This window comes from Triticum dicoccoides, chromosome 2B, assembly GCF_002162155.2.
Source record: "Triticum dicoccoides isolate Atlit2015 ecotype Zavitan chromosome 2B, WEW_v2.0, whole genome shotgun sequence".
NCBI classification, from domain to species: domain Eukaryota; kingdom Viridiplantae; phylum Streptophyta; class Magnoliopsida; order Poales; family Poaceae; genus Triticum; species Triticum dicoccoides.
In genome coordinates, this window is record NC_041383.1 from 467,356,813 (window position 1) to 467,428,901 (window position 72,089).

The window sequence follows — 72,089 nt, forward strand, 5'->3', positions numbered from 1 at the left end:
GGGTTGTTGGGTTTGTCCCATAACTTGATTTTATACAGTACTTGCATTGAGTAGAGTAGAGGGAGTGCCTCGTCAACACGTGCATGATCGTTGTCTCACTTACTGGTGGGTCCTAGGTCTGTGATCTCAATCTCTATTCTCTCCATCGTCTAACCTTTGCACGGGCACACACAAAGAGCGGCGCTAGCTTGTCGTGGTGTTATTACAACTAAAAAAAGCTTGGAAAATAGAAGAATCGCCTAGAACAAGAGACGTTGTGGCTGGTCGAGACGGAGCTAACCACATCTATCCTCCGTGCCACGTTTGCATGATGAAGCTGTGTGGCTAGTGGGGTGTTTTCGATCGACTGGCTGAGTCCCGAGGTCGAACCATAGGTACTATGTCTGATACAGTATATTTTTACACGCACATTTTTCCTCCGTGCCGAGATGTGGCACACCCTACCGCGTCGTTTCGGGGTCCTTCCGGGTGGTGCACGCATATATTGTTCCTGACGTGGGACGCCCTACTGCGCGTTTTCTGGGTCCTCCTCGGTCGTAGCGTCGAAGCAAGTAAATGAGTCGTCAAATCACGAAAGACCACCTTTCCTGCCAAGTACATCAGTGAAGCACGGTGGCTAGCTAGTTGGGCTAGTTCGACCGATTAGCTAGGCCGCCGCCACATTTGTTTTTTCACCCCTTTTTTATCTACTTGCTGGCAGGTAAATTTAAATATCCACCGCGGCATTGCTCTGGAGTTTGGGTGCGGCAGGATTTTTAATTTTTTTGATTGACGGGAGCAGGCGCGCCAGGATTTTTAATTTTTTGATTGACGGGAGCAAGCGCGGCAGCAATTAGTCACGATAACTCCACCTATAAAACCCACTGCTCCCTGATGTGAGAAGTCGTCGACTGGTGTTTTACCGTGGTGAAAACCAAAAGATTCCCCGCTCCTCGGCTGGCTCCCTCCGCCTTCCCGTAGATTGCATTGCCTTTCAGCCGTTTCGCCCCCTTTGCTTCCTCTCCCCGTTGCTTCTACCTGGTGCCATGGCGGCGCAGCAGATCACGAAATCTGAGGTGAGGCGCTTGACACAGGAGCTCCATGCCAAGGATGTGGAGCTTAGGGCCAAGGACGTGGAGCTCCGTGAGCTCAAGGAGGAGAGGAGTTCCATGCTCCTCCTTTATGTGCGGGAGTTCACGGAGCTTCAAAAGCGGCAGGCGTCCACCACAAAGATGCTCGAGGCATCGGCGGCATTGCTGCAGAAACAGGGAGATACGATAGGCCATTAGGGGAGCCGGCTGGAGCGCGAGCGGGCCGATCGTGACGAGGTCCAGGATCACCTCAGCCACTTGGTGAACCAACTTGCCACACACGTGTTGCGGGCTGCACGATGCCTATCGTCGTGCCAGCGTGATGATGCCGGCCATCGGACTAAACCCGTTCGACCACCCGGTGACTTCAATGAGCTGCGGCTTCCTGACCTGGTCTCCTTCTTCACATATATTTCCTAGGAGATGAGCCATCTCCGCGCGATGGTGGGGGCTGAGCTGGACAAGGAGGGGTTGCAGGCTGTTGTCGCCATTGCCGGGTGAATCCTTTCAGGGCTCCGTCATCGGAATCCATTCGTGCCATTGGACACCGTCTTTGACGAGCTGGCTCCCGTCGAGCCGGAGCGGGCTCTGCGGACGGTTGCACCCTGCATCACCAACATCGTGTGCCTCGAGAAGCAGAGGGACTTCGATGGTGTTTAGGCGCCCTCTGCATGGGCATGTCCATGTCTCAGCACAACATGACCGTTGGATCAAACTCAGACGATGCAGACCAGTCACTGTAGCACAAAGCGTGTGGGTGTGTTTGGTTGCATTCTCATCTCAATATAGTTGTTTCCTCTTCGTGTATTTTTGTCAACCTACTAGTGTGGACTCATGCACCCTTCATGCACTCTGCCAAACACCCAAAAGTGGGTCAAGAAGGGAACTTTTGCTCCCATCCCGTGCACCCTTCATACACCCTGCCTAACACTATTCGTGCTTCATATGGTTCATGTTTCGTGTAGCACCGTACTCTCCGTGCGCTGTGGACCTAGTTCTGTTAACATTGATCTCACTGTTCATTCTCGACCGGACAGTCAAAAAAGCAGTACTATTGTACATATAGGAGTAGTTGACATGCGCACAACATCATTTGTTATCGTCATAGCATCCACAATGTGCTCTTTTCCCGCCTCCATGGCCGCCTCTAATGAGTTGGAGGAAGGCGCCATACACTGCAAAGGACTGCCTCCAAGCTAAAATGGTTAGCATCGACTCCAAGTTAAGAGGCGCCTCCAACTTTCCCTTAAGACTAAAATAATACCGAGTCCCTACTTGTCATGCTCACAGGTGCATGCTGTATGCTAAATTGGTTGATTGAAAAATCGATTTTTTAGGTGCATGGTGGCTGCTTTGGGGTCCACCTTGGAGGCCAAACTGAACTTTATACACTGCATGGTTTTGGGCAAAATTTAGAGACAGACATGTGGGTCCCAGCTTAGAGGCGATACAGCCTCTAAACGTTGTGGATGCCCTTACTACACTAGCAACAAGATTGTGTAGTACTGACGTATGAACCACTGCACATGCCTTGTACTAGGAGCACTGTGTATGTTCAAGTGGCTACCGTGTTTCGCACTCCTCCGTCGTAAGAGTGGAAACGCTTGCTGTAATCATTTTTTCTTCAGAAAAACAGTGGACACGCTCTACCGTGCGGATCCTCCTCCAGCCATGCACTAAATTACTCACTTTCGCCGACATGCGGGACAGCCAGCACCTGGGTCCACCAGCCATGCACTAAATTACTCCGTAGTAGAGTGAAGGTAGACTACCCCGATCGAACCGCCGCAGTAATGCCCAATGAGCCGTCAAATCACAAAACCTCCTCCTTTCCAGCAGTAAGTTGGACGGATGAAGCAACCATCACTTCACTCTTCTCTCTCAGCTTCCTCTCTTGAAGAAAGCCCCCACTCGCTTCACTTCTCCCTCATCTCGTTCCTCCTTTCACTCTTCTCTCTCAGCTTCCTCTCTTGGATGGACGCCGGAGCACCGGCTGACGTGATGTTTATGGCTCTGGCCAAAACCGTCGAGGCTCATGGTACGAAGAAGCGCAAGCACCCCGCCGAGACTACCGCGGACAAGCTCAAAGTCATCGCCCTGTCCAAGCCCCCCTCTCCGGGATCCCTCATTAAGAAAGTCCAGGTAATGTCTCTTGTTGATGATCTTTTTCTCGATCTTGATCGTGTTTTTTCATCTAACACGCAGTACTAGTACTGGTAGTACAACTTTCTGGGTGATCTTGCATGTGATTTTAGTGTGCCAAATGAAGGTTCTAAATTCCTCTTTTGACCAAAACATGCGAGAGGCTGACACTGATTTCTTATAGATTGCTTTCAACTACTCCCTCTGTCCCAAATTTCTTATCTTAGATTTGTCTAGATATGGATGTATCTAATACTAAAATGTGACTTGATACATCCGTATCTAGACAAATCTAAGACAAGAATTTTGTAACGGAGGGAGTACTTTATGAACATCAATGCTACCTTTGAAGAGGGTATATTTGCCTCAGTAACTTGTGTTATGGATATTGCAAGTAATCCCTCTACTCTCATGCCTTTGAAGACATGTTCTAGTGTCTTTGTTCACTCATTTCTGTGCGTATATGTAGTCATATATGGAGTATAATATCGAAAATCATCTTATATTTCTGAACGGAAGTAGTAATAAAATATGGTTTTTGTTTGAATTAGAACCAGGTCCGTGGTGGAGATGAAGTTCTCAAAGTCATGCCATGTGAACCGGAAGACCTGATGATGAGTTCTACTGCTGAACTATCCAGCTGCTGTGTCCTTGTCGCCACGTGTCCTAAACTAGTGTTTTCCTGTAGCTTTGTTGTCAGGCGTGTTCTCGAGGCTGTACTTGACCACAACAATTTCCTGGTTGTGCCTTCGATTACGAAGGGTGTGGTTCTTGTAAAGCTTCCCAACAAATCTGATGCGGCCTATCTTCATCATCATGTTTATAAGTGGAAAGACCACTCTGTTAGGTTCTCCAAGGTTGACAAGATGGTGATGGTGCATGTAGACATCTCATAGGAAGTCCATGGCCTAGTCAGTTATGCGGGGTTCATCCCGTAGGTTGGTGGCAAGAAATAGTCTGCAGAGTTTAGTTAGTGCAACTTTGCTTGTCTGTAGTAAGTACTATTGTTCAGTACTCGATTTGTGTTTGTGAACCCTGTATTGTTTATTAGTACTGCCGCTTTTGGTGTGTGGTCAGTCCAGAGAACGGTCTATGTTAATGTTTGTCCACTCAATTCAGTCTGTATATTTTGAAGTATCCAGATCATATTTTTTGTGAGGACGGTTTATCAATTATGGTTACACTCCAATATCTGTATGCATTGCAGGGTTTATCGCACCCACCAGCATTTCCAGTCCAATGGATGTTTGGTCCATACGATTTGTCACGACCTTTGGACTGTCCTGCTTGTGGGAGTAGGCGGGGCCCCTGCATGCCATGCGTAGTTGGACGATCAATCTTCTGTTTAGTACTTCAACATAGTGATTTCCTGGTAAGGATTCACTCGTGTCACATCAAGTAAATCTTATTGATTTACTGTCTAAATCTTATTGATTTAATGTCATGTTTTCTTTCTTTTCCTGCAATTTTACGATGCAGGTTTTCCCATGTGACATTCATCACAGAATAAACCGTTTGGTTTGCTCTACGTTGGCTATTTTTGCACGTTTCACTTGTTATGTCGTGTCAGTAATGAACGCACTGTCCATCACTTATATTACTGGAAAAATTGGATCAGTCTGTTGTCTGAGTACAAGTTGAATCCCTATGATGAACTAAAGTTTGATTTAACAAAAACGCCACAATTAGTCCTTCTCGCGTTTAAAAGAAATGAAGAAAAAACTGGATCACAGTCACGGATCCTAGTCAAGTTAGAAAGCTGATCATAGCAGACCAGACACGATCGCCACTGTCTCGCACATCGGTACCACCTTCATCAACGGATCGAGCATCGACAGTTGCTCTAGCACTGACAGCGGCAACAACTCAGTCTGATCCAGCTGAGGATTGGGCACCGACCGCGTCAGCGGATCAGTCCGATCTACCGGAGGATCGGGCATCTACACCGGCACCTGCTCCGACACCAGCACCAGCTCTACAAGGAGCACCATCTCCGGCGGCAGCAACGGCTTCAGCACCTACACCAACACTTGCACTTGCATCTGCTCCGGCCCGTGCAGTTGCACCGGGAATAGACTGGGCTGCAGTTCACACTTCATATACCAAAGTTCTTACAAAAACCGACATGTCAACCTTCTTGGTAAGCATTGGCTGCCCAATTGCTTCGTTCTTTTTTCATTCCGTGTTGTTTCACATGATTCACTGTGTTGATCTAACTGTTTGGTATGTCTTCTTGTTTGCAAACAGAGAATTCCTAGAGAAACGAGGGAGTCGTTCAACAATCCGGGCGACCGCGGCCAAGTTTCTCTTACCATGCGCAGACTTGGTGTGAATGAACCTGCTCAATATACCGTAAGTACAAAGGATGGTCGCATGATGATTGATGCTAAAGGATGGTCAAGGTTCAAATCTAAATCATATCTTGCGGTAGGGGATGATGTCAAAATCGAACTTTCTCGGCAAGGAGAGCTGGTCCAAATCAACTTTGAAATTCTTCAGTAGCTGCACGCAACTGCCGAACTGATCTATCCTCCGAGAGATTTTGATGTAATAATCTGGCATCATGAAACAAGTGTCCTGTGTGTATAAGTAGTACGACAGTATTATTTATCACATGGTATATCGTTGATAGAATTGCAACTCTAATTGCTGGTTAGGAACTGTCATTCAATTTCATTCCAACAGCTGCCATGCTTTATTCAATTTTGTGTATTCGCCTTGCAACAACATCTAAAACCAGCACCATACCGATTTCTTGCAATATGAAAAGCGCTGAGGTAGAACACATGGGCCCCTAAACATGCAGGGTCGGCCTGCGTCCCAAAGTCCAGAACCGTGAGCCTATCTGAGTATTATATTCTCAGCTGAACCCCCATAAAAAAAGCTGAACCCACATAATGCCCGTGTGTTGCAGAGGGAGTATATTTCTCGGCAAGGTGAGCCTGTCTGTGATATAAAAGATTTGTATATTTATTTACAGAGGGAGTATCTATCTATCAAAAATATATATTTATGTGTAACTAGTTACTCCTGTCTTTCTACTTCCTTTCGCTGATATGAGGGGCAACCGGCAATGGGGTCCACGTGCCATATGCACGAATTAGAGTGCACAACTTCACGGTAGACACACCCTGGTCGTAGCGCCGCAGTAATGCCCAATGAGCCATCAAATCACAACCCCCCCTTTCCAGCTTTAGCAGTAAGCTGGACGGACGAAGCGGTAATATTTCACTGGGCCTGAATCCCCTTCTCCCTCGTCTGCTTGTTCAGAGAAAACCCCCTCTCAGCGATTGCATAGGGTTTTCTCACGGAGAACCAGGTACTAATTCTTCATCCATCTCCGATAAATCCAAGTCCCTTGGTCGCAGGTACTCCTAGTATGGAAGCCGCCACCGTTGATGCATTTTTCTTCCTACTGAATCTAGTGTGTTTCATTTGCAGTGCCCAAAGTGCGAGGACCCTAATAGGTTTCTGCGCCCTCGGCGAGACGCCACACTTGTTCCTTCTCATCCTAACACAACATTTTGAAATGCGCACAGTATGTTCCTAGAATCCTCTTTTCTATCCGGGAGGGTGGTTTTTTTTAACATGTTGTGTTCTCATATTATTTTTCCTGTAGTGTATTATTTGCTCTGCCAGAACACATGTACATAAGATGCTCGGCCTTGCCATAACTGAATACACTAGTTTAATGGTCACAGTGAAGACAAGCCATGGATATAAGTTCCAAGTTGGGTTCATGAACCAAGAAGATCGCTGCTTTTTTATGGCCGAACTTGAATAAACTTTCTCAAGTGTTACGGACTAAAAGTTGGCGCACGAATGTTGATGGAACTAGCAGAACCTGGTCTCATCTTCACTGCGATCTTCCACCCCAACGTCGTTCCAATTGTTTATCCATGTTAGTTTTGTATCTAGTTCTTGCTTGTTGCCTCGATTACTTCTTAATCCACCTCTTCTGTCTAACTAATCACAATTTAACTTTAGAAGTAGCAACAAATCTCTCACGAAGATGCTACTTATAACTAATATTTTCTTATAATTCGTGGCACGTGTAGGTTTTTTCAGAGTTAAGCAGTCTGCTCGTTTGTCACTCTGTAATAACTCAGCTATTACTGATGGCACTGAAGTTGACTGGATCGACATCCACAAGTTCCTACACTTTATTGATCGTCTTGAGGTCCTTGTGGGGCATTTCAATGGTGGAAGGCCACGTGGGATATGTGTGCCACTGCTGCACTCGTTGAACAGGTCCAACTGCGTCGAGAAACTTATGGTACGAGTTGTTTTCTGTTATATATGTTGCTCATAAACTATTGCTTATACACAGTTTTACAGCTGTGATCTTCTTGAAACAGGTACTGGCCAGTTCTATTGTTCCTATACAGATGCCTGACCATGGTCGGGTCAGACTTGCGCTGGGTCACAACATGGTGTTTATGTCGACCTACTCAATTCCCCTTGGAGGTGAAAAGATACTTATTCATGGGTGGTCTCAAATAATGAAGGCACGTCCATCTTGGAGAATAGGACAGAAGATTATGTTCATGCTTTTCCATGGATCTAAAGCGAATATCCTGTTTATTGATCACGTTGAGAGATGAAGCCGCTTTCAGAAGGTTGTGGATGCGCGGGGTGGCGCCTGGGCCTTGTCCTAGGGCTTGGCGGCCTCACCCTTGGTTAACTGTAGGCAAAGTAGCACTGTTTGAGGCGTGCTTTGTACGGTTGAACCTGTATAAGTACTCATACTGCTTTCAGCTTCGGTTGTTAAGTGCCCCTGCTGGTTTCAGTTAAGGTTGTTAAGTACTCCTACTACTTTTACAGTCTGTCGTGTTTCTTCAGTCCTGTCTTCCTCCAGCCGCCAAAACCAAACCAGCCCCGGCGAGGCTGCCTGCTTCAGCCTCCCACGGTTGGCTGCGCCTCAGCGCACGCATCGCCGCCCCACCGTCTCCTAAATCGTTAACGCCGACGTCCTCCGCGCGCTTTGGTGCGCTTGCCGTGGTGCCGCCCTCTCGCATTGTCAACATGGTCAACAAACAACAGGAATCGGCAGAAGTACGTGGAGAGGATGATAGTAGGGGCCCACCATGTCAGCATGTGGAAAAATAAAATGCTTCCTCCTTGTGTTTTCCTGACATCTGCGACCCACGACATTGTGAGCCTATATAGTCAATAGACAAGAGAACATCGCAAGATCGGCTGACACCTGGGACTTAGCTACTCGAGCAGTATTTTCTTGTTATTGTTGAGATGAAGCAGGGTTTGAACTGGGCTGTGGCCCGTCTAGCCCAGGCTTATATTTTATGTTCACCATGTGACCGGCCCAGCTATCATCTCTTTGTGAAAATGAGCCTAGTTTATTTTTTCTGAAGAATACCCAATCCAGGCCTACTTATTTTTCTACGCCCTAACAGGCTGCAACTCTTTGAAGGCATCTGCAAATCTTGAAAGTAATATGAAATGGGTTGTAAATATAAAAACAGATGACAAATTGGCAATTACTTTATAATTTCTGAATTTTTTCACATTTTTAGATTCCTATTTCACTGGGCATTAACCTAATTTAAATTTATCTTCAAAGTACTTTAAATCTGGCTCAACATTTCGGTATTAAAAATAGTTTGGAACCCACAGAAATATGCGAAATTGGCCCTGTCCAACCAAAAAAAACGACTACAATAAATTGCATAAGAAGTTGCCATGAGCTATATATAAATTATTAAACAAAGAGGGAGTGGTCTGATTGTGGGCCTGTTTAGTTGACGCGTATGCAAGATTTTTTTAGTTATTATATACGTCAACAAATGATTCTAGCAGACGTAACCATTGGATGTCAATCCAACGGCCGTCGTGTTTCTTCAATCTCTGATCTTCTTGCTCCAGCCGCCAAAGCAGCGCCAGCGGGGCTGCCTGCTCCCACCTCCCGTGGCCGGCTGTGCTGCCGCGCAGGCCTCAACGCCCCCCTACTACTCCCACCGCTGGCCAGGGCATCCGTCTACTCACCCACACCCCCTATTATTCTGCGGCGACGGCAGCCTCACACCGCAGCCGAACCGGTGAACCCTCGTACTCCTCTCCGTGTGGGCTCCCACTGCCGCGTCTTCCCCGGCTCTGCGTCATCCCCTTCCTAGGCCTCGCCGTCATCCACCGCCGTGGTGCTCTCGGCGCGGCGTGGTCAATGTGGTCAACGACTGACTTCCAACGGAAGAGTACTGTACATGGAGAGGCTGACAGCTGGGTCCACGGCAGCCGCAAGGAAGTGCCTCCTTATTACGCGGAAAATAATTATTCCTCCACCTGACAGCAGGGACCCACCGGATGGGCCACCAGTATTTCGTGAAAAAACATTTCCCCCTGACTGCTCGGACCCACCGGACGGGCCACCGTATTTTTGCGAAAAAAACATTTCCCCCTGACTGCTGGGACCCACCGGACGGGCCACCGTATTTCACGAAAAAAACGTTCCCCCCGCTGTCAGCTCGGACCCACCGGAAGTGCCTCCTTATTATGCACAGAAAAATGAATACCCCCTGCTAGCTGGGACCCACCTTGGTGGGAGGCTGACTTGTGGGCCTACTAAGTTGACTGGGACGGAGGCCTTTGTCAACTTTAGTCAATATATGAACGACTCTAGCTCAAGTGACCGTACAATGTCCATCCAACGGCCATAGTGCTTCTTCAACCTCTGGTCTTCTTGCTCCAACCTCGTGCTGCCTGCACCTGCTGCCCGTGGCCGGCTGTGATGCCGTGGAGGCCTCACCGCCCCCTACTACTCCCACCGCTGGCCAGGCCATCCCTCTACGCACCCACACCCCTTGTTATTCTGAGGCGACGGCAGCCTCACACCGCAGCCGAACGAGTGAACCCTCATACTCCTCTACGCGTGGGCATCCACTGTCGCGTCTTCCCTGGCTCGGCGTCGTCCCCTTCCTAGGCCTCGCCGTCGTCCACCGCCCTGGTGCTCTCGGCGTGGCGTGGTCAACGTGGTCAAGGAACGGCTTCCATCGGACGTGGACTGTACGCGGAGAGGCTGACAGCTGGGTCCACAGCCATAGCAAGGAAGTGCCTCCTTATTACGCGCAAAATAATTATTCCTCCACCTAACAGCAGGGACCCGCCGGACGGGCCACCGTATTTGGCGAAAAAACATTTCCCCCTGACTGCTGGGACCCACCAGCTACATCTTCGCATGCAAGGAAGTGCGTCCGGGCAAAAAAAAATGATTCACCCCCTGACTGTTGGGACCCACCAGCTACATCTTCGCACGCAAGGAAGTGCATCCGAAAAAAAACGATTCGCCCCCCTGACTGCTGGGACCCACCAGTTGCATCTTCACACGCAAGGAAGTGCCTGACAGTCGGGACCCACCTAGTCAAAGCGTGCGTAGCGTTGTCATTCTGGTCGCGAACATGTACGTACATACTGGTGGATGTAGAGGTGCGCACATGTCGTAGTAGAGGCGCGCAAGTAGCATGTACACGTACGTACAGCGGCCATGGTGCAAGAAAGAAAATATGGCCACGTACGGACATACGGGCGGGGTCTCGAACGCCTACTCGCGCATACATACGGCCAGGGCTCGTGTACATGGCTGGGTCGGAACGGAGAAACATTGTCGTCGTCGTGTTCATGGGGAGCCAACCGGCTGGGTCGGAACGGAATGCGTCGTCGTGTTCATCGGGAGGGCTTGGACAGAACAGGCGATGGAAACGAGACCTGGCGTACCGCAGAATGGAGGAAACGGCCTTGTGTTCAACCGGCCATGCTCGAAACGGGATCTTGTTCATCGGGAGGGGTCTGGCGTGCTGCAAAACGGAGGAAACGGACCTCCTACGGTCGAAATGGTGGTCCTGTTGGTCGGGAGGGGTGTGGCGTACCGCAAAACGGACGAAACAGACTTGTGTTGGAGCTCTAGGTCGAAACGGGGGTCCTGTTCATCAGGAGGGGTGTGGCGTACCGCAAAACGGGACTCCATGGGACACTGCTCATCTCCACCGTCGACCTCCTCCAGCCTCCACGGGCTACAGTTCATCCACTGTCGACCTCCTCCAGCCTCCACCTGCGACTGTTCATCCAGCCTCCACCACGCGCTACTCCACCAACTACTATTCAACCACCCCTCTCCACGGGCTCCTGTTCAACCACCCCTCCACGGGCTGCTGTTCATCCACCCCTCCACTGTCTACTATTCATCTAGCCCTCCACGGGGTCGTCCTGTTCATCCATCCCTCCACGAGGTCCTGTTCATCCAGCCCCAACCGGCTCGATCAATCGGGGTCCTGTTCATCCAGAGGCAATGCCACGGGTCCTATTCATCCAGTCCCATCGCTCACTGTTCATCCAAACCCCCCGCAACACTCACTATTCATCCAGAGAGGCAGCATCGACCGGCTTCAGTTAGCAGCAGTAGCGAAGGAATCGCTCGATTGGGTTCAGTGAACAGCCATCGATCGATCGCTCGGCTTCAGTAACGCGTAGCCTGCAGTGCAATCGCTCGGGTTTAGTTAGAGCCCAACGCCTCACTCAGGTTTAGTTAGAGCCAATGCCTCGCACACACGCGCATACATGTACGAGAGAAACGCGCATCGCTCGGCCCCCGACCACCCACCATAACCGGGAACTCCCCGAAATTTTCCTCGCCCTCGCTTCTACCATGGTTTTTTCTGTCATGAACGGCCCAAAGAATGTCATGCAGCTGCGTCTCCAGCCCGCCTAGGACAAAAAGCCCATTTTTTGTCATGATTTTTTGTCATAGCAGTAGCTGCCCTTGTCACAATTATCATCATAAAAGTGTAATATGTATGATAGAAAAAAATTCGTGCGGCCCAAAATGTCACAGATGTGTCTTTTTTTGTAGTGGAACTTGCTGCAGCTGGGGTCTTCCAGGTTGAGCCTCACTTTCTTGGTCTCCTTGGAGGGCTTGAAAGCGGCCTCGTCAGCTGGGTTTGGGGTCGGGATCGACGCAGCGGAGGCCTCGCCTGCCAGGGCGACGATCCTGTCAAGTTGGCGCCGCTCCTCGGCAATGACCAGTTACTCGACCAACTTGGCGCCGTCTCGGGCGCACTCCAGGGACTTGCGGTAATCGCCGGTGACGGTGATGAGGCCCTTGGGACCCGGCATCTTCATCTTGAGATAAGCGTAGTGGGGAGCCGCCATGAACTTGGCGAGCGCGGGCCGGCGCAGCAATGCGTGATACGTGCTGGACAGGTCCACCACCCCGAACCAGATCGGTTCGCACCAGAAGTGACTTCTGTCACCGAACAGGACATCGAGCCGGACCCGGCCAATGGGAGAGTAGGAGAGGTCGGGCACGATGCCGTGGAAGATCGTCCGGGTCGGCTCCAGGTCCTCGGCCTTGAGACCGAGCTTGGTCATCGTGTCGCGGTAGAGGATGTTGATGCTGCTGCCGCCGTCGATGAGGACTCGGGAGAACTTGCATGTGCGTCGCGCGATGATGGTGGGGTTGAGGACGAGGGTGTAACCACCCGGACTCGGCATGACCGTCGGGTGATCCTCTCGGGTCTAGGTGATTGGGCGATCCGACCAATGCATGAACTCTGGCTTGGCCGGGACGACGGTGTTCACCTCCTGATGAAGGAGGCGCTTGCTGCGCTTGTCGTCGCCGAGGCTAGAGAAGATGACATAGGCCGCGTTCTGGTTCGGGTAGGGGTCATCGCGCATCGCGCCGCTGGCGGGAGGTGGCGGCGGAGGCGGAGGCGGCTGTCCCGCACCTGGAGCCGAAGCCGGAGCCGGAGGAGGCGGGACGTCGCCCCTCATGATGCGCTTGGTGATGGCGCACTGCCGAAGCGTGTGCGTGGAGGGTCTTGCGCCGCTGCGGTGCTTGCAGGGGGCGTCGAGCATCTCTTCGAAACTCATGGCGGGTTTCCATGCCGTCTTGCCAGTCTGTCGGCGCTTCGCTGCCGGGTCTGCCGCGGGCTCGGTGGCTGCGGCAAGCCGGGTGTCGTGGCGCTGCGCTGGCTAGTCGGCCTTGCGCTTGTTATTCTGGTGATGCTGCTGTCGGCTGCTTTCGCTGGCCGGCTTCAAAGGGGGAACCGGCTTCGCCTTGCCGGCTTCATCCAGCGCCACCTGGATCTTCATGGCGGAGTCGGCATTGGCGTATTTGTCCGCCGTCACCATGAGCGCAGCCATGGTGGCCGGCTCGGAGCGTAAGAGCTTGTGCTTGAGGAGGGTGCCATCTCGGCACCCGCTGACGAAGTACTGGATCGCCTAGACTTCATGGACACCCTCGCAGCTGTTCTGAAGCTCGGTCCAGCGTGCGAGGTACTCGCGGCCGGTCTCCGTAGGCCCTTGCACGCACATGGCAAGCTGGCTAGGGCTGCCAGGTCGCTTGTAGGTCCCCGTGAAGTTGCGAACGAAGGCTTCCTCGAAATCAACCCATGTGTTGATAATGCCCATCGGCAGGCTGTTCAACCATGTGCGGGCCGACCCTTGGAGCATGAGCGTTGTGTAGCGCACGGCGAGACGATGATTGGCACTGGTGATGCCAATGGCCATGGTGTAGTCGGTGAGCCAGTCTTCTGGCTTCACCGTCCCGTTGTACTTGGGGGTGTTACGGGGGAGCATGAACCCTTTGGGGAAGGGATCCTCCCGGATGCCTGGGCTGAAGCACGCCGGCCCGATAGCGCCGCTCTCCTCCACCTCCAGGGAGCGAGCGAGCTAATCAAGGCGGTGGCGAGCATCAGCGTCGTCGATGGCGCGCGGGCCGAGTCGACTTGCGGCAGGCCACGGGGGGCCGGGTCGGTTGGAGCCGGACACCGGCCACGCTCGTCGGGTCCGCGCTGGATCTCTGGGACGGTCTTGTCACCCAATCCGCCGGCGGCTGTGGCGGCCGGATCGCGCCGAGTCCAGGCTCGGCCGCAGTGCTCCTCGCCGGGTGGTGAGGAAGGTGTGTGTAGAAGTTCACCGGGTCCGATAAGGCGGGCGGAGCCGGATCCTGCCGGCTTGGCAAGCTGGTTGATGCGGTCCTGCTGGGTGCTGGCGGCGTTGACGAGTTCACGCATCCGCCCGATGCGCTCCTTCAGCTCCTCACCCGCTAGCTGGTCCAGGCCGACTGCGGCTGCCTGGGCAGCGCACATGTTCTTCGCTGGGGTCTCGTAGACGGTCGGGACGGTGCCGAGGTCCCGCCCGATCGCTCCTCCCCGGGCACACACATTGGCAACCCGACTTGGCTTGGACGCGGCGGGCGTGAATCCATAGGCGGCATCGTGCTCCAGCTGAGTGGCATCCATGCGACACTGAGTGGCGGCGAGCGTCTCGGACAGGTCCAGCATCTGCTGGTGCCTTTCCTCGAGTTGGGTTCGGGCCTCGGTAACCTTGGTGGCATCGACATCGGTGCCGATGGGGATGCGGAGGCTCTGCATCGCGGCACGCAACGGATCGGACGGCTCGGTCCGTTCAGCTGCGGCCCTGGCTTTGGTGGCCTTTCTCTTCTTGCTCGACGAGGAGGAGGCACCGTCGCCGGTGATGAAGACCTCCACGTGGATGTCCATTGCCTCGGCGGAAACACCGCCGCCGAGGGAGAGGGGAGAGTCGGAGTAGCTGAGCACCTCGCTGGGGTACTTGTCAACCGCGAACGCATCAGAGATGCGCAGCACGGCGAAGGAGGAGGCAAGCGCGCCGATGATGTTGTCCGCCAGCGCGACGGACTCATCGGGGTAGGAGAAGGGCCCCGTCTGAAGCATGCTCCCGGCCAGCTCCTCGAGATGCCCCACGGTGGGCGCCAACTGTCGTGGTGGGCGCACGGCAGATGCCAAGGGATGGCTAAAGAGAGGAGGAGGCTCGAGGGCGCAGGCGGGGTCCAGAGGCGAGATTGGCATGAGCGGGCGCGGGACACCGGACATATCCAGGTTCGGGGCTCTCCGGAGAGATAACACCCCTAGTCCTGCCGAGTGTAGTTGGATGTTCGATAGTACAATGTACTCCTGGAGCTGTATGGAGAGGAAGGAGGCTGGCCAAGGCTCGGGCTGCTCCTTCTCTCTGGCGTGGTTGTTCTGGTGGCTAGTTCTATGCTTACTTGCCTTTTTCTTACATGCCCCTGTGATCGCGAGCTCTTGGGGGGTTTTATAGACCAACCCCCAGGGGTACAATGGTAATGTTATAAGTCGGTGGGTCCAGATTGTTGGTGTCCGGGGACCCAGGATGGGTCCCGCTGAGGGCTTGTGGTTCGCCGGGTTCCCCTAGGTGCGGGCCCCGCGTGCCTAGGGGGACTGTGTTCCGTCTTGCCGATCGTCAGGGCGTGGCCGAGTCGAGTCGTGTATAGTGGCTCTCCGTCAGGTTGTCGCTTGTTGTCGTCAGCGGTGAGGGCGAGAGCACTGTAGCCATGCCGGCCCTGGTCAGCGGGTAGGTGAGGGGCACTGTTGTCACGCTCCAGCTGACCAGAGGCATGGGTGGGGTGCTATTGCCTCGGTCATTGTTGATTGAAGACTCGTCCCATCGTATGGCCTGGATGGGACGGGTGCTGACCCATGGCTGGATTGCGAAGCACACCACGGGTGAAGCTGGCTTGTCGATGAAGCTTCTGTTGTGCCGGGTTCGGCTATCTTGCGCTAGTTGTTGAGGCCGAGTCGACGCGTCTTGCCGGGTCGAAGAACCTGGCCGGGTTGCGGGGCTTGGCCGGGTCGAGCGACTCGGCCAAGCGTGTGCCGGTTTGAGGGGCGGCGCCAGCCCCGTTGTTTTTGAAGAGGATCCGAGTTCCTTTGCCTGCCCGGGGTTCATCCCCCCGACACCTCCCCTCCTTTATATACAGGGGAGGGGGCACCCAATAGACACACAAGTTGATTGTTTAGTCATGTGCGATGCCCCCTCCATGGATTTCCACCTCGGTTGTATCGTTGCAGTGCTTAGGCGAAGCCCTGCGCCGGTAGCTTCATCATCACCATCACCACGCCATCATGCTGATGCAACTCTCCCTCGACCTCAGCTAGATCTACAGTTTGTGGGACGTCACCGAGCTGAAGGTGTGCAGATCGCGAAGGTTCCGTATCTTTGGTGCTAGGATCGGTCGGATCATGAAGACGTACGACTACATCAACCGCGTTGTCATAACGCTTCCGCTTACGGTCTACGAGGGTACATGGACAACACTCTCCCCTCTCGTTGCTATGCATCACCTAGATGGATCTTGCGTGTGCGTAGGAATTTTTTGAAAATTATTGCATTCTCCAACAGTGGCTTCTGAGCCAGGTCTATGCGTAGATGTTATATGCACGAGTAGAACACAAAGATTTGTTAGCGATAATAGTCATACTGCTTCCGGCATGTCATACTTTCATTCGGCGATATTGTTGGATGAAGCGGCCCGGACCGACATTACGCGTACGCTTACGCGAGACTGGTTCTACCGACGTGCTTTGCACACAGGTGGCTGGCGGGTGTCAGTTTCTCCAACTTTAGTTGAATCGAGTGTGAGTATGCCCTGTCCTTGTTGAAGGTTAAAACAGCACACTTGACGAAAAATCGTTGTGGTTTTGATGCGTAGGTAAGAACGGTTGTTGCTCAGCCCGTAGCAGCCACGTAAAACTTGCAACAACAAAGTAGAGGACGCCTAACTTGTTCTTGCAGGGCATGTTGTGATGTGACATGGTGAAGACATGATGCTATATTTTATTATGAGATGATATGTTTTGTAACAGAGTTATCGGCAACTGGCAGGAGCCATATGGTTGTCGCTTTATTGTATGAAATGTAATCGCCATGTAATTTCTTTACTTTATCACTAAGCGGTAGCGATAGTCGTAGAAGCAATAGCTGGCAAGACGACAATGATGCTTCGATGGAGAACAAGGTTTCAAGCCGGTGACGAAGGTGATCATGACAGTGCTTTGGAGATGGAGATCAAAGGCACACGATGATGATGGCCATACCATATCACTTATATTGATTGCATGTGATGTTTATCCTTTATGCATCTCATTTTTCTTAGTTCGGCGGTAGCATTATGAGATGATCTCTCATTAAATTTCAAGGTATAAGTGTTCTCCCTGAGTATGCACCATTGCTACAGTTCGTCGTGCCAAGACACCACGTGATGATCGGGTGCGATAAGCTCTACTTTCACATACAACGGGTGCAAGCCAGTTTTGCACATGCAGAATACTCAGGATAAACTTGACGAGCTTAGCATATGCAGATATGGCCTCGGAACAGTAAGACCGAAAGGTCGAGCGTGAATCATATAGTAGATATGATAAACATAGTGATGTTCACCTTTGAAAACTACTCCATCTCACGTGATGATCGGACATGGTTTAGTTGATATGGATCACGTGATCACTTAGATGATTAGAGGGATGTCTATCTAAGTGGGATTTCTTAAGTAATATGACTAATTGAACTTTAATTTATCATGAACTTAGTACCTGATAGTATTTTGCATGTCTATGTTGTTGTAGATAAATGGCCCGTGTTGTTGTTCCGTTGAATTTTAATGCGTTCCTAGAGAAAGCTAAGTTGAAAGATGATGGTAGCAATTACACGGACTAGGTCCATAACTTAAGGATTATCCTCATTGCTGCACAAAAGAATTATGTCCTGGAAGCACCGCTAGGTGCCAAACCCGCTGCAGGTGCAACGCCAGATGTTATGAGCGTCTGGCAGAGCAAAGTTGATGACTACTCGATAGTTCAGTGTGCCATGCTTTATGGCTTAGAACTGGGACTTCAATGGCGTTTTGAATGTCATGGAGCATATGAGATGTTCTAGGAGCTGAAGTTAATATTTCAAGCAAATGCGCGGATTGAGTGATATGAAGTCTCCAATAAGTTCTATAGCTGCAAAATGGAGGAGAACAGTTATGTCAGTGAACATATACTCAGAATGTCTGGGTACCACAACCACTTGACACAATTAGGAGTTAATCTTCCTGATGATAGTGTCATTGACGGAGTTCTTCAATCACTGCCACCAAGCTACAAAAGCTTCGTGATGAACTACAATATGCAAGGGATGGATAAGACAATTCCCGAGCTCTTCGCAATGCTAAAAGTTGCGGAGGTAGAAATCAAGAAGGAGCATCAAGTGTTGATGGTTAACAAGACCACCAGTTTCAAGAAGAAGGGCAAAGGGAATAAGGTAAACTTCAAGTAGAATGGCAAACAAGTTGCTACTCAAGTGAAGAAGCCCAAGTCTGGACCTAAGCCTGAGACTGAGTGCTTCTACTGCAAAGGGACTGGTCACTGGAAGCGGAACTGCCCAAGTATTTGGCGGAGAAGAAGGATGGCAAAGTGAAAGGTATATTTGATATACATGTTATTGATGTGTACTTAACTAATGCTCGCAGTAGCGTCTGGGTATTTGATACTGGTTCTGTTGCTAATATTTGCAACTCGAAACAGGTGCTACAGATTAAGCAAAGATTGGCTAAGGACGAGGTGACGATGTGCGTGGGAAATGGCTCCAAAGTCGATGTGATCGTCGTCGGCATGCTACCTCTACATCTACCTTCGGGATTAGTTTTAGACCTAAATAATTGTTACTTGGTGCCAGCGTTGAGCATGAACATTGTATCTGGATCTTGTTTGATGCGAGATTGTTATTCATTTAAATCAGAGAATAATGGTTGTTCTATTTATATGAATAATATCTTTTACGGTCATGCACCCTTGATGAGTGGTCTATTTTTACTAAATCTTGATAGTAGTGATACACATGTTCATAGGATTGAAGCCAAAAGATATAAGTTTAATAATGATAGTGCAACTTATTTGTGGCACTGTTGTTTAGGTCATATTAGTTTAAAGTGCATGAAGAAACTCCACGCTGATGGGCATTTGGAATCACTTGATTATGAATCACTTTATGCTTGCGAACCATGCCTCATGGGCAAGATGACTAATACTTCGTTCTCCGGAACAATGGAGCGAGCAACAGACTTGTTGGAAATAATACTGATGTATGCGGTCTGATGAGTGTTGATGCTCGCGGCGCGTATTTGTAGGATCGAAAGTATGTCTAGATGGGGGGTGATTAGACTACTTGAGAAAATAAAAATCTAGCCTTTTCCCAATTTTAGTTCTTGGCAGATTTTAGCAACATAGCACAAGTCAAGCAATCAACCTACACATGCAATTCTAAGAGTATAGCAGCGAAATGTACAACAATTGCATATGAAGGTAAAGGGAGGAGTTTGAGGAGGCAAACGCAATGTTGACATGGAAATTTTGTAGCCGTGGTTCTGATAGGTGGTGCTATCGCACATCCATGTTGATGGAGACTTCAACCCACGAAGGGTAATGGTTGCGCGAGTCCACGGAGGGCTCCAACCATGAAGGGTCCATGAAGAAGCAACCTTGTCTATCCCACCATGGCCGTCGCTCACGAAGGACTTGCCTCACTAGGGTAGATCTTCACGAAGTAGGTGATCTCCTTGCCCTTACAAGCTCCTTGGTTCAACTCCACAATCTTGACGGAGGCTCGCAAGTGACACCTAGCCAATCTAGGAAACACCACTCTCCAAGAAGTAACAAATGGTGTGTTGATGATGAACTCCTTGCTCTTGTGCTTCAAATGATAGTCTCCCCAACACTCAACTCTCTCTCACAGGATTTGGATTTGGTGGAAAGAAGATTTGAGTGGAAAGCAACTTGGGGAAGGCTAGAGATCAAGAGTTATGTGGTAGGAATGGAATGTCTTGACCTCAACACAAGTGTAGGTGGTTCTCTCTCAGAAAATGTATGTTGGAAGTGTAGGCATGTTCTGATGGATCCCTCCACGAATGAAGAGTGGGTGGAGGGGTATATATAGCCTCCACACAAAATCTAATCGTTACACAAAACTTACCAAACTCGGTGGGACCGAATCATGAAACTCGGTCAGACCGATTTAGTAAATAATGTGACCGTTAGGAATTTCGGTGGGACCGACATGTCATCTCGGTGCGACCGATATGGTTAGGGTTAGGGCATAACGTAATCTCGGTGAGACCAATTACACAAACTCGGTGAGACCGATTTTGGTAATAGACACATAGAGGGTTGGTCAGGCAAACTCGATGGGACCGATTCGCTCATCTCGGTTGGACCGAAACGTTACAAAAGGGAAACAGTGAGTTTGCATTGCAACCTCGGTAGGACCGATCACTCATCTTGGTTTGACCGAAACTTTACGAAGGGAAACAGAGAGATTACAATCCCATCTCGCTGAGACCGAGATCCCTATCGGTGAGACCGAAAAGACTAGGGTTTGTGGCAATGACTATGTCAACAGAACTCGGTGGCGCCGGATAGACAGTTTCGGTGGGGCCGAGTTTGACTTTTGGTTTGGGACATATGTGGATGTGAGAAAGTAGTTGAGGGATTTTGGAAAATATCACTAAGCATTTTGAGCAAGAAACTCATTAAGCAACAATTCGTCCCTCCTTGATAGTATTGGCTTTTCCTATAGACTCAATGTGATCTTGGATCACTAAAATGGAAAATGTAGAGTCTTGTGCTTTGAGCTTGAGCCAATCCTTTTGTCCTTAGCATTTTGAGGGATCCACTTTTCTCATCCATGCCATGCAAATCATTGAGCTTTCCTGAAATATTTATCTTGAAATAGTATTAGCTCAATGAGGTATATGTTGTTAGGAATTACCAAAACCACCCAGGGATAGTTGCACTTTCAATCTCCCTCTTTTTGGTAATTGATGACAACATATAGATCAAAGCTTCGACAAATGATTATAAGATTGAAAAACATCGTCGCTTTGAGAAGTATGTGATAAGCAAGAGCTCCCCCTAAATTTGTGCATTATTTAAAATTTGCTTTGGACTGCAAATGCACAATATGTTAGGATCATGGGTTACTTTTTCATGTCACATACATCTTGGTGGAGCGCTCAAAATGATAATAATTAAACACATGCACTCATCACCAAGCAAAGTGAATGATCATATGAGGATATAAAAGATAATATCATCCAACAAGCATTAAGGTAGCATATGATCAAACACATGATCATCCAAGTATCTCACAAAAGGCATAGTGTATCAAGCAAACACACAATAAAGAAGTTCAACCACCAAAAACAAGAGAGATCAAAAGCAACACACACTCTCGAAGCCTATGATCTATACATTTTTCTCCCCCTTTGGCAACAAGTTACCAAAAAGTTCAAAAATGCATAGTGCTAAACGACTCTCAGGCTTGGTCTTCATGAGGTGGTGTAGAGATGACTCCAAGGACGAAAGCATCAGTTGATGTAGCTGGAGCTGGTGGAGTGGCTGCTAGAGCAGGTGGCACTGAAGCTGTGGCCGCTCGTGCAGATGATGTAGCTCTAGTATCTGCAATAGGCACTATAGCAGATCTCTGTCCTCTGGGCACTCTAGAAAATGCATTTGTAGTAGACTTTCCCTTCTTCTCCTCCACATCCTCCTGAAGTTGCTCAACTGTAGTTTGGATCTCAGTGACCTTCACATCAAGAGCATAAAATTTCTGCTCTATGATTCTCTCCAAACTCTCCTGGTTTTGAGTCAGGGTGGCCAAGCCCTTCTCAATCCTCAAGGTGGAGGCAATCAGATAACCAAGCTGCTCTTGCTTGCTCTCCAGGAACACTTGAGATGCATCTTCAACAGTTGGCATCTTTGCAGCTTTCTCTGCCCTTGCCTTCTCTCTCTTCTCATGTGCTTGCACAGATGATGGTTCCTCCTCATTCATCTCAACAATGTTATCTTCAAACTCAGGGATATAAGGGTAGATGCTCCTTATCCAATTGATATGTGCATGCGCCCATCTTTGAGTTGATGAGCTTCTGAATGTGTGGAGCATACCCACAACTTCTCTTCTGATCAACTGTTGTTCTCTTGATTGTTTCCACAATCAGACTCGTGAATTTGAATTTTTGAGGTATATCAAACAAATGTAGCAAGTTGATAGCATGTCCTCTGATCATGTTGTGATCTCCTGACTTTGGCAGCAATGTGTGCCTAAGGATCCAGTTGATTGTAGGCAGACCAGACAACAAGTAGTGTACAGATCCAAGCTTGTGAGTTTCCAAAGCTTTATCTGGGATCTCTCTGTACAGCCATAGTGTTGTGGTCTTTCTTCTTCTCAGCATACACATCCAAGTCATCTTCAGTTTCTTTTGGAGCATTGATCAACTAAGCCCATTCTTCAACAGTGGATTGGTACCTAGTACCTTCAGACATCCATATGATCTTCCCATCTAGGTAGAAGTGAGCTGTGGAGTAAAACTGCATGATGAGCTCATCATTCCACTTGGTGAGCTTCTCAACTCCACATGATTTGAAGCTGTCATATACTCCTGGATAGTGAGCTTCATTCTTCTTGATGTACTCCCAGTTGATCCATCTCATGTCACACACAATGGGCTTCTTGTCAAGCAAAATTGTCTCATAAAAATCTTGTTGCTCCTTTGTGTGAAATCTGTAGTCAACTGCTGCCCTTCTCCTCACAGCATATGGATCTGACTGTCTCCACAATCTCAGTCCAGCATCCTTTTTGATGTGCATGTCTTCAGCTATTGGATGAGCATCATTATGGTCAGGAATCTTGGGCTTCAACTTCCTCAAAACAAGTGAATGATCATCTTCTTCAACAACTTTAGGCATTGGGGCCTTGTTCTTCTCTGCAGCAGGTATATTTCTGGTGTTCCTCTTGGGTTTAGGCTTTGGAGTTGCAGCAGCAGCCTTGGAAGCAGCTTTGGGCTTAGATGGAGCAGCCCCTGACTTGATTGCATCTCCCATGAGCTTCTGAGCTTTGGGTGCTGCTGCAGCATCCTCTTCCTCTTCTTCTTCCTCATTAGAATCTCTCCTCATAGAGGGCTTGCCAAGGACTTTGGAAGTAGTGGTTCTCACCCTCTTCTTCTTCTTATCTTAGCCAGCAGCTTCTTCTTCAGACTCAATGGTGAACTTCATGGTTTCACCAGTGGCAACCTTCCTAGGTTTGGATGTGGGCACTCTCCTGGCAGGTTCCTTGTTGTTCATGCCTTGCTTTGTGGTAGCAGCTATGCCATACTCCTTTTTCAACACCTTCTTCTTTGAAGTGGCCTCATCCTCAACAGCCACCTAATCCTCATCTTCATAATCTGAGGTTTTCTTGTTCCTTGTCCTGGTGGCTGCTTTTGGCAAATTGCTCGGTGTGCTCCTGCTGCCCTCATCATAACTGCTTGAGGGACTAGTGCCCTCACTCATCTGAGCTTGCTCCTCTCACTTGTTCTGGCTATCACTTTGATTAGACATTTTGCAAACTCACTGACAGCAGACCCTGTGAATAGATGTAGATGAGGTAGAGTGGATGAGCATCACAAAGTGCAGAGATTTTGCAAAACAATTGAGTCAAAAACTTAGTTTTACTTTTCCACAGAAAGCATTTCGGAGCTACCGATTTGTAAACTCGGTGATACTGAAGCAACTTTTGGAAGCTAAACTAGTGAACTCGGTCAGACCGAGTCACACTTTGGTGGCACCGAGACTGCTAAGGTTTCACAAAGAATCGATCTCAATCACACCGATTTGGAATTCTCGGTCAGACCGAAAATCACATGTGCAATGGCCTAAGACAAATTGGTGAGACTGATTTCTACAACTCGGTCGGTCCAAGATGAGTTCGGTAGAAACCTAACCCTAAATTTTCAAATCAAATCTAATCTATAGAGTGCTTTCGCTGGACAGAATGATTTCAACCGTGGCAAGAATCATGGAAAAGCAATGTGCTAGGAATTGGAGTTTAAGAATAGCACAAAGTTTCAAGTTCATACCCTAGTTCGGCGGTGAACTTGCTACGACGGTGGAGACCAGCGGTGGGAGGTCGCTGGCGGTGAAGAGGACGGTCCGGAGACCCGAAGAGGCGGAGCAGGCTATGCGCGGGCGAAGGGTTTCGAAATTTTTTCCAAAATTTGACTCATGAGTATATATAGCCTAACCCTGTCGGTGTGACCAAGTGGAACAACTCGGTGGCACCGAGATGCACAACTGCGAGCAGTTACTGCAACTCGGTGTGACCAAAAAGTTCTAATCAGTTGCACCGAGGTTGAAAACCTAGATCAACTTAGTGATCTCGGTATGACCGAAAAGGGTGAATCGGTCAGACCGAAATGCAGAAAGAGGTTTTGGAAGTTTAAGTCTATGACGAATCGGGGACTCCGAGTGCTCCTCACACAGAGTGGTTCGAATCTGACTTGATCAAACTTTGTGATGTAGCATGATTAGAGTTTGAGATGAGAAAAGCATAGATAGCTAGAGAAGATTCTTAGGCATTCTTGTCCATCCACGTGGCAAAAGAAAAGAGACCAAACAATCAAATTAACAAGTGGATGTCCTTGAATGAGTAAAATATGCAACCAACATGCTCACGCAATTAAATGGCAAATGAAATATGTGGCAAAGCATGCACAACCAAATCTAGCATCTATCAAACAATTGGCGATGACTAGGTCATCTATATATGAGTATATTGACTTAGGAGTCAAATGAACATTTGATCATAGGTCATACTCATCGTTTAAGCACAATGGGGTTACCACTTTTACATAAAGCATTGTTGTGTTCACACCATTAGAGTTTCTTTAGCTCAATTCTTAGAGTAAAGCTCCCCCTAGATGTGAGATCCCCCCTAAGAGGGATGAAGTAATCTTGGGTTTTGTCGATGATGACTTCATGTAGGTGTTGAAGATGTGGATACTCAATGTTGATGTAGATCATTTGGAGCAATCCATTGGAGTGAGTTGCACTTTCAAAACCTACACAGGTTAGTCCCACAAGGAACAAACAAGGATATCCATAGGCATACAGTGATGCATACACAAGATGATGTCCATGAAAGCATTATGTTACCTTGTCCCTTGTCTTACCAACAAGAGGGTTTGTGACTCCAATGATTGCACTTGTCCTTGCCAAAATGATATGAGTGAAGTATGTTGGCGGAGTCACCCTCAAGAACTCTCTAGTTCGTTTTCTTTGGGATTCATATCATCTTGATGGGAATCCTTGGAGTTGTAGTTGTACTTGATGAAGTAGAACCTGATGTAGTCTTGGGAACCCACTTGACCAAGGCCTTAGGAGCTTCTGCAAATGCATCAATCTCCTCTTGAAGCTTGTCCTTGCCTTTTTGCTTGTGGTCTTGTGGTGGAAGATCATCTTGAGCTTGTGTCCCTTTGAAAGAAGTAGGATCATACTTCTCTTGTTGAGGAACAAACTTCGTCTTGGGGTATTGATCTTCTTCCCACTCAACTCCATTGGCATTGAACTTTTGTTCAAAACCAATACCTTGATTCTTCCGGTGCCTTCCTTCCTTGCGTACAATTTCCTCGAATTGCTTACTTCCGGCAAGGATCTTGTGAACACCTTTCTCTATAATTCCCTTCAATAAGCTATTTTCTTGCTCAAGTGTAACTTGGCTAAGAGAATCATTAGTGGAATCAAGAGAACTACTAGAAGCAATAACATTGGATTTAGCATGATTATTGTTACTACTAGAAGAAGAATCTTTCTTGTTCTTGTTACTAGACTTGACTTGTGACATGTAAGTAGATAAGAGTAAACGCTTGGCAATGTAAGAAGAACTTTTCTTGCGAAGATCATCATTGATTGCCTTTAAAACTCATGCTCTTGCTCAAGGTTGAGCTTTTCAAAGCGTAACTTCTCATGAGTCTTTAAAAGTTCTCGATGATCTTCCAAGATAGTTTCATGAGCTAACTTAAGAGTGTTTAGTTCTTTAGTTAGGAGCTCAATCTTCTCCTTATCATTGTCATTCATTTTATCTTGATTAGCATGATTATTTGATGTTTCATCATAGTATTCATCACTAGAGTTGTCAACAAGTAAATCATCATCACCTAACAAGTCATCTTCATCACTATTGAAATCAACATACTCGGGGTGTGATACCTTTGGGCCTTTAGCCATGAAGCATCTTCCAATTCCTTCATTTGGTGAGTCAAATATGTCATAGGAGTTGGTTGACACAAGTGCTATAACGGCAACACCTTCATCTTGAGTATATTCGGAGTCAGAGTGATAGCTTCTCTCGGAGTGATTGTCGGAGTCAGAGCCGGATACCCATTCACCAACATGAGCTTGATGTCTTCGTTTTGTGTAGCTCCTTGATGACTTGTCCTTCCTTTCTGAATCCTTGCTTCTCCGGGATGTTCTTCGTTCATAACGATCATCTCTACTCCTTCTTTCTCTTGATGGTGATTCTTCTCTTCTACTCCTTCATTTTGGAGAGTCTTCTCTTCTTTTGTAGGGAGCCATACACTTATTGGAATAGTGTCTGGGTCTTCCACAATTGTAGCAATTACGCTCACGACTAGAAGATCTTTTGTCATTGTGGGACCTTGACTTGGAACTTCTTTCCTTGCTTCTACTCTTGTAGAACTTGTTGAAGTTCTTCACCATTAGGCTCAATTCTTCATTGAAGGTTTGTTTCTCACTTGATGATGTGGGAGCTTCACATGAGGCTTTGTAAGCACCACTTGACTTGTTGTGGATCTCTTCCTTATCCTTGAGTGACATCTCATGAGCAACAGTTCTTCCGATGACTTCCGTTGGCTTGAGATCTTTGTAATTGGGCATCATTTGGATCAATGTGCACACGGTATCATATTTTCCATCCAAGGCTCTTAGGATCTTCTTGATGATGAATTTGTCAGTCATCTCTTCACTTCCTAAGCCAGCAATCTCATTTGTGATGAGAGCAAGCCTAGAGTACATTTCAGTGATGCATTCACCATCCTTCATTTTGAACTTGTCAAGTTGACTTTGAAGCACATCCAACTTGGATTCCTTGACGGAGTCGGTACCTTCGTGCATGTCAATCAAAGTATCCCAAATTTCCTTTGCATTCTCAAGAGGGCTGATTTTGTTGAATTCTTTGGGGCACAATCCGTTGAAGAGGATATCACAAGCTTGAGCATTGTATTGCAGCATATTCAACTCTTCCGCGGTAGCTTCACGGTTCGGTTCTCTCCCATCAGAGAATTCACCTTGCAAGCCAATACACACAATATCCCAAACGGCAGAGTTATGTCCAAGAATATGCATTTTCATCTTATGCTTCCAAGAAGCAAAATTAGTACCATCAAAATAAGGACCTCTACAGTGGTAATTTCCCTCGCTAGATGCCATACTCTCCTAGGTTGTGAAACCAAGGCTATGACTACCAAAAGCTATGGAAATCAAAGCAAATGGAGACTGAGGGAGTCCCGGATTAGGGGGTGTCCAGATGACCGGACTATGACCTTTGGCCGGACTCCTGGACTATGAAGATACAAGATTGAAGACTTCGTCACGTGTCCGGATGGGACATTCCTTGGCGTGGAAGGCAATCTTGGCAATACGGATATGTAGATCTCCTCCCATTGTAACCGACTCTGTGTAACCCTAGCCCTCTCCGGTGTCTATATAAACCGGAGGGTTTTAGTCCATAGGATGAACAACAATCATACAATAGGCTAGCTTCTAGGGTTTAGCCTCTCTGATCTCGTGGTAGATCTACTCTTGTACTACCCATATCATCAATATTAATCAAGTAGGGGTAGGGTTTTACCTCCATCGAGAGGGCCCGAACCTGGGTAAAAACATCGTGTCCCTTGTCTCCTGTTACCATCCGCCTAGACGCACAGTTCAGGACCCCCTACCCGAGATCCGCCGGTTTTGACACCGACATTGGTGCCTTAATTGAGAGTTCCTCTGTGTCGTCATCTTTAGGCCCGATGGCTCCTCCGATCATCAACAACGACGTGGTCCAGGGTGAGACTTTTCTCCCCGGACAGATCTTCGTATTCGACGGCTTTGCACTGCGGGCCAATTCGCATGGCCATCTGGAGCAGATCGAAAGCTATGCCCCTGGCCACCAGGTCAGATTTGGAAGTTTGAACTACACGGCTGACACCCATGGAGACTTGATCTTCGACATATTCGAGCCACGGCCAAGCGCGCCGCACTGTCACGACAGGCATGATCTAGCTCTGCCGCCGAACAGTGCCCAGGAGGCCGCCCCGGTGTCCGCTCCGACCCTTAGTTCGGAGCCGACTACGCCAATCGAGGACGGATGGCTGGACACCGCCACGGGGGCTGCAATATCCACGGCGATCGAGCCGAACACCAGCCTTGTCCTTTGCAAAGCTCGTGACTCCAAGGTGTCGGACTCCTTTCTAGACTCCGAACCTTCCGCGCCCCTGCCGATCGAGCCCGATTGGGCGCCGATGATGGAGTTCGCCGCCGAGGACATCTTTCAGCACTCGCCCTTTGGCGACATTCTAAATTCACTAAAGTCTCTCTCTTTATCAGGAGAGCCCTGGCCGGACTATGGCCAGCAAGGTTGGGATGCGGACGACGAACAAATTCAAAGCCCATCCACCACCCACTTCCTAGCCACTGTTGATGATTTAACTGACATGCTCGACTTCGACTCCGAAGACATCGACGGTATGGACACTGATGACGGAGACGACCAAGACCCAATGCCTCTAGGGCACTGGAAGGCCACCTCGTCATACGACATATACATGGTGGACACCCCAAAAGAAGGGGATGGCGATGGAACAACGGAGGATGACCCCTCCAAGAAGCAGCCTAAGCACCGGCATCAGCGGCGCCGCTCTAAATCCCGCCAAAGCAAAAACGGCGATTTTGGCACGGGAAATAATAATACCCCGGACAGTGCCGAAGACAACCCCCTCCAGCTGGATTCAGCACAGGAGGATGGAGAGACCATCCCTCATGAGAAAGCGGCAGACAGAGAGGTAGAGGACGATAATTACATGCCCCCCTCCGAAGATGAGGCAAGCCTCGACGACGACGAATTTGTCGTGCCTGAGGATCCCGTCGAACAAGAGCGTTTCAAACGCAGGCTTATGGCCACGGCGAGCAGCCTCAAGAAAAAACAGCAGTAGCTTAGAGCTGACAAAGACTTGCTAGCCGACAGATGGACTGAAATCCTGGCGGCCGAGGAATACGAACTCGAACGCCCCTCCAAGAGCTACCCAAACCGTAAGATGCTACCCCGATTATAGGAGGAAACACCTAAACCTACATCACCAGTGCATGACGCAGCCGACCGGCCACCTCGTGGCCGCGACAGAGAGGCCTCTCGGCCATCAATTCAAGCCGCACCCCGGCGCCGCTATACCAAGGCATGGGGAAATGTGCTGGACCTGCGAGACATATTGGAGGACAAGGCAAGGCAAACAAGATCGATCTACTGATCGCATGGGCGCCCCACGGCACGTAATGACAACCGTCATGCCGGATATGGCAAATACGGCCAGGCTGAACATAGCAGACAAAGCTCATTCGAGCTACGTCATGATATAGCCCAGTACAGAGGCGCCACACACCCACTATGCTTCACAGATGAAGTAATGGATCACCAAATCCCCGAGGGTTTTAAACCCGTAAACATCGAATCATACGATGGCATAACAGATCCTGCGGTATGGATCGAGGACTATCTTCTTCATATCCACATGGCCCACGGTGATGATCTACACGCTATCAAATACCTCCCACTCAAGCTTAAAGGACCAGCTCGGCATTGGCTTAACAGCTTGCCAGCAGAGTCAATTGGTTGCTGGGAGGACCTGGAAGCCGCATTCCTCGACAATTTCCAGGGCACCTATGTGCGACCACCAGACGCCGATGACCTAAGCCACATCATTCAGCAGCCAGATGAATTGGCCAGACAATTCTGGACATGGTTCCTAACCAAGAAAAATCAAATAGTCGACTGTCCGGACGCAGAGGCCCTCGCAGCCTTGAAACATAACATCTGTGATGAATGGCTTGCCCGACACCTAGGACAGGAAAAGCCGAAATCCATGGCAGCCCTCACAACACTCATGGCCCACTTTTGCGCGGGACAAGACAGCTGGCTAGCTCGTAGTAATAACATGACCAAGAGCCCTGGTAATTCGGATACCAAGGACAACAATGGCAGGTCACGTCGCAACAAACACAAGAGCCGGATTAACGGCGACAATGCAGAGGATACGGTAGTTAATGTCGGATTCCGAGGCCCTAAACCCAGTCAGCGGAAAAAGCCATTCAAAAGAAGTACTCCGGGCCCGTCCAATTTGGACCGAATACTCGATCGCTTGTGCCAGATACACGGCACCCCCGAAAAACCAGCCAATCACACCAACAGCGATTGTTGGGTGTTCAAGCAGGCATGCAAGTTAAGCGCCAAAAACAGAGACAAGGGGCTTCATAGCGGGGACGAGGAGGAGCCCCGGCCGCCGAACAATAGGGAACAGAAGGGCTTTCCCCCACAAGTGCGGACGGTTAACATGATATACGCAACCCACATCCCCAAAAAGGAACGGAAGCGTGCACTCAGGGATGTATATGCGTTGGAGCTAGTCGCCCCAAAGTTCAACCCATGGTCCTCCTGCCCGATCACTTTCGATCGAAGGGACCACCCCACTAGCATCCGCCACGGCGGATTCGCCGCATTGGTTCTAGACCCAATCATTGACGGATTTCACCTCACTAGAGTCCTTATGGACGGCGGCAGCAGCCTGAACCTGCTTTACCAGGATACAGTGCGAAAAATGGGCATAGATCCCTCAAGGATTAAACCCACAAAGACGACCTTTAAAGGCGTCATACCAGGTGTAGAGGCCAACTGTATAGGCTCAGTTACACTGGATGTGGTCTTCGGATCACCGGATAATTTCTGAAGCGAGGAGTTAATCTTCGACATAGTCCCATTCCGCAGTGGCTATCACGCCCTGCTCGGACGAACCGCATTTGCAAAGTTCAATGCGGTGCTGCACTACGCATACCTCAAGATCAAGATGCCAGGCCCTCGTGGAGTCATTACGGTCAATGGAAACACCGAACGCTCTCTCTGAAGAGAGGAGCATACGACGGCCCTAGCGGCGGAAGTACAAAGTAGCCTCTCAAGGCAGTTCTCCAGTCCGGCCATTAAACGTCCGGACAATGTCAAGCGCGCCTGGAATAACCTACAAAAAGACCGCCTGGCACGTTCCGAGCAAGCCTAGCAGTGCGGCCCCAACCCCAGCCCTTGGGAAATTGTGACACTAGTTTTCGCATACATAATTACGCTCTGGAAGTACCATGGGCATAACGGGAGGGGCACAACCACGGCACGCCCAACATGCGGCTCAACCGCACTAGGGGCTCCAAATTTTGTCATTTCTTTTTTCTTATTTTCAGGACTCCACTATCCGGAAGGCCTGTCCGGCAGTACAATCGCCGAACACACGATGCAACAGCCAGGGAAGCAGCAAGCTACGTCGAACGTTCATGTGATCTCTATAACAAGCTAAATACCTGTCTTACATAAAGTCTCGCAGCTTGCCCCTGGAGGGGGACATGTCAAACAATCCCATCTCTTGCTTATCGCACTATTTGTATCGTTCTGCTTTCACAGCAGCCTTTTAATAAACAATACATAGCTCTTGTCTATTATTGCGTTCATTTTTTTTTCTTTAAATATGTTCAGTTATGACATTACGCAACCGCACACTTTGGTACAGCTAATACACCAGGGGATTAAGTACCCCAGAATATGGTGTGAGAAGTCCAAACACTCTCACGAGTGCAGCACCCCGAACTTATAGCATTATATGCGTCGGCTCCGAATCATGTCTTGGATGAATAGTTGGGTTTGCCCGGCTCCCATGTTTTGGTACCTTACGTTCTGTTATATCGGCTAAGGTAGCGCTGGGAGAACTACTGCGATTGTGCCCTAGTTGAGCTGGGTTAAGCACCTCAGCAGAGAAAGCTAAAACTGACTGTCATGATAGGGCGAGAGCCGGTCACTGTTCGAGAGGTTTTCGAGTCCCTAAAGACTTATGCCGCTTAGAGCGAGGAGCTAGCTTTGTCCGGCCTAGGCGTGGATAGCACCCTGAACTCGGTCTTCTGAATACTAGGGGCTTCGCCGAAATTTAAAATTATAGAATTATATGGCTAAGTGAGAGTGATAAAGCATTATAGTCCGATTGCCTTGTTCGTTGTGCCGAGCGCCTCCCTCGAAGGACCCAAGAATGGGAACAAGAGCGCTCAGGTTTATCCCGAACACCCCAGCACTCGTGGCATGGGGGCAGAAGCCGACAACTAGCATCTCTCAGATTTAATAAATGGCCGCACAGAAGGTAATATTTTAAATTCAAAAAGCGTTGCTTAGCGCATATGAACAAGTTTTCAGCGCACAGGATAAACACGAGCGAGTTTACTCAAAGATTGAATCCTTGGAACATTCATTCGCCACAAGGCGGGAACCCTTCAAGACGCCCTCGTAATACATCTCGGGCCTGCGATGCTCCTTCCCCTCCGGTGGCCCATCTGTCACCAGCTTCTCAGCATCCAGCTTGCCCCAGTGTACCTTAGCACGAGCAAGGGCCCTACGGGCGCCTTCGATGCATACGGAGCGCTTCATGACTTCAAGCCGTGGACAGGCATCCACCAGCCGCCTCACTAGCCCAAAGTAGCTCCCGGCCACGACCTCGCCAGGCCATAGCCGGACTATAAGGCCCTTCATTGCCTATTCGGCTACCTTACGAAGCTCAACCAGCTGCTTCAGCTGGTCGCTCAAGGGCACCGGGTGTCCGGCCTCAGCATACTGGGACCAGAACACCTTCTCCGTCGAGCTCCCTTCCTCGGCTCGGTAGAATGCGGCAGCATCGGACACACTGCGGGGCAGATCTACGAATGCTCCTGGAGAGCTCCAGATTCGGGTAAGTAACAAGTAACTTACTTTCACGTGCTTGCTTTGCATAAAGAATGCCTTAGCCACCGCTACCTTCTTCATCGCCTCAATTTCCTGGAGGGCTTTTTGGGCTTCGTCCTTGGCAGATTTGGGGCTCTCAAGGGCCGAGGCAAGCTCGGACTCTCGAGCCTTCGAGTCAAGCTCCAATCTCTCGTGTTTCTTCACAAGAGTATGGAGCTCTTGCCGCACCTCCGCCACCCACGCCTCCTGCTTTTCTCGCTCGGTGTGCTCCATGGCCGCATTGTCTTCAGCCTTGGACAGTGCTTCCTTTAGGGTCGCCACCTCGGTTGTGGCCCCTATAACACTCATGTTTGTCCTGTCATTTTTTGCAACCAAGTATTTTTTTTTATATACTAACATCAGGTACTACTTACCTTCCTTGTCCTCGAGCTGCTTCTTGGTAAGGCCGAGCTCGTTCTCGGACCGCTCGAGGCTCTGCTTCAATGCATCGACCTCCGCAGTCAGTGCGGCACAGGTCAGCAGCGCAGCCTGCATTCCCATATTGACATATTTATGTTAGACTCATGCGTATATCTTTTTAGATCCTCAGTCCGGCTTTTCTTCCCGAACACCAAACTGAGCATCAGGGGCTACTACCTATGCGGTAATATTTTTACATATCTTAATACATACCTCGAAGCCTGTTAGAAGGCTGGCACAGGCTTCTGTCAGCCCGCTCTTGGCGGACTGAACCTTCTTGACCACCGCACTCATAATAGTGTGGTGCTCCTTGTCGATGGAGGCGCCTTTAAGCACCTCCAGCAAATTGTCCGGTGCCTCCGGTTGGACGAGGGTCACCGGCGCCGTAGGCTTGCCCTTCTTATGAGGGGGCCACCTGCCGGACTCCGGAACCACTGAAGGTTCCAGTGTGGCGTCCGGTCCAGGGCCGGACTTAGAGCCCTTTGGGGTTTTATCCCCTTGGCGCCTGGAATCCGGAAGGTCGCCTTGCGGCGCCTCCGGGGCTACCTCCTCCTAGCTCGTCCCCTTTTGGGACTCCACCTCGGTGTCGTCCGTAGGGCAGGGGGAAGTAGTAGTCGGAAGTGAAAGACTATTCACATCCGACAAATCCAGGGATCCGCTCGACAAAGCGTCGAGCTGGGCCTTGGGCGGACTGCATGATTATGTTCGGCGTTAGAAGATATTGTGCCGTGAAGGAACACTATGAGTTATTGTGATATCCGGATACTTACGATTTCGCCAGGGCTTGGCCCTGGATGGCCACTCCTCTTCGCCGTCGTCGGCGTTGGTGGAGTAGTCCGGGAGAAGGGTTTTTCCCTTCTTGGACCCTCCGGCCCCCCTAGTCGGGGTGGCCTTCCTTTTCTTTCCTCCCCCCGTTGGAGGGGGAGAGGCCTCTTCTTCCTCCTCCTCGCCTTCATGGGAGGAGCACGCTTCAGAGTCCTCGGACGAGGAATCCGAAACTACCAGGCGCCGGGAACTCTTTTGAGTTCCCGTGGCCTTCTTTTGGGCCTTCTTCTCCGGCACCATGTGAGGTGCCGGGACCAGCAGCTTTGCCAAGCGGGCATCTGCCAGACCTTCGGGCAAAGGAGCCGGATAGTCGATTTGTCCGGACTTCTTCTGCCAGTCCTGTCAAAGGAATGGGAGCTTAGGTCCCGCATATAGTCAAACTATGAAAAACAAATATCCTGTGATGGGAAAAATAAACTTACCGCGTTGGCTTGGCGCTTTGCGTAGAATCCGCGATCCTCGGTAGTGGTAGGGTGAACCTCGGAGCCCTTGAATAGCACCTTCCAGGCATTTTCGTGCGTTGTGTCAAAAAGCCTGGACAAAGTTTGGTGCTGGGCCGGGTCGAATTCCCACAGGTTAAAAGCTCGTCCTTGACACGGGAGGATGCGGCGGAAGAGCATGACCTGAACTATGGTGACGAGTTTAACCTTCTTGTCCATCAGGTTTTGGACGCAGGTTTGGAGTCCGGTCACCTCTTCTGAATTACCCCACGACAGGCCCGTCTCTTTCCAAGAGGTGAGCCATGTGGGGATGCCAGATCGAAATTCGGGGGCCGCTGCCCATTCAGGGTCACGCGGCTCGGTGATGTAGAACCACCCCGATTGCCACCCCTTGATGGTTTCCACAAAGGAGCCCTCGAACCATGTGACATTAGGCATTTTCCCACCATGGCGCCTCTGCACTCCGCTTGTCGGCCGCCCACTACCTTCGGCTTGACATTGAAGGTCTTTAGCCATAAGCCGAAGTGGGGCTTAATGCGGAGGAAGGCCTCGCACACGACGATAAACACCGAGATGTTGAAGTTCGGGGCCAGATCGTGGAAGTCCGGGCCGTAGTAGAACATGAGCCCCCGGATAAATGGGTGGAGTGGGAAGCCCAGTCCGCGGAGGAAATGGGGGAGGAACACCACCCTCTCATGGGGCCTAGGGGTGGGGATGAGCTGCCCCTCATCTTGGAGCCGGTGCGCGATGTCGTTGGACAAGTATCCGGCCTTCCTCAACTTTTTGATGTGCCCCGCCGTGATGGAGGAGGCCATCCACCTGCCTCCCGCTCTGGACATGACTGGAGAAGGTTGAGGTGGGAAGTGCGAGCGTGGGCGCTGGAGCTCGAGTGCGCGGAGATGGATAAGCAAAGGAGGAAGAAGGCGTAAATGGAAAGAGTGGATCCTTATCCCCTTATATGGGCAGACAAAGATATGTACCCCCACCAACCTGGTAAAACTCACTTATCTCCCAAGCGCCGTGATTAATGGCGCGGTTGGGTTACCCACACCTGTATTGATGAGAATCCCGGAATAAGGGGACACGATCTCTGCTTTGACAAGACATGCCAAGGAAACCGCCTCGCTAAACACGCTGAGGTGGGACAGTAAAATGATTCGAATGAAGGCTTGGCTGTGGCATGATGTCACGCTGCGGAATACGTCGGCAGATTAGATTTGTTCAAATGTTATTCTCTCTACGGTGGTATGTGGAACTTATTTTGCAGAGCCGGACACTATCCTTGTGTTCAACATCTTCTATGAAGTATTCGGAGGAGGAACCCACCTTGCAATGCCGAAGACAATTGGCGCGCCGGACTCGTCGTCATTGAAGACTGGTTCAGGGGATACTGAGGGAGTCCCGGATTAGGGGGTGTCCAGATGACCGGACTATGACCTTTGGCCGGACTCCTGGACTATGAAGATACAAGATTGAAGACTTCATCCCGTGTCCGGATGGGACATTCCTTGGTGTGGAAGGCAAGCTTGGCGATACGGATATGTAGATCTCCTCCCATTGTAACCAACTCTGTGTAACCCTAGCCCTCTCCGGTGGCTATATAAACCGGAGGGTTTTAGTCCATAGGACGAACAACAATCATACCATAGGCTAGCTTCTAGGGTTTAGCCTCTTTGATCTCGTGGTAGATCTACTCTTGTACTACCCATATCATCAATATTAATCAAGCAGGAGTAGGGTTTTACCTCCATCGAGAGGGCCCGACCCTGGGTAAAAACATCGTGTCCCTTGTCTCTTGTTACCATCCGCCTAGACGCACAGTTCGGGACCCCCTACCCGAGATTCACCGGTTTTGACACCGACAGAGACCAAAGCTCTGATACCACTTGTAGGATTGAAAGTATGTCTAGAAGGGGGGTGATTAGACTACTTGACCAAATAAAAATCTAGCCTTTTCCCAATTTTAGTTCTTGGCAGATTTTAGCAACATAGCACAAGTCAAGCAATCAACCTACACATGCAATTCTAAGAGTATAGCCGCGGAATGTAAAACAATTGCATATGAAGGTAAAGGGAGGAGTTTGAGGAGGCAAACGCAATGTTGACATGGAGATTTTTTTAGCCGTGGTTCCGATAAGTGGTGCTATCATACATCCACGTTGATGGAGACTTCAACCCACGAAGGGTAACGGTTGCGCGAGTCCACGGAGGGCTCCACCCACGAAGGTTCCACGAAGAAGCAACCTTGTCTATCCCACCATGGCCGTCGCCCACGAAGGACTTGCCTCACTAGGGTAGATCTTCACGAAGTAGGCGATCTCCTTGCCCTTACAAACTCCTTGCTTCAACTCCACAATCTTGACAGAGGCTCCCAAGTGACACGTAGCCAATCTAGGAGACACCATTCTCCAAGAAGTAACAAATGGTGTGTTGATGATGAACTCCTTGCTCTTGTGCTTCAAATGATAGTCTCCCCAACACTCAACTCTCTCTCATAGGATTTGGATTTGGTGGAAAGAAGATTTGAGTGGAAAGCAACTTGGGGAAGGCTAGAGATCAAGATTTATGTGGTAGGAATGGAATATCTTGACCTCAATACAAGTGTAGGTGGTTCTCTCTCAGAAAATGTATGTTGGAAGTGTAGGCATGTTCTGATGGCTCTCTCCATGAATGAAGAGTGGGTGGAGGTGTATATATAGCATCCACACAAAATCTAACCGTTAGACACAACTTACCAAACTCGGTGGGACCGAATCATGAAACTCGGTCAGACCGATTTAGTAAATAATGTGACCGTTAGGAATTTCGATGGGACCGACATGTCATCTCGGTGGGACCGATATGGTTAGGGTTAGGGCATAACATAATCTCGGTGAGACCAATTACAGAAACTCGGGGAGACCAATTTTGGTAATAGACACAGAGGGTTGGTCAGGCAAACTCGATGGGACCAATTCGCTCATCTTGGTTGGACCGAAACGTTACGAAAGGGAAACAGTGAGTTAGCATCATCTTTGTTTGACTGAAACCTTACAAAGGGAAACCGAGAGATTACAATCCCATGTCTGTGAGACCGATATCCCTATCGGTGAGACCGAAAAGACTAGGGTTTGCGGCAATGGCTATGTCAACAGAACTCAGTGGCGCCGGATAGACAGTTTCGGTGGGGCCGAGTTTGACTTTTGGTTTGGGACATATGTGGATGTGAGAAAGTAGTTGAGGGATTTTGGAGCATATCACTAAGCATTCTGAGCAAGAAACTCATTAAGCAACACCTCATCCCTCCTTGATAGTATTGGCTTTTCCTATAGACTCAATGTGATCTTGGATCACTAAAATGGAAAATGTAGAGTTTTGTGCTTTGAGCTTGAGCCGATCCTTTTGTCCTTAGCATTTTGAGGGATCCACTTTTCTCATCCATGCCATGCCAATCATTGAGCTTTCCTGAAATATTTATCTTGAAATAGCATTAGCTCAATGAGCTATATGTTGTTAGGAATTACCAAAACCACCCAGGGATAGTTGCACTTTCAGTATCGTTATTTTATGATCTTCAGAGATGACTTGAGCAGATATGGGTATATCTACTTGATGAAACATAAGTCTGAAACATTTTAAAAGTTCAAAGAATTTCAGAGTGAAGTGGAAAATCATCGTAACAAGAAAATAAAGTTTCTACGATCTGATCGTGGAGGAGAATATTTGAGTTACGAGTTTGGTCTTCATTTGAAACAATGCGGAATAGTTTCGCAACTCACGCCACCTAGAACTCCACAGCATAATGGTGTGTCCGAACGTCGTAATCGTACTTTACTAGATATGGTGCGATCTATGATGTCTCTCACTAATTTACCGCTATAATTTTGGGGTTATGCTTTAGAGACGGCTGCATTCATATTAAATAGGGCAGCATCTAAATCCTTTGAGACAACACCTTATGAACTATGGTTTGGCAAGAAACCCAAGTTGTCGTTTCTTAAAGTTTGGGGCTGTGATGCTTATGTGAAAAAGCGTCAACCTGATGAGCTCGAACCCAAATTGGAGAAATGTGTCTTCATAGGATACCCAAAGGAGACTGTTGGGTACACCTTCTATCACAGATCCTAAGACAATATTCATTGCTAAGAATGGATCCTTTCTAGAGAAGGAGTTTCTCTCGAAAGAAATGAGTGGGAGGAAAGTAGAAGTTGATGAGGTAATTGTACCTTCTCCCGAGTTGGAAAGTAGTACATCACAGAAGTCAGTTCCAGTGATTCCTACACCAACTAGTGAGGAAGCTAATGATGATGATAATGAAACTTTGGATCAAGTTACTACCGAACCGCGTAGGTCAACTAGAGTAAGATCCACACCAGAGTGGTACGGTAATCCTGTTCTGGAGGTCATGTTACTTGACCATGACGAACCTACAAAATATGAGGAAGTGATGATGAGCCCAGATACTGCAAAATGGCTTGAGGCCATGAAATCTGAGATAGGATCCATGTACGAGAGCAAAGTGTGGACTTTGGTTGACTTGCCCGATGATCGGCAAGCCATAGTGAATAAATGGATCTTCAAGAAGAAGACTGACGCTGAAAGTAATGTTACTATCTACAAAGCTCGACTTGTTGTGAAAGGTTTTCGACAAGTTCAAGGAGTTGACTACGATGAGAACTTCTCATCGTAGCGATGCTTAAGTCCGTCCGAATCATGCTAGCAATTGCCGCATTTTATGATTATGAAATTTGGCAAATGGATGTCAAAACTACGTTCCTTAATGGATATCTTAAAGAAGAGTTGTATATGATGCAACCAGAAGGTTTTGTCGATCCAAAAGGTGCTAACAAAGTGTGTAAGCTCTAGCGATCCATTTATGAACTGGTGCAAGCATCTCGGAGTTGGAATATGCGCTTTGATAGTGTGATCAAAGCATATGGTTTTATACAGACTTTTGGAGAAGCCTGTATTTACAAGAAAGTGAGTGGGAGCTCCGTAGCATTTCTGATATTATGTGTGGATGACATATTGTTGATCGGAAATGATACTGAATTTCTGAATAGCATAAAAGGATACTTGAATAAGAACTTTTTCAATGAAAGACCTCGGTGAAGCTGCTTATATATTGGGCATCAAGATCTATAGAAATAGATCAAGACGCTTAATTGGACTTTCACAAAGCACATACCTTGATAAAGTTTTGAAGAAGTTCAAAATGGATCAAGCAAAGAAAGGGTTCTTGCCTGTGTTACAAGGTTTGAAATTGAGTCAGACTCAATGCCCGACCACTGCAGAAGATAGAGAGAAAATGAAAGTCATTCCCTATGCCTCAGCCATAGGTTCTATCATGTATGCAATGTTGTGTACCAGACCTGATGTGTGCCTTGCTATTAGTTTAGAAGGGAGGTAGCAAAGTAATCCAGGAGTGGATCACAAAACAGCGGTCAAGAACATCCTAAAATACCTGAAAAGGACTAAGGATATGCTTCTCGTTTATAGAGGTGACAAAGAGCTCGTCGTAAACGGTTACGTTGATGCAAGCTTTGACACTGATCCGGATGGCTCTAAGTCACAAACCGGATACGTATTTTTATTGAATGGTGGAGCTATCAGTTGGTGCAGTTCCAAGCAGAGCATCGTGGCGGGATCTACGTGTGAAGCGGAGTACATAGCTGCTTCGGAAGCAGCAAATGAAGGAGTCTGGATGAAGGATTTCATATCTGATCTTGGTGTCATACCTAGTGCATCGGGTCCAATGAAAATCTTTTGTGACAATACTGGTGCAATTGCCTTGGCAAAGGAATCCAGATTTCACAAGAGAGCCAAGCACATCAAGAGACGCTTCAATTCCATCCGCGATCAAGTCAAGGAGGGAGACATGGAGATTTGCAAAATACATACGGATCTGAATGTTGCACACCCTTGACTAAGCCTCTCTCATGAGCAAAACATGATCAGCACCAAGACTCCATGGGTGTTAGAATCATTACAATGTAATCTAGATTATTGGCTCTAGTGCAAGTGGGAGACTGAAAGAAATATGCCCTAGAGTCAATAATAAAGTTGTTATTTATATTTCCTTATATCATGATAAAGGTTTATTATTCATGCTAGAATTGTATTAACCGAAAACTAAATACATGTGTGAATACATAGACAAACTGAGTGTCACTAGTATGCATGTACTTGACTAGCTCGTTAATCAAAGATGGTTAAGTTTCCTAGCCATAGACATGAGTTGTCATTTGATTAATGGGATCACGTCATTAGGGAATGATGTGACTGAGTTGACCCATCCGTTAGCTTAGCACTATGATCGTTTAATTTATTGCTATTGCTTTATTCATAACTTATACATGTTCCTATGACTATGAGATTATGCAACTCCTGAATACCAGAGGAACACTTAGTGTGCTATCAAACGTCACAACATAACTGGGTGATTATAAAGATGCTCTACACGTGTCTCTGATGGTGTTTTTTGAGTTGGCATAGATCGAGATTAGGATTTGTCACTCCGATTGTCGGAGAGGTATCTCTGGGTCCTCTCGGTAATGCACATCACTATAAGCCTTGCAAGCAATGTGACTAATGAGTTAGTTATGGGATGATGCATTACGGAACGAGTAAAGATACTTGTCGGTAACGAGATTGAACTAGGTATTGAGATACCGACGATCGAATCTTGGGCAAGTAACATACTGATGACAAAGGGAACAACGTATGTTGTTATGCGGTTTGACCAATAAAAATCTTTGTAGAATATGTAGGAACCAATATGAGCATCTAGGTTCCGCTATTGGTTCTCGACCGAAGATGAGTCTCGTTCATGTCTACATAGTTCTCGAACCTGTAGGGTCCGCACGCTTAACATACGATGACGATTGGCATTATGAGTTTATGTGTTTTGATGTACCGAAGGTTGTTCGAAGTCCCGGATGTGATCACAGACATGACGAGGAGTCTCGAAATGATCGAGACATAAAGATTGATATATTGGAAGGCTATGTTTGTGCATCGGAATGGTTCCGGGTGAGTTCGGGCATTTACCAGAGTACCGGGGGGTTACTGGAATCCCCCGGGGAGTCACTGGGCCTTAATGGGCCTTAGCGGGAGAGAGGAGGAGGCGGCCAAGGTGGCCCCCCCAAGCCCAATCCGAATTGGGGTGGGGGCCGCCCCCCCCCCCCTTTCCTTCTCCCTGTCTCCTTCTTCCTTCTTCTCCTACTTCTACTAGGAAGGGGGAAAACCTACTCCTAGTGGGAGTAGGACTCCCCCCCTTGGGTGCGCCCTATGAGGGCCGGCCCTCTCCTCCTCCCCTCCTTTATATATGGGGAGGGGGCACCCCATAGATACACAAGGTTATTGTTTAGTCGTGTGCGATGCCCCCCTCCACAGATTTCCACCTCGGTCATATCATTGCAGTGCTTAGGTGAAGCCCTGCACCGGTAGCTTCATCATCACCGTCACCATGTCGTCATGCTGACGCAACTCTCCCTCGACCTCAACTGGATCTAGAGTTCGTGGGACATCACCGAGCTGAACGTGTGTAGATTGCGGAGGTGCCATATCTTCGGTGCTAGGATCGGTCGGATCGTGAAGACGTATGACTACATCAACCGCGTTGTCATAACGCTTCCGCTTACGGTCTATGAGGGTGCATGGATAAAACTCTCCCCTCTCGTTGCTATGCATCACCTAGATGGATCTTGCATGTGCGTAGGAATTTTTTTGAAATTACTGCGTTCCCCAACAGATATAAATTGTTGTATGAGATGATCACGTAAAACTTGCAACAACAAAGTAGAGGACGTCTAACTTGTTCTTGCAGGGCATGTTGTGATGTGCTATGGTCAAGACATGATGATATATTTTATTGTATGAGATGAGCATGTTTTGTAACAGAGTTATCGGCAACTGGCAGGAGCCTTATGGTTGTCGCTTTATTGTATGAAATGCAATCGCCATGTAATTGCTTTACTTTATCACTAAGCGGTAGCGATAGTCATAGAAGCAATAGTTGGCGAGACGACAACGATGCTTCGATGGAGATCAAGATGTCAAGCCAGTGACGATGGAGATCATGACAGTGCTTTGAAGATGGAGATCAAAGGCACAAGATGATGATGGCCATATCATGTCACATATTTTGATTGCATGCGATGTTTATCCTTTATGCATCTTATTTTGCCTAGTACGGTGGTAGCATTATAAGATGATCCCTCACTAAATTTCAAGGTATAAGTGTTCTCCTGCAGCGTTGCTACAGTTTGTCATGCCGAGACACCACGTGACGATTCGGTGTGATAAGCTCTATGTTCACATACAATGGGTGCAAGCCAGTTTTTCATGTGCAAAATACTCGGGTTAAACTTGACGAGCCTAGCATATGCAGATATGGCCTCGGAACACTGAGATCGAAAGGTCTAACTTGAATCATATAGTAGATATGATCAACATAGTGATGTTCACCATTGAAAATTAAAGTACTCCGTCTCACGTGATGATCGGACATGGTTTAGTTGATATGGATCACGTGATCATTTAGATGACTAGAGGGATGTCTATCTAAGTGGGAGGTCTTAAGTAATATGATTAATTGAACTTTAATTTTTCATGAACTTAGTACCTGATAGTTTTTTGCATGTCTATGTTGTTGTAGATCAATGGCCCGTGCTACCGTTACTTTGAATTTTAATGCATTCCTAGAGAAAGCTAAGTTGAAAGATGATGGTAGAAATTACACGGACTAGGTCCGTAACTTGAGGATTATCATCATTGCTGCACAGAAGAATTATGTCCTGGAAGCACTGCTGGGTGCAAGACCCGCTGCAGGAGCAACTCCAGACGTTATGAACATCTGGCAGAGCAAAGCTGATGACTACTCGATAGTTCAGTGTGTCATGCTTTACGGCTTAGAATCGAGACTTCAAAGACATTTTGAACATCATGGAGCATACGAGATGTTCCAAGAGTTGATGTTATTATTTCAAGCAAATGCCCGAATTAAGAGATATGAAGTCTCCAATAAGTTCTATAGCTACAAAATGGAGGAGAATAGTTCTATCAATGAACATATACTCGGAATGTCTGGGTACCACAACCACTTGACTCAACTGGGAGTTAATCTTCCTGATGATAGTGTCATTGACAGAGTTCTTCAATCACTGCCACCAATCTACAAAAGCTTCATGATGAACTATAATATGCAAGAGATGGATATGACAATTCCTGAGCTCTTCGTGATGCTAAAGGTTGCGGAGGTAGAAATCAAGAAGGAACATCAAGTGTTGATGGTTAATAAGACCACTAGTTTCAAGAAAAAGGGAAAAGGTAAGAAGGGGAACTTCAAGAAGAATGGCAAGCAAGTTGCTGCTCAAGTGAAGAAGCCCAAGTCTGGACCTAAGCCTGAGACTGAGTGCTTCTACTGCAAAGGGACTGGTCACTGCAAGCGGAACTGCCCCAAGTATTTGGCGGATAAGAAGGATGGTAAAGTGAAAGGTATATTTGATATACATGTTATTGATGTGTACCTTACCAATGCTCGTAGTAGCGCCTTGGTATTAGACACTGGTTCTAATGCTCATACTTGCAACTCGGAACAGGGGCTACAAATTAAACGAAGATTGGCTAAGGATGAGGTGACGATGCGCGTGGGAAATGGTTTCAAAGTCGATGTGATCGCGGTCGGCACACTGCCTCTACATCCACGTTCGGGATTAGTTTTACACCTGAATAATTGTTATTTGGTGCCAGCGTTAAGCATGAACATTATATCTGGATCTTGTTTGATGTGAGACAGTTATTCATTTAAATCAGAGAATAATGATTCTTCTATTTATATGAGTAATATCTTTTATGGTCATGCACCCTTGATGAGTGGTCTATTTTTGTTGAATCTCAATTGTAGTGATACACATATTCATAATATTTAAGCCAAAAGATGCAAGGTTAATGATGATAATGCAACTTATTTGTGGCACTGCCGTTTAGGTCATATTGGTGTAAAGGGCATGAAGAAACTCCATGCTGATGGGATTTTGGAATCACTTGATTATTAATCACTTGATGCTTGCGACCATGCCTCATGGGCAAGATGACTAAGACTCTGTTCTCCAGAACAATGGAGCGAGCAACTGACTTATTGGAAATAATACATACTGATGTATGCGGTCCGATGAGTGTTGAGGCTCGCGGCGGGTATCGTTATTTCCTTCACAGATGATTTGAGCAGCTATGGGTATATCTACTTGATGAAACACAAGTCTGAAACATTTGAAAAGTTCAAAGAATTTCAAAGCGAAGTGGAAAATCATCATAACAAGAAAATAAAGTTTCAATGATCTGATCGTGGAGGTGAATATTTGTGTTATGTGTTTGGTCTTCATTTGAAACAATGTGGAATAGTTTCGCAACTCACGCCACCTGGAACACCACAGCGTAATGGTGTGTCCGAACGTCATAACCGTACTTTATTAGATATGGTGCGATCTATGATGAATCTTACTGATTTACCACTATCATTTTGGGGTTATGCTTTAGAGACGGCTGCATTCACGTTAAATAGGGCACCATCTAAATCAGTTGAGATGACATCATATGAACTGTGGTTTGGCAAGAAACCCAAGTTGTCGTTTCTTAAAGTTTGGGGATGTGATGCTTATGTGAAAAAGCTTCAACCTGATAAGCTTGAACCCAAATCAGAGAAATGTTTCTTCAAAGGATACCCAAACACTAGTGCAGGATGCTGTTAACACGGCACTATGATCGGAGACCCTTCGACGAAACTGTGTGCGATGCAATAATCGCAAACGGTGGTGTAAAAGAACCATCAAAAAAGGTGCAAAACATTTAACGGAGCCATCAAACACGGTTCAGATTTTAGTTGGGTGTGTGATCCAAGGCATATGGTTCAGTCCAATGAACTGTTTGCGATGAGGCGGAACAAAAGAAACGGGCAGCCTTATGAAGGTGTGTGCGATATAGAGCATACGGTTCACTCGTATGAACTGTTTGTGATTAGGCAACACAAAAGAAATGGTCAGCCAGATCAAGGTGTGTGTGATTGAGGGCACACGCTTCAGAAGGATTAACTGTTTGCGATTAGGCAACAGAACAAAAACCTGTCAGCCAGATCAAAGTGTATGCAATTGATGGCATACACTTTGCATGGATGAACTGTTTGCAATTAGCCACAACAACTGAAACAGTTAGATAGATCAACGTGTGTGCGCTAGACGGTCACACATATCTATTATATATATAAAGTATTTGATGGGTTAACCGATAAAAAGAGAAATAAGCTAGAAATTACGACAATAATTAGAATGGCTCCGGTTTGTAAGAAGATTGTACCAAAACTTGACCCAAATTGGACTAGTTTTTTACCACAACATGTTGGTGCTATGACATAACACCATGCCAAGTTTCATGATTTTGAGGCGAGTTTTGGATTTACTGTAATTTTAAAACTAGGTTTCTCAATGTTTACTATCGAGTCGGCACCGCCCTGGATAGGCTTTTTCCTCGTGGGTCCCAAATGATAAATCCAAATATGTGACTTCCATGCAGCTTTTAGTGTGCAAGCTGAAAACTTGTGTGCAAGCTGAAAATAAGTTTGTGGGTGCTGGTGGGCACTAAAAACTTGTGGTTCTGTAATGAACAAAGATCTCGAGGATCCTGCGAGAGTGATTTCTTTGCCTATGTTTTGAATGCTTATAATATTTATGTCTTAATTAAAGAAATGGCAAGCCATCGGCCCAGTATGAAAGAAAATATGGGTCAAAATCGAGTTGAAAAGGGCAACAATATCTAACTCCAGCTAACAAACAATACAAAAGCACGAGGATTAATTGCTCATTAGGTTTAGACAAAATCCAGATTGAACAGGACAATGACATCTAATTCAACCAAAGTTTTCGGCAGTCACAATCAAATGGATCGGTCTGATTTATAAAAATCAAGATCAACAACTAGAAATTCTACTGGTCCATGATGACAAGTTGTTGTAAATAGAAGCCGAGCATGATCAGAAGCCCTTACCATGAAACTACTTTTTATTTTGTTCAACACCTGCAGCCGTAAGAAATTTCTTGTTGAAAAACTTAATCCTCACGGACAATGGTGCCCTCACATTCAACATGAAGAATGTGACAAAGCTAGTGTTTGCATTGTAGGATGCATATCCTTCCAGTGTTACTGTCTTCAAACGAATGTCATGAGATCTGAGAAAATCCCGGTGCTTCTTGAACCATCGATTGGTTATACCTTTTTTTCCATGTGTTAGTGCCTAAATAGAGTTGAGATTGAAAACAGTTACTGTCTAAAAAAGATTATGTTGAAAGAGTGATAGCTGAACGATTAATTATAGTACAGTATATATGGGCTTTCAATGTGTGTGAAATCATCACCTTCATATACAAATTCTCCAGACATGGAAAGCATTAAAGCAAGTCAATAATGATGTTGAGATCAAAACACAACATAGACATATATATGGTCTTGATAGAATCCACCACCACTGATAGGATGGACAAGAGCTTCATTGAGCATAGAACATAATATCAGCACTGAAAGTGTACTCCAAGATGATACTTAACTTATGCGCACAAATGAAAAATGAAAATTAAAAAGTGTACGTGAATAATATACAATACCTCAATAGGTGTGGAGGACAACACCATCTCAAATGATTCAAACGGATCACTAATTGCACCCAAGGTCTCGTATTTCGGCGCAGAGACCACAGTTATTTGTGAAGGTTTATGACAATAATTAAGGAGCAACCTTTGAAGTGAAGGGGCGTCTTCAATGATGAGCTCGTGTCCTTCAAAATGAATTCCAATGATTACAAGGTGAGACGACTTTATTTTGAGACAAGGCATATGGATTCCTATTCCAAAAATAAGCACCAAATGCTGCAGTTCAGGGCAGCTAGAGTGGATGATGGTGTGAAGTGAGGCCACCGACAGATCAACCAGCACAAGCGCAAGTTTTTTTAGCACTGGCAGTCGAAGCATTTGTACCAGATAGTCTGCTAGATGGCATTGGGTCAAGGTGGCGGTGTGGAGAGAGGAGGAAAACCATGATATGGGCATTGGTGGTGCGGGCACAGATGCAGCTCTTGGTGGAAACCTATCACTGTAATGGTAGAACTCAAGCTGCTGGAGTTTATCGAATTGACGGGATGTAACGCAAGCGACCACCATGCAGGGTATGTCTAGCAGGTAGCATGCCGGGATGCAGATGCGTTGAAGGGAGCCCCCATGGGAGTAGATGATGGCTCTGGGGAGTTCAGAATCATCATCGATAGATAGCTGTCGATAGTCGACATTAAGAGGCGCGGTGCGCCATAGAGTGCACCACCGAGAAGTGAGGACTTGTGTGCGGTAGCCATCCTTGGTGGGGAGAAGGGAGATGATCTCCCCAAGGATTCCGTCCGAGAGATCACTGATGCGGTCCGCAGGAGATTCTACTAGTTCCTCAGGTCCAGGGGGGCGCTTCTGGCCGCATAGCCGGGTCGAAGATCTACATCCGGCGGTGGCGCTGGTCGGAGCCTCATCTGTGTTCATATCAATCTGAAATAAAAAAATGGCATAACATGTAGGACATTCGAAATCAATTCCCAAGATCAGGAAGGAAAAAGGCACAGACATATATGTAGGTGACTAACCGGTTTTTTGTCGGAGTCGCAGTTGTTGCCGGAGTTGCTGTTGACCACCGGCTCTAGCTGGGGGGGGGGCACGACGGCGCCGAAGAATTCAAGGTCGTGATGCTTCCCACGCGAGACCTCGTCGGCAGCGACGGAAACCTCTGTGTCCAGCTTGACACGTTGTGCGGGTGCTTCACCAGCCCCGACGTCGCCACTCCCTCCGATGGTGCGCTTCGACAGCATAGTCATACACTCTGGAGTCCAGACGTCGGTAACCACTATGGACCGGGGGTGCGGCCGCCTATTACGGCCGGCGGCTCAGGCGCGCAATTAATACGGACAAGTGGGAGCGAGGCAGGCTGCGGTCAAAAGTTGTCTCCCCTCCCGGTGAGCTTGTGCAGCGGACGTCTGCCATTCCTACCATCATTTCACACAGCTACTCGCACGCCTCCCATCAATACACACACCTGCACGCACGCCTCTTGGTATGCCTGTGCGGCGGACTACTTACATGCGTCTCATCAACTCACACCTGCTCGCATGACACACGAGGCATGTGGCAGCACGTATATTTTTTGGTTTATTTTCTGCCGCTTTACTGCTTCACTGAACCGTTTGCATTGAAGAGATGCACCAATCCTGCGTTGAACATCTCGCACGCTTCCCGGTGAACCTGCGCACCTGATGAGTTTTGGATTTACTAGAATTTAAAAACCAGGCATCTAAATGTTTTGCCGGCAATCAACAGTGCCCTGGTGTTTGAAATTCATTCTCATTTCTTGCATGGGACCTAAGCATGCACATAAGGACACATATTTGATTTTTCAACAAATTTATAGTCACTAGAGCATGCGCATGTAGTTCAAATTTGAATTATGCACATGAATGCATTGAAAACTCAGTTAATGCATAAAAATGTCCAAACGAACCCCGAAAAATCACAAATATTGACACAACACTCATGTTGTTCTACATTGACACGACAAAAAAATGAAAGCAATAAGAGACAATGGATATCATTTCGTCCCCAAAGGTGGGACGTTCCCTACCGAAAACCATGATGTGTGTTGTGAGAAGCTCCGGTTGGTGACAAGCATATACCCAAACCTGCCCCAAATGGGACAAAATTTGTACCATGGCATGTTGATGCCGCTCCATGATAGCATGCCAAGTTTCATGAATTTTAGACGAGTTTTGGATTTACTAGAATTTAAAAACCAGGCATCTCCATGTTTTGCCGGCAATCAATGGTGCCCTAGTGTTTGAAATTCATTCCCATTTCTTGCATGGGACCTAAGCATGCACCCAAGGTCACAGGTTTTAGTTTTGAACCAATTTATATGCACTGGAGCATGTGCATGTAGTTCAAATTTGAATTATGCACATAAATGCATTGAAAACTTAGTTAATGCATAAAAAGTCCAAATGAACCCCGAAAATCAAAAAAATTCACACAACACTCCTGTTGTTCTATGTTGGCACGAAAAAAAATTGAAAGCAATAAGAGGCAATGGATATCATTTTGTCCCCAAAGGTGGGACGTTCCCACCGAAAACCATCATTCTTGTTGTGAGAAGCATATACCCAAACCTGCCCCAAATGGGACAAAATTTGTACCACGGCATGTTGATGCCACTCCATGATAGCATGCCAAGTTTCATGAATTTAAGACGAGTTTTGGATTTAATAGAATTTAAAAACCAGACATCTCAATGTTTTGCCGGCAATCAACGGTGCCCTGGTGTTTGAAATTCATTCCCATTTCTTGCATGGGACCTAAGCATGCACCCGAGGACACAGATTTGATTTTTCAACCAATTTATATGCACCGGAGCATGCACATGTAGTTCAAATTTGAATTATGCACATAAATGCATTGAAAACTCAATTAATGCATAAAAATGTCCAAACGAACCCCGAAAAATCACAAAAAATCACACAACACTCCTGTTGTTCTATGTTGACACGAGAAAAAAAACTTGAAAGCAATAAGAGGCAATGGATATAGTTTCATCCCCAAAGGTGGGACGTTCCCTACCGAAAACCATCATGCTTGTTGTGAGAAGCTCTGGTTTGTGAGAAGCATATACCCAAACCTGCCTCAAATGGGACAAAATTTGTACCATGGCATGTTAATGCCGCTCCATGATAGCATGCCAAGTTTCATGAATTTCAGACGAGTTTTGGATTTAATAGAATTTAAAAACCAGGCATCTCAATGTTTTGCCGGCAATCAACGGTGCCCTGGTGTTTGAAATTCATTCCCATTTCTTGCATGGGACCTAAGCATGCACCCAAGGACACAAATTTGATTTTTCAACCAATTTATATGCACTAGAGCATGCGCATGTAGTTCAAATTTGAATTATGCACATAAATGCATTGAAAACTCAGTTAATGGATAAAAATGTCCAAATGAACCCCGAAAAATTACAAAAATTAACACAACACTCCTGTTGTTCTATGTTGACACGAGAAAAAAACTTGAAAGCAATAAGAGGCAATGGATATCGTTTCGTCCCCAAAGGTGGGACATTCCCTACCGAAAACCATCATGCTTGTTGTGAGAAGCTCCGGTTTGTGACAAGCATATACCCAAACCTGCCCCAAATGGGACAAAATTTGTACCACGGCATGTTGATGCCGCTCCATGATAGCATGCCAAGTTTCATGAATTTAAGATGAGTTTTGGATTTAATAGAATTTAAAAACCAGGCATCTCAATGTTTTGCCAGCAATCATCGGTGCCCTGGTGTTTGACATTCATTCCCATTTCTTGCATGGGACCTAAGCACCCACCCAAGGACAAAGATTTGATTTTTCAACCAATTTATATGCACGGGAGCATGTCCATGTAGTTCAAATTTGAATTATTCACATAAATGCATTGAAAACTCACTTAATGCATAAAAATGACCAAACGAACCCTGAATAATTCCAATTCTTTTATGATCACTGCAGATAAAAGGTCTAGCAATTCAAACACTGTCCATGGACGCTGTGACCCCATTATGTAATTCAAATCAAGACGAAAAATCAAGTAGATCCCACATAGGTTATTATAACCAACCGTGTGAGATGCAACACAAAATATCTTTAGGCCGTGTCTGATGACACTTTGCGCGCCAGTTTTTGTCTGAAGCGATTCCAAATTTTCAGCTTCCGCGGAAATATCTACCTCCCCGCCCCTCCCCCTTACCAAAAGACACATTTCCCCCTTTCTGTCTTCCTTTCCAAGTTGAAACCTTCACTCCTTGCTTGCAGCGTTGCCGCCTCCTCCCCGGCGACCCTCCTTCACGATGCTTGGCCTCGCCTATCCAGGCAGGTAATCCATACCCGACCCCCATCCTCCTCCTCCTTCCACACCCCACATGCCCCGACCGCCGGCGTGAGCGTGACACCTTCCACCCAAATCACCGGCCCCTCCACCAAATAACCACCAGCCTAAGCCATGGTGCACGTAGTATAGCCAGGACCTCAAGGAGCATTTGGCAGCGGAGAAGCAAATCGCGGCCGCACGCGTGGATGAGGTCGCGATGGCTGCCATTCGTGCCGAACCCCAGATCTTGTAGGAGCACCTCACCGTCGAGGCCACCGTTGACGCCTTGTGCGCCGACACCGCGACGCAGTTGGCTGCTTTAAATGATAGTTCGCGGAGTTTTCTCGAGGCCACCGTTGCTACCTTCAATGAAGACTACAAGGTGTTTTCTCAGCGTGCACGTGATTACCTCATCTCGGGAGCCAGCATGTTGGTGCCCGGAGCGGCTCAGGAAACTCACCACTACAACGAGGGCACCCACGATGCGGAGGCCTCGCCCTCTTCCATGTCCAAGGAGCCAACCTTCATTGATATCTCCTACAATGAGGAGTAGCTTGTCTTATTAGCTCACTATAAGGACCCATGTTTAGTTTGCTAGCTACTGCCTTTCCTTAACAAATTCTAGTGAATTGTGCTATCTACTTTCACCATGCAATCTTCTGCTATAGTGTATATGTTCTATATGTCGTGCAATGTGGTGTTCAATTAACTTCTTGGTTCAATTCTGCAAATGTGATGTTCAATTCTTCAGGGTGCAATATTTCCAAGTTGTTAAGCATGCTTGGTTTGGTTAACTGTTTCATCTTCTATTAGGAGTATGTTATATTGTTCAATTGGTGTTTAGTTAACTATTTGGTTCATTTGTTGTGGCTTGGTTCACTTCTTGTGGTGTTTAGTTAACTGCTTGGTTCAATTCTGCAATGCGATGTTCAATTGTTGTGGCTGCATTCTCTTATTGTATACCATGTGAGGAATAAATCGAATTTGTCTGTACTAAATACATGAGAAACAAATACAATTGCTACATTTCCAAGTTGTTAAGCATGCTTGGTTTGGTTAACTATCTGATCTTCTATTAGGAGTATGTTATATTGTGCAATGTGGTGCTCAGTTAACGTTCGGTTCATTTGTTGTGGTGTTTAGTTAACTGCTTGGTTCAATTCTGCAATGCGATGTTCAATTGATGTGGCTGCATTCTCTTATTGTATACCATGTGAGGAATAAATCGAATTTGGCTGTACTAAATACATGAGAAACAAATACAATTGCTATATTTCCAAGTTGTTAAGCATGCTTAGTTTGGTTAATCTCTGATCTTCTATTAGGAGTATGTTATATTGTGCAATGTGGTGCTCAGTTAACATTTGGTTCATTTGCTGTGGTGTTTAGTTAACTGCTTGGTTCAATTCTGCAATGTGATGTTCAATTGCTGTGGCTACATTCTGTTATTGTATACCATGTGAGGAATAAATCGAATTTGGCTATACTTAATACATGAGAAACGTATACAAGTGCTATATTTCCTAGTTCCTAATCATGCTTGGTTTGGATAAATGGGTTTTCCATGTGGATTGAATTAATCTGATGAATCTGCAATGTGCTTATTTATCATCAACATATTTTACTGATAGCATGTGAACCCTTACTTAACCTGATGACTAACTACCTTATATGTGTTGCAGGGAAACAATGGGAAGCACTGAGGTTTACAAGATGGTACTAACTATTATACCTTGCCTTTTTGTATTCCTTTGCCCCATTTCCAATATAGATAAGATATTTATGCACATCCTTGTTTTCAGGCTTTACTGATGATTACCTCCCAAACCACCTCTATGGTCAGGAGGCGAGGAAACGTTTCATACAACACCCACAGTTCAATATTGAAGTGTTCCTGAAGAGGTCGAAGGATGGACGGTCAATCATCCACAGGCACTGGCCTAAAGTTGCAAAGACCTTCAACATGAATGTAGGCTCAATATTCGTCTTCCGCTTCAGCAGTTTTCCAGATGAGATGCATCTCTCTATGTACCATCTATGATGTTAATTTTGAAAGGTTCTAGATGTTGCATGTGAAACTTGTTGTTGGTGCAGTTGTGTAATGGGGTAGCTGAGTGCTAAAGCTATATCATGTTGTACTCCGATGTATTTCAATTATGAAATCCTGCTTCCTTAATATAGAAATGGAATATATTATGTGCTTAATATGAATGTCAATTAGATTAGTAAATGGATTATTAATAATAGGCCAATTAGGCTGCTAATTGGCAATTAGCTTGCTAATTGGGTTTTCCTATTGCAAACGGTTAATGAGAAAACACCATGGGCGATGACCTAAGGCAACACACACAATTTCTAGGAATAAACCGTGTTGGATCAATGAACAATCACACATGACATTCTCTTCAAAATTGTTTGCGTTACGCCACCTTGCGCAAACGTTTTCCTTGTAATGACTGTGTGGGATGTATATACGAACGGAAACGTTTAGTGGTGACTGACTGTGTGGGATGTACTTACGACCAGAAATGATTTTGCCTGTATAATTGTATTTTTCTTAGCACTACTGTACGTATTTCTGTATTTGAGTGCTCGTCGGTCGCACACGACCTCATTTTGCCGAGCATGTGTGCTAGGAGGGCATATCCCCAACGGTTTCTGGGTCATGTGGGAAGGGCCCCCCTATCACCCACACTCGATTGGCGACGGTTCCAAATGCCGTCGCAGAAAGGGGTAAAAACCGTTTGTTTAGGACCGACGAATACCGGTGAAAGGAGACTGTTGGGTACATCTTCTATCACAGATCCGAAGGCAAAATATTCGTTGCTAAAAATGGATCCTTCCTAGAGAAGGAGTTTCTCTCGAAAGAAGTGAGTGGGAGGAAAGTAGAACTTGATGAGGTAATTGTACCTTCTCCCGAATTGGAAATTAGTTCATCACAGAAATTAGTTCCAGTGATTCCTACACCAATTAGTGAGGAAGATAATGATGATGGTCATAAAACTTCTGGTCAAGTTACTACCGAACCTCGTAGGTCAACCAGAGTACTATCCGCACCAAACGGGTACGGTAATCCTGTTCTGGAGGTCGTGTTACTTGACCATGACGAATCTATGAACTATCAGGAAGCGATGATGAGCCCAGATTCCGCGAAATGGCTTGAGGCCATGAAATCTGAGACGGGTTCCATGTATGAGAACAAAGTGTGGACTTTGGTTGACTTGCCCGATGATCGGCAAGCCATAGAGAATAAATGGATCTTCAAGAAGAAGACCGACGTTGACGGTAATGTTACTGTCTATAAAGCTCGACTTGTTGCGAAAGGTTTTCGACAAGTTCAAGGAGTAGACTACGATGAGACCTCGCCCGTAGAGATGCTTAAGTCTGTCCGAATCATGTTAGCAATTGCTACATTTTATGATTATGAAATTTGGCAAATGGATGTCAAAACTGCATTCCTTAATGGATATCTTAAAGAAGAGTTGTATATGATGCAACCAGAAGGTTTTGTTGATCCTAAAGGTGCTAACAAAGTGTGCAAGCTCTAACAATCCATTTATGGACTGGTGCAAGCCTCTCAGAGTTGGAATATACGCTTTGATAGTGTGATCAAAGCATATGGTTTTATACTGACATTTGGAGAAGCCTATATTTACAAGAAAGTGAGTGGGAGCTCTATAGCATTTCTAATATTATATGTAGATGACATAATGTTGATTGGAAATAATACAAAATTTCTGGATAGCATAAAAGCATACTTGAATAAGAATTTTTCGGTGAAAGACCTCGGTGAAGCTGCTTATATATTGGGCATCAAGATCTATAGAGATAGATCAAGACGCTTGATACGTCCATTTTGCATCATGTTTTCTTATTGTTATTTATAATGTTTTTATCAATAATAATGCTTTTTGGAGTAATTCTAGTGCCTTTTCTCTCACAATTTGCAAGGTGCACACCAAGGGGGGGATTCTGGCAGCTGGAAATCTGGACCTGGAAAAGCTACATCAGGCTACCTATTCTGCACAACTCCAAACAAGTTGAAACTTCACGAGGATATTTTATGGAATATATAAGAATTATTGGAGCAAATAACTACCAGAGGGTGGCCACCATGTGGGCACAACCCACCTGGGCACGCCAAGGCCCCCTGGCGCGCCATGGGGGGTTGTGGCCTCCTCGACCCACCTCCGGTGCCCATATTGTGGTATATAAGTCATTTTTACCTAGGAAAAAATAAGGGCGGGGGGGGGGGACTTTCGGGACGAAGCGCCGCCTCCTCGAGGCGGAACTTGGGTAGGAGCACTTTTACCCTCCGGCGGAGCGATTCCGCCTGGGGAACTTCCCTCCCGGAGGGGGAAATCATCGTCATCATCATCACCAACAACTCTCCCATCTTGGGGAGGGCAAACTTCATCAACTTCTTCAGCAGCACCATCTCCTCTCAAACCCTAGTTCATCTCTTGTGTTCAATCTTGTTACCAGAACTGTAGATTGGTACTTGTGGGTGACTAGTAGTGTTATTTACATCTTGTAGTTGGTTACTATATGGTTTATTTGGTGGAAGATTATATGATCAGATCCATTTTTCTATTTAATAATCCTTTGATCATGAGCATGTTTATCATTTTTGAGTAGTTACCTTTGTTCTTGAGGTCACGGGAGAAATCATGTAGCAAGTAATCATGTGAATTTGATATATGTGTTCAATATTTTGATAGTATGTATGTTGTGATTCCCTTATTGGTGTCATGTGAATGTCGACTACATGACACTTCACCATATTTGGGACTAAGGGAATGCATTGTGGAGTAGCAATTAGATGATGGGTTGCGAGAGTGACAGAAGCTTAAACCCCAGTTTATGCGCTATTCCGCAAGGAACCGATTGGATCACGAAGTTTAATGCTATGGTTTGAATTTATTATTAATACTTTTCTCGAAGTTGAGGATGCTTGCGGGAGGGTTAATCATAAGTAGGAGGTTTGTTCAAGTAAGAACAACACCTAAGCACCGGTCCACCCACATATCAAATTATCAAAGTAGCGAACACGAAACGAACCAACATGATGAAAGTGACTAGATGAAATTCCCGTGTACCCTCAATAACACTTTGCTTATTATAAGAGACCGTTTTGGCATGTCCTTTGCCTCAAAAGGATTGGGCTACCTTGCTGCACTTCGTTACTACTATCGTTACTTGCTCATTACAAATTATCTTGCTATCAAACTACCCTGCTACTTACAGTTTCAGCACTTGCAGGCATCACCTTACTGGAAACTACTTGTCATTTCCTTCTACTCCTCGTTGGGTTTGACACTCTTACTTATCGAAAAGAGATACAATTGACCCCCTATACTTTTGGGTCATCAAGGCTATTTTCTGGCGCCGTTGCCGGGGAGTGAAGCGCCTTTGGTAAGGAAACATTTATATAGTGTGCTGAAATTTATTGTCACTTGTTACTATGTAAAACAATCCTTTGAGGGGTTTGTTCGGGGTATCTTCACCTTGTCCGGAACCACAATTAGCTACCCCTCAACCTACTGCGCCTACTGAAAATATTGAATATGAAATTCCTTCAGGTATGATAGAACAACTGCTAGCTAATCCTTATGCAGGAGATGGAACCGAACATCCTGATATGCACTTGATATATGTGGAACAAATTTGTGGATTGTTTAAGCTTGCAGGTTTACCTAGGGATAAAGTTATGAAGAAGGTTTTCTCTTTAGCTTTGAAGGGAAAAGCATTGGCATGGTAGAGGCTATGCGATGATATTGGATCATGGAATTGGAATCATTTGAAATTGGAGTTCCACCAAAAAAATTATCCTATGCATCTAGTTCATCATGATTGGAATTATATATATATAATTTTTGGCCTCGTGAAGGAGAAAGTATCGCTCTAGCTTGGGGGAGGCTTAATTCAATGTTATATTCATGCCCCAATCATGAGCTTTCAAGGGAAATTATTATCCAGAATTTTTATGCTCAGCTTTCTCGTAATGATCAAACCATGCTTGATACTTCTTGTGCTGGTTCCTTTATGAAGAAGACTATTGAATTTCGGTGGGATCTTTTGGAAAGAATTAAACGCAACTCTGAATATTGGGAACTCGACAAAGGTAAAGAGTCAGGTATTAAACTTGAGTATGATTGTGTTAAATCTTTTGTGGATATAGATGCTTTTCAAAAGTTTAGCACTAAATATTGACTTGACTCTGAGATAGTTGCCTCCTTTTGTGAATCTTTTGCTACTCATGTTAAACTCCCTAAGGTGAACTGGTTTAAATATCACCCACCTATTAAATAAGAAATTAAAGAACCGGAACCAGTTAAAGAAGAAATTATACTTTATGTTGTTGATCTAGTTGTTCCTTCTGCTTATATTGAGAAACCACCTTTCCCTGTTATGATAAAGGAACATGCTAAAGTTTCAACTGTGGTTAACAAAAGCTACATTAGAACACCTAAACCTAATGAACAAATTAAAGTTGAACCTAGTATTGCTATGGTTAAAGATCTCTTGGAAGAAGATATGGATGGGCATGTTATTTACTTATGTGAAGAAGCTGCTAGAATTGCCAAACCTGGTAAGAAAGATAAACATAGACCCGTTGTTGGCATGCCTGTCATCTCAGTTAAAATAGGAGATCACTATTATCATGGTTTATGTGACATGGGTGCTAGTGTGAGTGCTATTCCTTACACCTTATATCAAGAAATTATGAAAGACATAGCACCTGCAGAGTTAGAAGAAATCGATGTTACTATATATTAAACTGGCTAACAAAGACACCATATCACCATTTGGGATTGTGAGAGATGTTGAAGTCTTGTGTGGAAAAATAAAATACCCTGCTGATTTTCTTGTTTGGTTCCCCACAAGATGACTTTTGTCCCATTATTTTTGGTAGACCTTTCTTGAATATAGTTAATGCTAAGATAGACTGTAAGAAACAAACTATTGGTGTTAGCTTTGGTGATAAGTCTCATGATTTTAATTTTTCCAAGTTTAGTAGAAATCTTCATGAAAAATAATTGCATAGTAAGGATGAATTAATTGGTCTTGCTTCTATTGATGTACCACCTACTGATCCTTTAGAACAATATTTTCTAGACCATGAAAAAGATTTACATATGCATGAAAGGAATGAAATATACAAAATTTTCTTTGAACAACGTGATCCTACTTAAACACAATTTGCCTATTGAAACTCTAGGAGGTCCTCCTCCACATAAAGGTGATCCTGTGTTTGAATTAAAACAATTGCCAGACACTTTGAAATATGCTTATCTTGATGAAAAGAAGATATATCCTGTTATTATTAGGTCTAACCTTTCAGAACATGAAGAAGAAAGATTATTGAAAGTTCTAAGGAAGCACCGAACTGCTATTGGATATACTCTTGATGATTTAAAGGGCATTAGTCGCACTCCATGTCAGCACAAAATTAATATGGAACCTGATGCTAAACCTGTTGTTGATCACCAACATCGATTAAATTCGAAGATGAAAGAAGTGGTAAGAACGGAAATATTAAAATTTCTAGAAGCAGGTATAATTTATCCCATAGCTGATAGTAGATGGGTAAGGCCTATTCATTGTGTTCCTAAGAAAGGAGGTATAACTGTTGTTCCTAATGATAAGAATGAACTTATTCCACAAAGAATTATCACAGGCTATAGAATGGTAATTGATTTTAGAAAATTAAACAACGCAACTAGAAAATAACATCACCCTTTGCCTTTTATTGATCAAATGCTTGAAAGATTACCTAAGCACACACACTTTTTCTTCCTTGATGGATATTCTGGCTTTTCACAAATACCTGTTTCTCAACCTGATCAAGAAAAGACCACTTTTACTTGTCCCTTTGGAACTTATGCTTATGGACGTATGCATTTTGGTTTATGTAATGCACCTGCTACCTTTCAAAGACGCATGACTGCTATATTCTCTGGCTTCTATGAAAATATTGTTGAGGTTTTCATGGATGACTTTTTTGTTTATGGGAAGTCTTTTGATGATTGTTTAAGCAATCTTGATCGAGTTTTGCAGAGATGCGAACAAACAAATCTTGTCTTGAATTGGGAGAAGTGCCACTTTATGGTTAATGAAGGCATTGTCTTGGGTCATAAAATTTCTGAAAGAGGTATTGAAGTGGACCAAGCAAAGGTTGATGCAATTGAGAAAATGCCATGTCCTAAAGATATAAAAGGTATTCGTAGTTTCTTAGGTCATGCTAGTTTCTATAGGAGATTTATCAAAGACTTTTCAAAAATTTCTAGGCATCTTACTAATCTCTTACAAAAGGACATTACTTTTGTTTTTGATGATCATTGTTTAGAAGCCTTTGAAACACTTAAGAAAGCTTTAATTTCTGTACCTATTGTTCAACCACCTGATTGGAACTTGCCTTTTGAAATTATATGTGATGCTAGTGATTATGTTGTTGGTGTTGCTCTAGGACAAAGAGTTGATAAGAAACTCAATGTTATTCATTATGCTAGTAAAACTCTAGACAGTGCTCAAATAAATTATGCTACTACTGAAAAAGAATTCTTAGAAGTGGTCTTTGCTTGTGATAAATATAGACCTTATATTGTTGATTCCAAAGTAATTGTTCACATAGACCATGCTTCTATTAAATATCTTATGGAAAAGAAAGATGCTAAACCTAGACTTATTCGATGGGTTCTCTTGTTACAAGAATTTGATTTACATATCATTGATAGAAAAGGAGCTGAGAACCCAGTTGCTGATAATTTATCTAGGCTTAAAAATGTGCTTGATGACCCACTACCTATTGATGATAGTTTTCCTGATGAGTAGTTAGCTGCAATAAATGTTTCTCATGGTACTCCTTGGTATGCTGATTATGCTAATTACATTGTTTCTAAATATTTACCACCTAGCTTTACATATCAACAAAAGAAAAAATTCTTCTATGATTTAAGACATTACATTTGGGATGGCCCACATCTCTATAAAGAAGGAGTAGATGGTATTATTAGACGTTGTGTACCTGAGCATGAATAGGGATAAATCCTACGGAAATGTCACTCCGAGGCTTATGGAGGGCATCATGCTGGAGATAGAACTGCTCACAAGGTATTGCAAACTAGATTTTATTGGCCTACTCTCTTCAAGGATGCCCGTAAGTTCGTCTTATCTTATGATGAATGTCAAAGGATAGGTAATATCAGTAAGCGTCAAGAAATAACTATGAATTATTCACATCCTATTGAACCATTTGATGTTTGGGGATTTGATTAAGGACCTTTTCCTTCCTCTAATGGGTATACACATATTTTGGTTGCTGTTGATTATGTTACTAAATGGGTAGAAGCTATTCCGACTAGTAGTGCTGATCACAACACCTCTATTAAAATGCTTAAGGAAGTTATTTTCCCAAGGTTTGGAGTCCCTAGATATTTAATGACTGATGGTGGTTCACACTTTATTCATGGTCCTTTTCGTAAAATGCTTGCCAACTATGATGTTAACCATAGAATTGCATCACCTTATCATCCTCAGTCTAGTGGTCAGGTTGAACTTAGCAATAGAGAAATAAAATTAATTTTGCAAAAGACTGTCAATAGGTCCAGGAAGAATTGCTCTAAGAAATTAGATGATGCACTTTGGACTTATAGAACAACATATAAAAATCCTATGTGTATGTCTGCGTATAAAATGGTTTATGGAAAAGCTTGTCATTTGCCTCTTGAGTTAGAACATAAAGCATATTGGGCAATCAAACAACTCAATTATGGTTTCAAAGTTGCTGGTGAAAAGAGGTTATTTGATATTAGCTCATTAGATGAATGGAGAACCCAAGCTTATGAAAGTGCAAAATTATTTAAAGAAAAAGTAAAAAGATGGCATGCCAAAAGAATTCAAAAGCGTGAGTTTAAAGTTGGAGAATATTTTCTTTTGTACAACTCTCATTTCATATTCTTTGCAGGAAAACTCCTCTCAAAATGGGAAGGCCCATACGTCATCGAGGAGGTTTACCGGTCTGGAGCCATCAAAATAAATATTTCCGAAGGTACTAACCCGAAGGTTGTCAACAGGCAACGAATAAAGCATTATATCTCAGGTACGCCTATTAATGTTGAAAGTAATATTATGCAAACTTTGACACCGGAAGAACACATAAAAGAATCCTTTCGGAACACTCCAGAATCGTGAAAATAAGGAGGTACGTGATACGGTAAGTAAACGGACTCCGAACAATCTGCAAAAATATTTTTTATTGCTTTTGGAATATTTTGGGAATAAAGAAACTTCCAAGAAGCGTCCCCTGGTGGGCACAAGACACCAGCTTGGCGCGCCCAGGTGGGTTGTGCCCACCTGGGACACCTTCCGTACTCCGTTTTTCTACCATATACTTGTCCTCCAAGATAAAAAATCTTTATATACTTCCCAAACCTGTTGATCACCGTATCGCGGAGAAATCCTCTGTTCTCTTTTTCCTTGTTGTTTTCTGTCAGATCCCATCTACCATGGCCTCTTCAAGCTCCTCCAAGGACAAGTTCTTCAAGAACGTCATCAACCCATATCTGCGGAAGGTGGTGCAGCACCCTCGGGTCATCCAGATGCATGAGGGGGTGCTTCACCTCCGCGATGTGCCATGTCCCAAGGGGACGGGAACTGTGGAGGCTAGGCTCGAAGATGTGGAGAAAGAAGTCTTCCGGTGCAAGGGGATGGTGGAGCGTGGGCTCAATGCCAATAACCTCATGATCATGGACCTTTCCCGTGAGCTCAAGGTGGATGGCAAGCCCATGAAGGACATCATCTTCACCCTCAACGAGCAAATCAACTTCCTCCAAAGCCAGATCTATGATCTTCAAAACCAAGTCTTTGAATATGAGGCGAGGTTTAAAGGTATGAGTTTGGCTGCTAGTTGTAGGACTCGTGAGACTCACTCCTCCTCTCACGATGGTGGACCACTGCCATGGAAATCTGAGGACAAGATCTCCTTTTCATCACCATCATCACCATCTTCACCACCAAAGGAGAACTGAGTATCGGGTATGGGCACTCCCCTTGGCTTCCGCCAAGCTTGGGGGAGGTGCCCCGGTATCGTATCATCCCACTATCTTTTTGATTTTACTTATTTTATTTCGATCCTTTTGCTTTAGATGAATAACAGTTTAGTTCGATCCTTTCTTCTTTGAGAGTTTGCTTAGTGATCTATCCTTGTAATCGTGTGCAAGTTATATAATAAAGTTTAGTATGAGTTGTTGCTTTCTTTACTTTCACGTTGCAAATAAAAGAAAAGAAATAAGAAAGGAAATAAATAAAGAAAATATCATATACTAATCCTATGGTAGGTGATGGCACCACATAAGGAAAAGTATAAGTAGAAAATGTTATTAAAGAATGACAAACATAGCATTAGTCAATGATGCAACACATGAAAGAATTAATAAGGGAAGAGAAGATTCACATATAAATATACTATCCTAGAAAGCTTTTGTGATTGTGAGCCCTCATCAAAATATTATATGCCAAAATTGTTGACATTGGACAAGGAAGACAACTTAATGATTTATGTTTGTTCATATTCACATAGAAGTCATATTGTCATAGATCATTTAACATGTGGTGCTTGCCCCCTACCTTTGCTAGCCAGAAATTCTGCACTAAGTAGAGATACTACTTGTGCATCCAAAAACCCTTAAACCCAAATCTATTTTCAAGTGTCCACCATACCTACCTAGGGATTGAGCAAGATCCCTCAAGTAAGTTGTCATCAGTGCAAAAAGGCAATAAAAATTGCTTCTAAAAGTGTGAGATCATTTAGTGTAAGAGAAAATTGAGTGTTGCACGAACTTGTGATGGTGAAGAATAAAAGCGATAGACTGCATAATAAAGGTTGCTATCACAAGGGCAATGTAACGTGAGGTTATTTTGCACTAAGGGATTGATCATACAAACAAATAAGCACATGGCAACCTCTGCTTCCCTCTGCGAAGGGCCTATCTTTTACTTTTATGCAAGAGTCAAAGTTTTTCTCTCTATTCCTTTTATTTTTCTATATCCAATTGGATATGGGTAGCATGAGTTATTATGTTTGACATCACCCTTGAGGTGAGTATGTTGGGAGGCGAAACCATAAGCCCCTATCTTTCTATGTGTCCGGTTGAAACGTTTTGCTCATGGGTACGAGGTGAGTGTTAGCAATCATATAAGACTATATGATGGTTGAGTATGTGGACTTGCCTAAAGGCTCCGACACGCGACCCTTCTTGAAAATAAGATGAGTTGTAGTTGCAAAGTTGACTGAGAACATAGTTTGTTTATTTCTAATAGAGGTTTTGCTTTATACGTTGATTGTGTGATGAACTATTACTTATTCATGAGAAGTATATGATGAAAGTTCTATGATAAAAGTCCTATGTTTAATTTTATTTCTATTATAATAATCAACATGATGCTTCTATGTCCGTATTTGTTTTTATCGACACCTCCCTCTCAAAGCATGTGGACATGTTTTTCGATTTTGGTTTTTCGCTTGAGGACAGGCGAGGTCTAAGCTTGGGGGAGTTGATACGTCCATTTTGCACCATGTTTTCTTACTCTTATTTATAATGTTTTTATCCATAATAATGCTTTTTGGAGTAATTCTAATGGCTTTTCTCTCACAATTTGCAAGGTACACACCAAGGGGGCGAATTCTGGGTGCTGGAAATCTAGACCTTGAAAAGCTACTCGGGATACCTATTCTGCACAACTCCAAACAAGCTGAAACTTCATGGGGATTTTTTATGGAATATATAAGAATTACTGGAGCAAATAACTACCAGAGGGGGGCCACCAGGTGGGCACAACCCACCTGGGCGGGCCAGGGGCCCCTAGCGCCCTGGGGGGGTGGGGGGGTTGTGGCCTCCTCGGCCCACCTCCGGTGCCCATCTTTTGGTATATAAGTCATTTTTACCTAGAAAAAATAAGGGGAGGAATTTCGGTACGAAGCGCCGCCGCCTCGAGGAGGAACTTGGGCAGGAGCACTTTTGCCCTCCGGCGGAGTGATATCGATTCCGCCGGGGGAACTTCCCTCCCAGAGGCGGAAATCATCGTCATCATGATCACCAACAACTCTCCCTTCTTGGGAAGGGCAATCTTCATCAACATCTTCAACAACACCATCTCCTCTCAAACCCTAGTTCATCTCTTGTGTTCAATCTTGTTACCAGAACTGTAGTTTGGTACTTGTGGGTGACTAGTAGTGTTGATTACATCTTGTAGTTGATTACTATATGGTTTATTTGGTAGAATATTATATGGTCAGATCCAATATGCTATTTAATACTCCTATGATCATGAGCATGTTTATCATTTGTGAGTAGTTACCTTTGTTCTTGAGGTCACGGGAGAAATCATGTTGCAAGTAATCATGTGAATTTAATATGTGTTCGATATTTTGATAGTATGTATGTTGTGATTCCCTTGGTGGTGTCATATGAACATCGACTACATGACACTTCACCATATTTGGGCCTAAGGGAATGCATTGTGGAGTAGCAATTAGATGATGGGTTGCGATAGTGACAGAAGCTAAACCGGAGTTTATGCACTATTCTGTAAGGGAACGATTGGATCCCAAAGTTTAATGCTATGGTTATAATTTATTCTTAATACTTTTCTCGTAGTTGCGGATGCTTGCAGGAGGGTTAATAATAAGTAGGAGGTTTGTTCAAGTAAGAACAACACCTAAGCACCGGTCCACCCACATATCAAATTATCAAAGTAGCGAACACGAATCGAACCAACATGATGAAAGTGACTAGATGAAATTTCTGTGTACCCTCAAGAACGCTTTGCTTATTATAAGAGACCGTTTTGGCCTGTCCTTTGCCTCAAAAGGATTGGGCTACCTTGCTGCACTTTTGTTACTACTATCGTTACTTGCTCATTACAAATTATCTTGCTATCAAACCACCCTGTTACTTACAATTTCATCATTTGTAGACATCACCTTACTGGAAACTACTTGTCATTTCCTTCTCCTCCTTGTTGGGTTTGACTCTCTTACTTATCGAAAAGAGCTATAATTTATCCCTTATACTTGTGGTTCATCAACGCTTAATTGGACTTTCACAAAGCACATACCTTGATAAAGTTTTGAAGAAGTTCAAAATGGATAAGTCAAAGAAAGGGTTCTTGCCTGTGTTACAAGGTGTGAAGTTGAGTCAGACTCAATGCCCGACCACTACAGAAGATAGAGAGAAAATGAAAGTCATTCCTATGCCTCAGCCATAGGTTCTATCATGTATGCAATGTTGTGTACCAGACCTGATGTGTGCCTTGCTATAAGTTTAGTAGGGAGGTACCAAAGTAATCCAGGAGTGGATCACTGGACAGCGGTCAAGAACATCCTGAAATACCTGAAAAGGACTAAGGATATGTTTCTCATTTATGGAGGTGACAAAGAGCTCATCGTAAATAGTTATGTTGATGAAAGATTTGACAATGATCTGGATGACTCTAAGTCACAAACCGGATACATATTTATATTGAATGGTGGAGCTGTCAGTTGGTGCAGCTCCAAGCAGAGCGTCGTGGCGGGATCTACGTGTGAAGCGGAGTACATAGCTGCTTTGGAAGCAGCAAATGAAGGAGTCTGGATGAAGGAGTTTATATCCGATCTAGGTGTAATACCTAGTGCATCATGTCCAATGAAAATCGTTTGTGACAATACTGGAGCATTTGCCTTGGTGAAGGGATCCAGATTTCACAAGAGAACCAAAGACATCAAGAGATGCTTCAATTCCATCTGTGATCAAGTCAAAGAGGGAGACATAGAGATTTGCAAAATACATACGGATCTGAATGTTGCAAACCCGTTGACTAAGCCTCTCTCATGAGCAAAACATGATCAGCACCAAGACTCCATGGGTGTTAGAATCATTACTATGTAATCTAGATTATTGACTCTAGTGCAAGTGGAAGACTGAAGGAAATATGCCCTACAGGTAATAATAAAGTTGTTATTTATATTTCCTTATATCATGATAAATATTTATTATTCATGCTAGAATTGTATTAACCAGAAACTTAGTACATGTGTGAACACATAGACAAATAGGGTGTCCCTAGTATGCCTCTACTTGACTAGCTCGTTAATCAAAGATGGTTAAGTTTCTTGACCATGGACATGTGTTGCCATTTGATGAACAGGATCACATCATTAGAGAATGATGTTATGGATAAGACCCATCCGTTAGCTTAGCATAATGGTCGTTTAGTTTTTTCTGCTATTGCTTTCATCATGACTTATACATGTTCCTCTGACTATGAGATTATGCAAATCCCGAATACCGGAGGAACACCTTATGTGCTATCAAATGTCACAACGTAACTGGGTGATTATAAAGATGCTCTAGAGGTGTCTTCGATGGTGTTTGTTGAGTTGGCATAGACCAAGATTAGGATTTGTCACTCCGAGTATCAGAGAGGTATCTCTGGGCCCTCTCGGTAATGCACATCACTATAAGCCTTGCAAGCAATATGACTAATGAGTTAGTTACGGGATGATGCATTACGGAACGAGTAAAAGAGACTTGCCGGTAACGAGATTGAACTAGGTATGATTGTTGGGGATATAGCTACTGAGTATAAACCGCCCAGGAGGGGCCGTGTTATACTCATCCACATTGAAGCCCATGAAGACAAGGAATATGGCGCTTTACTATTGAAGCGTAAAGGCCTAGGGCCCAAGGGCGGATTAGGGCCCATAGTCATAAACCGTCATGAGATATGTAACTTGTGTTGTAAGTTAGGGAAAGGTAGAAACCGAGACGGACACGTGTATGAGCCGGCCTCGGTATTCTGTAAACTGTCGGGCGTCAACCTGTGTATATAAAGGGACGACCCGGTGGCGGTTCAAGGACAAGAAACAACAACTCGAGAGATAGGTAAAGCGGATTCGCTCCCTGCTCATTGAGACCTCATCAATTCCACCACAACTAGATCGTAGGCTTTTACCTTCACCGCAAGGGGCCGAACCAGTATAAACTCCATGTGTCCTTTGTCTGGTTTAACCCCTTTAAGCTAATCTCGTTGCGATCGCTCCATGACTAAGTCCTCTCACTAGGACATCTGACATGTTAATTCCATGACAGTTGGCGCCCACCGTGGGGCTATCGCACGATGGTTTCGAGTTCTTAAAGGGCAACTTTGAAGGACTCAAGGGATACGCGGTTGGCTGGATGACCAAGAGTCATCGCGGCAAGCTCTACATCGACGACGCAGGCTGGGGCCCCGAGGCCGGCTCAATCAAGTACGGGTACCGGGTCCCCTTTGGCAGAATTCACGTTTTCATCGGCAAGATCGGCGAACCGGGCCCTGAGCTGGACATCGGCACCGACCTCGTCGAGACGGCTCAGCGTGCAAGCCCTGCCCGGGTTCAGCCTGCCATGAAGCGTGCGTTCGTGGGATTCATCCATGGTGCGGAATCTGAACCGGCGTCCGATGGTGAGACGGTCGTTTACTCAGATGGCGAATCATCCACCGGCGAGACCGAGTCACTATACCAGCTACAAGATGGCCAGTTCGGGGGCTGTTCCGATGGCGACAGTATTCTGGACCCCTTTGAACCGCCAAACCGGGTTGCAATTTTCATGGCCGGTACACAGCCCACATTGCAATCTTCAACTGCACCAGCGATGACTTCTGGATCTGCAGCCGGGGCAGGAGGCCCTACGCGTTGGCCGGCTCAAGTTTTGTCCGGTTTATTGGACGCCTGGACGACATTATTGACCACAGCAGTTACCCCGAAGACTCAAGATCGGCATAATGCGGAGGTCACGAAGCTGCGGGATCAGATAACTCAGGCCAAGGAGGACTTGGCAGCCGAGGAAACCAGGATGGCTGAAGAACGGGCCACTTTAGATGCCCAGTCACAGCAGATCCAAGCGCAGAATTACCGGCTCATGCTGGATCAGAACACTTCGAATGAGGTGTTGAGGAGGAGGCGCTGGTCTCACCTGCCGCCGGTTTGCGAAGAAATGAATCTCTTCAACACACCAGGAGCAGGACCCAGTAATCCGGCAGTAGTAAACCGGACTGAAGCACCTAGGATAGGAGCGTCGGATCAGCCACGGGTGATGGACCCGGCTCGACAAACAGATAACCCGCCGCAGTACATGAAGACCCCGCCGGGTCACTTCTCCACCCCTTTGGATAACATGATTGTCGCGGCATATCGATTGGCAGCTATTCCAATGGAGGGCGAGTCTCCAGCGGCGGTTGAGACGCGGCGGGCCAGGGATCTCCTTCAAACAGCTATGGTACAGCAGCAAGCCTATTCAAATAGCCGAGACAGAATCCATTCAACCTCTCGCCCGAGCAAGAGTTACAGCAGGCACATTGATGAACCAGCTGTGTCAAGCAGTGCACGGAACCATGATGCCCCTTGAGGGCCTAATCCAGCACGCGGTGGTGCAAATGCTCAGGACATGGTGGATAATGGTAGAGCGCGTCGGGAGGCAGAGTTAGCAACACAGTTGGCGGCGCAGTATGCGAATCCTCAACCTACGCCGGTTCGACCAACAACGTTAGTAGAGCGAGGACTTCCTTTTAGCTCTTGGGGGGTGCCGTGCCTCACTCCGACTCTACGTAATGTGCGGTTGCCCAAGGATTTCAAGGGCCCGCGTAAGGTGCCTAATTACACCGCCGATTTACCCCCTGAGTCATGGGTGGAGAGTTATGAGATGGCGATGGAGATGCTAGCTGTGGACGAAGCGGCATGTGCAAAGTACTTCACTATGATGTTCGATAGAATGACTCGCACTTGGTTAAAAAGTCTGCCTATTAATTCAATCGGTTCATGGGACGAGTTGAAGGCCCGGTTTATAGCAAACTTTAAATACACGTGCAAGCAACCCATGTCAATCGTGGATCTGGCTGCTTGTGTCCAAGGGGAAGGCGAATCAACGACTCATTGGGTGCACCGGGTTTTAGAAATTTTGCATTCGTCGGACCGCATCAATGCTGATTCAGCAATCATAACATTGGAGGGTAATTGCCGGTTTAAGCCGTTGAAGTTGAAGTTGGGATGGCTCAAGCGTCACTGCAATGATATGGGAACACTTATGGCAGCTTTGGTTAAGTATGCCGATTATGATAATTCCAAGGATCCTGAGTCTGACGACGAGGAGCCGGAGAAGGGAAAGAAGAATGTCGGTGCCAAAGGGCAACAACATAACCAGGCGAGCCATGGGAATAACGGTAAGCGCAAGGTGGACAATAATTCTGGCTTTGTGGCTAACACCAATGTACAGGGTAATAATCAGCGCCGCAAGGGTAAACCGCTCCCACGGGGCGGAGCATCAGGTATGAATCTGGAGCGTCTGTTGAACCAGCCCAGTCCAAAGCACGGGACGCAAGATAAACCGGCTACGCACCTATGGAAGGATTGCTTCATTATGCGAGAGTTCAAAAATTCAGATCTCTTCCGATATGATCATGGACCGTCCGGTGGTTCAGGACCCGGGTTTCACGGGCCGGGTTACGGTGGAGGTAACTCCGGTTCAGGTTTCCAAGGTAACCAAGGAGGACAAGGCAATCAAGGCAATCAGGGCAGCCAAGGTGGTTATAATCAACAAGGGAATCAACAACAACAGCAGTCGGGTTATCAGAGTAACCCGAAGCAGTTAAATGGTGGACGGTATCATGTCTTCAATACTAGTCTGTGCAAGCACGATCAGAAACTCCATAAGAGGGCAGCAAACTCCGTTGAACCGGCGGTGCCCCGTTATCTGCGCTGGTCTGAGCAGCCTATTGTGTGGAGTTGAGAAGATCATCCGCCCCGGGTTGATAATCCGGGTCATCTAGCGTTGGTGGTTGAACCACAAGTTGGAGGTTATATGTTCACCAAGGTGCTCATGGATGGAGGGAGCAGTATCAACATCTTGTATTATGAAACCTTCCAGCGTATGGGGTTAACGGATAAGAATCTTAAATCGTCGAACATCGTTTTTCATGGTGTGGTGCCTGGTAAATCAGCCTACCCGGTCGGTAAGATAGCTCTAGAGGTGGTTTTTGGAGACATGATTCAAGGTCAGAGACATTGACCTTTGAAGTGGTCAAAATCAGAAGTCCGTACCATGCCCTATTTGGACGGCTGGTTTATGCCAAGTTCATGGCAAGGCCGTGTCATGTTTATCTGTAGCTCAAGATGCCGGGTCATAAGGGGACCATCATGGTTCATGGCAGCCGCAAGATTGCTTTGGAGTGCGAGGAAGGTGATGCGGCTTATGCTGAGTCGGTTTGTGCAACAGACGAGTTAAAATTCTATAAAGACAATGTTGATCTAGCATATATGACTTCTCTGAAGAAACCCACTACAGAACATGATCCGGCTTTTAAGTTTGAATTGGCTGATGAGACTAAGTTGGTTGATTTTGTTCCTAGCGATTCATCCAAGCAGTTTAGCATCAGCGTTAACTTGGATCCGAAATACGAAAGCACGCTCATCGAGTTCATCCGTGAGAACCGGGACATATTTGCATGGAAACCTTCTGACATGCCAGGTGTACTGAGGGAACTCGCTGATCACAATCTTAATATTGATCCCGAGTTTAAACCGGTCAAGCAGTTTCTTCGCTGCTTTAATGAAGAGAGATGCAAGGCCATTGGTGAAGAGGTAGCCCGGCTCTTGGCAGCAGGGTTTATTGTGGAGGTATTTCACCCTAAGTGGTTGGCTAACCCGGTGCTGGTACTTAAGAAGAATGGCACTTGGCGTATGTGTGTGGACTACACAGATTTGAACAAAGCTTGCCCAGTTGATCCCTTTGCCCTCCCTCATATTGATCAAATCACTGATGCTACGGCGGGTTGTGAGCATTTGAGTTTTCTGGATGCTTATTCGGGTTATCATCAGATCAAAATGGCAGTTAAGGAACAGGAGAAGACAGCTTTTATAACTCCCTTTGGAGCTTTCTGCTATGTGTCTATGCCTTTTGGGCTCAAGAGTGCCCAGGCAACTTATCAGCGATGTGTGCAGAATTGCCTTCATAATCAGATTGGGTGCAATGTTCATGCTTATGTGGACGATATCGTGGTGAAGTCCAGGAATGCGGGAACACTAATAGCTGACTTACAGGAAACTTTTGGTAATCTGAGGTTTGTAAGATAATGCTTAATCCGGCCAAGTGCGTTTTTGTGTGCCAGCTGGCAAGCTCTTGGGTTTTCTGGTGTCTAACAGGGGCATTGAAGCTAATCCGGAAAAGATCACGGCTATTACGTCCCTGGCTAAACCGGCGTGTATCAATGATGTTCAATGACTGGTGGGTCGGATTGCGGCGCTAAGCCGGTTTATCATCCGGTTGGGGGAGAAGGCGATCCCGCTTTATCAGATGATGAAGACAGATAACTTTGTCTACAGTGATGCTGCTGATGCCGCGTTTGAAGATCTGAAGAAGCAGTTAGCCGAACCACCCGTTCTTGCCGCCCCCATTGATAAGGAACCATTGCTGTTATACGTGGCTGCTAATGCCCGAGCTGTCAGCATGGCTATTGTGGTGGAGCGCAAAGAGGCTGGTAAG